General features: G+C 42.9%; 1 pseudogene; it reads left to right on the top strand.

The window, feature by feature from the left end:
- On the top strand, nucleotides 51,854-52,678 carry Gm4259 (predicted gene 4259; annotated as a pseudogene).

Raw genomic sequence — 72,089 nt, 5'->3', positions numbered from 1 at the left:
CCTGTTGGGTAAGCCTGTGGGGCATTTTCTTGATTAATGATAGGTATGGGAAGACCCAGCCCACTGTGGGTGGAGCCACATGGGCAGGTGGTCCTGAGCTGTAGAAGAAAGCAGGCTGAGCAAGCCATAAGAAGCCATCCAGTATGCAGCTCCCCCCCCCCCCCCCCCGCGTGGCCTCGGCTTCAGTTCCTGTTTCCAGTGGCTGCCTTGAGTTCCTGCCCTGACTTTCCTAGGATGAAGATGGAGTACGATGATGTGGAATTGTAAGTTAAATAGGCCCTTTCCTCCCCACTTGCTTCTGGTTCCACTGTTTGATCACAGTAAGAGAAACCCTAAGACAGCAGCTGAAATGGCAAACACTCCTCCATAGAAGAATTGCATAATCCCATGGTACCTCCACATAACAAAGCTATATGGAGCCATTTTTATGTGTAAGAAAAAAATACCTATAAAGTGATATGGAATTTTTCTAGGATATAATTATTAAATTGAACTTTCCTAGGAAGTTAATTGAAAAGAGTAAGGTTCAAAAGAATTGTTCAGTTCTGAAAGCTCTGAGTGACATCATATGGATTCAACAAGTTATTTGGAATATATATGTTTATCAAATACATATATGAATGCAATAACAAGTATTGCAAAAAGAGGCCATGAATTTGAAGGAGAGTGGGGAGGGGTGTATAGGAGGGATTAGAGGAGGAAAAGAAAGGGAGAAATGTGATTAAATTATAACCTCAACAATAAACAAAAAGAATTATTTAGCACACTTTTCTAGTATGAAAACAATGGAAAGCATAAACATCAACTTACATATAAGTATAGAGTCATGTTGTATTATAAATAGATATAAGAAATATCCAGAATCTAACAGCAAGTTATTTGTAGGGCAGGTAAAAAGAGAAGTCAAAGAGAGAAAGATCTTTGATCATAAATATTACGAACTTATGGCTTTTCAGCCAGGCAGCTGTTATTCATTTCCAAAATGAATATTAAACTAACTGAAAAGAAAGTAAAATTTAATTAAAAAGAAAACAACCAATGTAGATGTGTTATCTTAGTGACAACCCCACCATTCAAAAGTAATTCAGAATTATGGAATTGCTAGGCAAATTTCTCTACTACCAAACAACATGATATATTCCAAGAACAAAAGGAACTACGCATCCCCAAACTTGGATGGTTTATTTTTTGCCGTGATATTCGTTTTCTAATCCTAAAGCCATTTTATATGGCTTTAAAGATAAACCTGTGTTTTGATTTCAAGAAAACCAGAAGAATCAAAAAGGAGCAGAGAGATACAAGTAGATACTGATTGGACAAAAAGAACCCTACTGTGTTCTAATTCAATTTGAGGGATTGGTACAAATTCATGGATTAAAAGCACACATTTTACTAGCTCAGTCTGTAGAAAGGACCAAAGTCAAAGACGCCCCAGGTAACAGTGAACATCTAACATCAAGTGTCCAGATCCTGTTACCCAGTATAAAACTCTGTGGAGAAGCGGCTGGTTTCAGGCCTGACGCGGGGAAAGCATGAGATGATCCTAGACCACACTTGGAAGGAAAGAAGCAAGGAAGAGCTTGACAAATATGAACATCTGAGAAGGGCTCTACTATTCAAATTTTAAACCAATTTAGCATCAAAATAATTAAACACTAATTAAAATAGACCCATTAATCTATAATAATAGAGAAAATGAGGGAGTTCTTTTTTTATTTAAAAGTCAGCTAATGGGTTCAGAGGGAAGGATAGAATCAGAAAATTACAGTTCACCACTATTGACATGATGACTAATTTGGGCAAGGATCATGTATGTATGTATGTATGTATGTATGTATGTATGCTGAAAATCATCAGATAAAAAGATATTGTCTTAGTTAGGGTTTTACTGCTGTGAAAAGACACCATGACCAAGGGAACTCTTATAAGGACAATATTTAATTGGGGTTGGCTTACAGGTTCAGAGGTTCAGTCCATAATCATCAAGGCAGAAACATGGCAGCATCCAGGCAGACATGGTACAGGTGGAGCTGAGAGTTCTACATTTTCATCTGAAGACTGCTAGTGGAAGACTGACTTCTAGGCAGCTAGGAGTATGCTCTTAAAGCCCATGCCCACAGTGACACACCTACTCCAACAAGGCCACACCTCCAAATAGTACCACTCCCTGAGCCAAGTATATACAAACCATCACAGATGTATTATGGACAGGAGTCAGGCTGAGTTCCTCCCCCTAAGGATAATGAGGGAAATGATTTTTGTTCTTACAATTTTACACAAACCTACGTGATGAAATTTGTCAACAATAACAGTGAGACAAACTGACCTCTGCCTCCTGTTGTGACACAACAGGACACCGCCTTTATGCCTTATTCTTGAGAAAGAGGTTTGATGTGATTGAATCACAAGGAAACGGGAAGTCGAATTATCTCAGGGTATTCTATAAGACACCCGAGGCATTCCAAGCATCGATGCCATAAGAACCAGGATAGCTGTCTTAAAGTTAAGGAAACTACAGACATGTGATGAACAAATACTGCAGGTGGAGAAAAGGAATCTCTGAATGATACTGAGAGACATGGGGAAATGAATGGTGGACTGTAACATTTGTATGTTATATGTTATATGCTCATCTACCTTACATACCATGTCACTGTGTACATATTACAAAGAATATTTTAGTGAGAAATGGGCTAGGATGCCAGTGATTGTCTCCCTAAAATTCCAACAGGTGGGGTCTTACTAAAAGACGTTGCTTTCTTTTGAACTGTTAACTTCTAACCTGTTGACCTTTCTTCGTGCCATTCCCGATCAGCATCATGTCTCAATACTCTAGCTATCTGATTCCTGCCTCCTCTACCTCACTCGTGTGTGCCAAGGACTCTGTGCGCCCTTCCTAACACTGTGCTGATCTAGCTCAAAAACTTTCAAATTCTTATCAAATGAGGAAGTAATTAGTTACATTTGTATCTTCCCCTGAGTATCCCACCCATCTAACCATGGTATCCCTACAAATTAAGACTCTATCATTTTCTTGAGGCTCCAACATCAAGACCTAATTCATCCTTTCAGAAATGTTCACAGGGCCAGAGAGATGGTAGCTCAGTGGGTAAAGGTTCTTGCCACAAAGCCGGCTGACCTGAATTTGATCTCTGGATCCCACATCATAAGAAGAGAGAACTGAGACCTGAAAGTTGTCCTCTGACTTCCACATGTGCTCCTTGGCCTGCAATCCACCGCTACCCCTGCTTTCCACACACATAGACAAATAAAAACAAGTCATAAAAGTATCTACAAAGTACCAGCTAAGAGCCAAGAACAGGCTCCTGACAAGGGCGGGGTCCTGACAGGAGGAAGGGGAAAACAAGCAATCTAAATCCCTGTTTTCAAAGGGCTGAGTATACGTGGAGAGTCAAATAGATCATTAAAATACAAAGTGATATGTGCACAGTAAGAATACATGCAGCTGCTAAAACTCACATGACCATAGCAGGATAAGGCTGCTCCATTTCCTAAAGGAATTATACCTATAAAGACCATCATCTGCCAAGTGCTATAAGGACCCCAAGACGTCTAACCAAGACTGCCCCAAACAGGATTATAATGAAATGCTCCCTCTGTCACACCTGGATAGAGCTAAGACTTCAAAGTAGAGGTGACTGGAAGCCCTGCTCATCGCTGGAGGAATCCATCTCCCCCCCTCCCCCCACTCCTGATGTGCAAGGGAATTCCAAAGATCCTTCACACAGCTGTGGAAACTGTTCCAGTTCCCATAAGACCCCATGTAGACCAGCTGTGATGAAAGCATCCTCATAGTGCAACAAGCTGCTGTTTATCCTTTTCTCTCTCCTATCGAAATAATTGCACGGGGCACAGGCTTGTTATTAAAAACTGGGTGCTACCATGAAAAGTGTGTTGTTACACAACACCTGCACTGGCAAGGCAGAGATGAGCTGACCCATTTATTTCCTCTATATCTAATCCGGGATGGAGTATTAAGAGAAATGGAAAATAATAATTGGCAAAAAATAGAGATCGCTCTGTGACAGAGGAATAACTGCCCACAGAGCTCAACTGGGAAAAACTCTGAAAGATCATGTCATTATATTTCATGTGCCCTCCCTCACTTATTAACCATGCCAGGGGTGAAACTTGTCATCTGGAACCATTCACTCACCAATACCCTCCCCCCCTGTGCATCAATTGAGGATGTTCAGAATTCTCATCCAAAGCTCTTTGAAGGATAATGATGGGAGTGGGACCCTGCCAGGCAGGCAGGATGGGATGGGATGCTCCGTGGCAGGAACAGATGGCTCAAACAGAAGCCACCAATTCAGTGTGACAGCCCCAGATTTAACTGCTCCCTTGAAGTCTTCAGCAGCAGCGTGGCCCAATCTATCCTGGCTTCTCCACAGTCATAGAGGGGACTTCCCAAGCCGTGTAAAACTTAAATAGAATTAAAACTGGAAGGGTCTGCAGAGATGTCACTTTGGCTGTTCCCAGGCGTAATGATACAGAAGGACCACTGATGAGACATCACTATAGATTTCCTATACATACGGAAACAGAATACATGAAAACTTCCAAGTGGCCAGCCTGTGTAAATCCACGGATTTTGTCTTTTTTTTTTTATGTTTGTTATGAATGGTTTTTTGTTGTTTGCGTTTGAGATAAGGTATATAACCCAGTTGTGCTGGTTTGAATGGGAATGTCCGCAGTAGGGTCATGTGGTTGAACACCGGGTCCCCACTTGGTGGTACTTTTCCACGTAGCTTTGGAGGCATAGCTTTTCTAGAGGAAGCCTGTCAAGGGAGGTGGTCCTCGAGAGCTTAACCCCTCAGCCTCCTACTTTGCCTTCTCTGCTTTGCATTTACTGTTCAAGATGTGACCTCTTGGTCTGCTATTCCATCTGCTGTGTCTGCCACTTTCCCACCGTGATGAATTCTTATCCCACTGGAACCATAAACCCAAATTCACTCTCCTCCCTTAACATGTCTTGGTCACAGTGTTTTGTCACAGCAATAGCAAAGCAACCGATACAAGCAGCTGACCTACCTTACCATGAAGCCCAGGCAGCCTGGAATGCTTGGTCCCCCTGCTTTGTCCTCCTGAGGGCTTAGGGTCTCTTCCTGGTCTTATTCCTTTGACTTTTTCCCAACGCCATCATCATCTTGAATATGGTTAATCCTATTCACATTTTGTTGATCTTTTGATTGGTTGTTCTTGAGACTGGGTCTTAGGTATCCCAGGGTGGCCTCAAACTCACTTCTCAGCCAAGGATGGCCTTTAACTCTTGATCCTCCTACTTCTCCCTCCCAAATACTGTAATCACAGGCATGTCCATACCTCCTGGCTTAGGCAGTGTTAGGGATGGAACCCAGGGCTTTCATGAGAAAGTTACTCTACCCACTGAATTATATCCTTAGTGCTTTACCCTCAACCCCATCACATGTGTGTGTGTGTGTGTGTGTGTGTGTGTGTGTGTGTGTGCATGTCTATTACACTGTTTGGTGTAATTTTAAGCATAGATAAATGGTACAGTACTCGATATATCATTGAACAACAGGAATTTCTTTTTAAACTATTTCAATGATGTGTTTTTATCTTGTGTGCATTAGTGCTTTGCCTGTATGAGTATCCATGTGAGGGTTCCAGATTCCCTGGACCAGAGTTATAAACAGTTGTGAGCTGCAGTGTGGGTGCTAGGAATTGGACCCAGGAAGAGTAGACAGTGCTCTTAGCTCTGAGCCATCTCTCCAGCCTGCAACAGGAATCCGTTACTCAACATTTTATTCTAGATTTGTCTGTGCTGATATGTGAAAGTGCATTTCACTCATGAATTGCAATAGTTATTATAATTTTGACATTTCTTTTTAGCCAGATTACACATACACTTTAAAATCTCACATCTTTTAAAGTCTATGCCTTGGAACTGAGAATTTTAATCTTTTTGCATTAGTTATGAACACTAATATAATCCATTTAGTTCTACAATCTTATTTTATGTGTCCTAGTTACCAAAATTTTCTCTTTGCTGACTTTATCTTTTTCTGTCTCTGTTATTTATTTATTTGGATATAGATTAATAAATATGTTATATATAATATGATTATATGTTATAAGTATACATATATTATTTATATATGTATATTTATACACATGCACACACATATATTAGAAGCCATGTTCTCTATTTTCACTCTCTTGGTAGCTACTTAGATTTATCTAAGGTTATTTATAACACGGCTCACAAATCATTAGACAGACTACATCAATTCCCAGCTCCCAAGCTCCTTTCATGTGCTGTAAGAAAAAGTAAATGTTTATAGGACCACTGTTACATGGCCAGGCTTTCTTGGCTCTGGAGGTTGATAGTGAAGGTCTAGGTATTCTTCTCACGGGTACTTAGTCCGGTGGGAGAGAAAGACTTAGGACATAAATGTGTAAGAATATACAATTGTATTAGTTACTTTTGTGTTGCTGTGATAAAGCACCAAGACCATGGCAACTCGTAGAAGTAAGTGTTTATTTGGGCTTGCAATTCTAGAGGGACAGTCCATAATGATAAGGGAGGTCCAGCAGCAGGAGGCAGGCATGGCAGAGGAGACTGAGAGATAACTTCCTCAAGCACAAACACAAAGCACCCACTAACACCAAGCATGGGAAACACAAAGCAAAGCAATCAGGGAGTGGGACAAGGCCAGGAGCTCTGAAAGCACACCTGGGTTTTCAGAATTCCACCCCTGTTGAAATACTTTCTCCAGCAAGGCTTTCCCACTTCCTTAAACAGCACCACCAACTGAGAATCAAGTCTTCAAATGTGTCAGCCTGTGGGGACATTCTTATTCAACCACTACAAGGACAAACCCTACAAACACAAAGAATAGCTCTACAGCAAAAGGATCCCATTTCTTCTAGAGGCTTCTGGAAGGCTTCCCTCAGGAAACAATATTCGGAGCAGAAAGGGTTCACAGAAGTTAAGCAAAAGAATAAAGAAGAGAATTTGCTGGGAGAAACAACAGGTTCAAAATCCTTAAGGTGGGGAAGGGTGTTTGAGAAGAAGAGCACACGCCACTGTTCCTGGGGGCCCAAGGCAAGGAGCAAAGCCACTGGAGGTGAGGCTCCCGCAGGACAGAGGTGGAAATGGGCTTGAAGCCTTTAGAAGTCACAGAAGAGCAGGGAAGACATGGTCCCTACATCCCAATCCTCTGGCATAGTGTATGAAAAATAATGTCTCAACAAATGTTTGCAAAAGGATTAATAATCCATGAACAAATATAAAATCCACCAGAGTTCAAGGTCATGCAAGGCTGAATTGTAACCTTGGCCTGAGAGAGAAAAAAAGCAATCTAGAAAAACAATTACAGAAGCATTCACACACTCACTCAATGAATATTCACTTTAAGAAAATCAGTGCAGAAATATTCATTTGACATCTAACAGTTCTTTTCATTGTATTTCACCTTTTCCAGGTAAACCTAAGCAAATAATGTTTAATAGTTTGATAAATATACTAAAATCCCATTTAATTCCATTTCCCTAAACTACTTTGTCCATCTGCCATCCTTTTTATTTGGAAATAAAGAATATTCTAGAATGGTATCCATCAATTATCACGGAAGCCTCATTTCTGAGTGATTACCTTTGTTAGTATCATGTGTCATCTCTGTTTTCTATATTGTCTGGTTTTTATATGCATGATAACACCATATAATTTCTACAAAACCAGCAAAGCCACACAGTTATTTTACAGTGCTATAGAGAGGGAATATTCACCTCGAGCGTATCCAGTGCAGTTGTACAAGTTTACCTCTCTCATAGAAATGTTAGTACAGGAAGGTGAGATGGCTACACAACGGTAGTAGAAAGAAGAGCTAAGAGACACTTTGGAAGGAGTTTTGCCTGTCCCTAAGGGTCACAGATTTTAAAAGCACACACTGAAGAGCAGAGCTGGCATTCCAAAGATGGGTCCCGTGCTTTCCACCACAGAGCCAAGTCTCCAGCCCAGGAACCCAGCAGCTGGGTGGCAGAGCCCACATCCCTGGGCTCTTTCAGTTCCAGGAGTAAGATTTGACACATGCTCAATCCAAACCAGTAGCAGTTAGTCACGTCGTGTTATCACACAAGAACACAACTACCCAAGTATGTGGAGTGACTTAAGGGTGTGCTGTGAAGGAAAGTGCTAGGCAGGTCGTGTGGCATGTGTCACGGTTTATTTTACGTCACAGGAAAGTAAACAATCCATATCTGTGTCATTTCCATCCCATTTATTTATTTATTTATTTATTCATTCATTCATTCATTCATTCATTCATTCATTTTCATTTTTTTTTCAAGACAGGATTTCTCGGGTAGCCTTGGCTGTCCTGAAACTAGCTCTGTAAACATTGGCCTTGAACTCACAGATTGGCCTCAATCTCCCAGTTGCTGGGATTAAAGGCATGACCCCCCGCCAATCTGTCCCATTTCTATTGCTATCTTTGCAAATACGTATTTTTTTCTATGACATCAGCAAGGCAGTAAGATTATTTTTTCATTTCTTCAACACCTACTTGGAAGTTTTCAGAAGAACAACAAGTCAAAGGTAGAATGTTAGCTCTGCTCTCCAAAACCTTGCAATCAAAAGCCATTGTGATTTATGTCATTAAAATGTATTACTATACTATTGATCAAAGATCAGAAAATTCTAGAAAATTCTATGTGTTATTGGAACTATTATCTTAAAGATAATTTACAGAGAGATGGGAGCCTAGGAGTTCTGACTAAAGAAATTATTAATGAGGAAAAAGTATAGTGTGACAGGTTGTAAAAAGAACTACAAGGATTCAGGATGGGTGTTCATCTAAGAGAGCCATGAACAAATATAAAATAAATAAATGGGATGGAAATGACTCAGGACCCATCTGATGAGTGCTCATCTGAGAGACTCATTCACGGCCTTTCCAGAGAGCACACGACACTGGGCAAGGTAAGCGTTGATCCAGGATGCGTCACTGTCCATGCCAGAGAAACTGTTCATATTTCTTTCTTTCTATTGTTTCTGGTTAATTCACGGAGTCAATCTGCCTACACCATAAAATGAGGCAATGTTGACCCTATCTGTGGGTGTAAGACACTACCTCACTAGACTCAAGAGAAGATTGGTAACTGTTCATGGATGGATCCCCCTAAATAGGTGAAGGAAAGTTTGACATAAAACAGGACATGGAAAATCTTTCAAACCAATGGATCCACTTGGGCAGGATTGGATCACAGGTCCCTAAAATGTTAGGGATTGTCTGGGTGCTCCAAATCTAGTGCGCTCTCTCTCTCTCTCTCTCTCTCTCTCTCTCTCTCTCTCTGTGTGTGTGTCTCTCTCTCTCTCTCTGTGTGTGTGTGTGTGTGTGTGTGTGTGTGTGTGATGCTCAATTTCCTTCATCAAACATGGTCCTGAGTTTCTGAAGGACATTTCCATGCTGGTATATAATGTACTTTGAATATATCTCCTCCACCTTCCATCCGATTCTCCCATTTCATGTTCACCCACTAGTCCCCTTTGTTACACTAGAAAAATTCATTCTTCTTTTATATTATATTCACATATAAGATTTTATATATCTATATAGAAATCTAGGGCCCATAAAGGAGAGAAAACATGATATTTGTCTTTTCAAGATGGACTTAGTTCTCTTTACATGGTTATCTCCAGTTGTATCCATTTCCTGCAAATGGCATAATTTCACTCTTCATTATGGCTGAAATTTTTTTTCCATGGTACATATGAACCACATTGCCTTTGTCCATTTCTCTGTTGACAGAGTTGCTCCAGTCAGAATGGTAGCCATTCCAAAAATCAAACAAAACAAAGCATAGCAAAACAGAACAGGTAATAAACATCAGCAAGGAAGCAGACAGAAGGGATTATACTGTGTGTTAACCTAACCATTAGGAAAGCAGGCATGCACGTTCCTCAGGAGACTAAAAATAGACATAGCATGTGACTCTGATAATTTCCCCAAAGGATTCTAAGCCAGTGTCACAGAGGCCCCTTGCACATAAGCGTTCACTACAGGATGTTTACCATAGCTAAGTCATGGACCATCCCAGAATATACTTCAAATGACTCTCCTGTCAAGACCCGTCATTTCTGTTTGTGTGTAGGTTTGCCCTCCCAACTGGTTCAGCACACTTTGTGAAATGAGCCAGAGTCTTCTCATACAGAAAAACAAAGATCACTAGTTTTAAAAATTCTCACTCCATAAAATTATTCCTGGAAAACCTTCACAGAAAACAGATTTATTTATTTAAAACACATCCCAAGCTGCTCCTTCTCAGCACCTTTTTTTTATGAGAAGAATTAGAACTTATTAAAGCTGTTAGAATAATTGGCTTTCCACATGCATACCCTGAGGATTTGAGAAGATAACCATTCTAACATTTCTGTTCATGATTATTCATAGTTTATGGTAATTTTGTAAAGTGAATATTAAACATAGCATATATAAATGCACACACACATATGCATATGCACATACATATACATATATTCTCTACTATGTCAGTACCAGAATCCTTAATGGTTAATGGTTTCACACACAAATAGGGACTCCACTTGAGTGGATGGGACTAGAACACAATGTCTTCAGACACCAAACAGTCATTGCTCCATGTTTCAACTCCCCCTCCTTCAAAAATTAACAGAATTCTCAGGATAAATCTTGCAATTGAAAGGAGACAAATATTACAATGATTAGAGGCATTTGGTTTTGAGTATGTGGGTATACTAAGTTGTTTTTTTTTTCAAGAAATCCCCCTTCTTGACCAAAAAGCCTTGAGTTAAAACCATTGACAGAATTGAAGAACTACAGACATGGCTGGATTCCCCAGGGTCAGAGAGCAGAAGGTAACATGAGAAAGAGTAACTAAGAGTGTGCACAGGGATGGAGAGAAGGCTCAGCAGGTCAGAGGGAATATTGCTCTTGAAGAAGTCTTCAAGTTCATTTCCCAGCATGCACAGCGAGCCACTGACAACTGACTACTTGAAGGTCCAGGGAGATCTGGGTCCCTCTGTGGCCTCCACGGGTACCTACACTCCTCTGCACAGACCCTCACACAAGCGTACATGTACACACATAATTACATAAAGCAGGCGGTTCTTATGGTTGAAAAGCTAGTTGTCCCTCCTCCGAAAGCCTGGGTCCTCTTTTTGACCCAGTCAGTCATCACTCTCTCTGGAACTCTGGAATTCTGAGGACGGGAAGACATCAAAACTTTCTTCCATGATAGAAGAAACAGTTTCTGTTTCTTTTTTGTTGGTTGGTTGATTTTTTTTTTGTTTTGTTTTGTTCATTTTGAATAGGATCTCACTCTATAGCTCTAATTGGCTGAACTCAGAATCAGAATCCTTCAGCATCAACCTGTGGGGTTACAGGCATGGACCATAACTTCTTCCTGGGTTTGTTTCTCCTTCTCTCCCTATATGCAAAGACCCAGAAAAATGGAGACTCTGACTCCTCTCTCTCTCTCTCTCTCTCTCTCTCTCTCTCTCTCTCTCTCTCTCTCTCTCTCTCTCTCTCATTCCTACTCACGTGTGTGTGTGTGTGTGTGTTATGCACATGTGCAGAAATGTGGTACCTGTAGAAGCCAGAAGTTAATATCAGTTGATGTCAGTTGTCTTCTTCAATAGCTCTCTGCCTTATTTTTTGGGACAAAGTCTCTTGATGAGGCTGGAGCACATTGCTAGAGTAGAATGGCTCCCTGGCGAACTCTGGGATCCACTTATCTCCCAGTACTTGGATTGCAGATTACAGGGATTCTGAGGATTCAAACTCAGATCTTCAAACTCAGGTCTTCTACTGATTGAACCATCTTTCCAGCCTGTGACTCATTTCTTAAAGGCTCCTTTAAGGGTATGACCTTGATAATATCCAAGTAGATGAAAATGTATCTGATATTATTTAAAACAGCCCTGGAGAACTGTTATTCCCATTAGTCCAACAGAAGGGAAATGGGAACTGGACATGCTGGTATGGTAGCTAACACACCTATTACCATTGCACTCAGGAGGCTGAGGCAGGAGGATCATGAATCCATGGCCAACTTGAGCTACATATGAAGTTCCAGACCAGACTGGGGTGATACATAATAAGACTCTCTTTCAAACCAAAGGCTGGGGTTTTATCTCAATGGCAAAGTGTTTTCACAAAATGCTGAGACCCTAGGTTCAATCCCAATATTCTTCCGATATATGGTGGACTAAAGTCAGTTACTTATAAGAAAAGTAGAGAATTAATGAACTAGAAGGGGGAAATAATCAGGGATTCAGATCAGGTATCCAGCTTCTCTATCAACAGATAACCCCTTAGAAAAATCATCAAATGGACTCGTTTTCCCTTCTTACTTGCAGGTTGCCATTACTTCTAGGAGAGTAAAAAATGTAAAGCAATTCCTGGTTCCGACTATAAATAATTACATCAGAACAGCCTAGAGATCGCTTCTCAGCCTTTCAGCTAAGATCAAGTGCAGAACTGCCTAAAGAATAATGCAGGTATCACTGTTTGGTAAAGTGTCCCATATGATTCCATCAGACTGTAGGCCCAGGCTTCCCTGTAGAGGAGATTTGTAAAGAGCACAGCTCGGGATGGATCCTCGGGATGATGGCAGGGAACAGGAAATACAGAGTGCCAGCAAAGTGTCACTGAAGATGATGATGATGGATTATGTGGGCAGGACAAAGGATGGAAATGAGACTGGAAGGCAGCTGGGAAACAGATCAGCATCCCAGCTGCTTCTTGCTAATTGTGTAGTGTGTGACTATGACGCTCGTTCCCGGGGTCAACTTGACGACATCTGGAAGTATGTACCCAAATGGCTGGATACACCTGTGGGAAAATTTTCTTGAAGTCAGATGACCCATCCTAAATCCAGGTCTTCTTAAGTAGGAAGACACACGTAAATCTGTGCCACCACCTTCCGGTGGCAGCCTCTATAAAGGATGTGGAGGAGGGAAGCTTGCCCTTTGACCACTTGCCCCTTGCTCTCACTGGCAAGTTCATTCCTTCACTGGCATTACAGGGTACCTCTTTGAGATTTCAATGTATACTGAAGACCAGATGAGACATCCAGCCCCATCGACTGAACCACTACTGGATTCTTGACTTTCTGTTGATAGACAGCCATTGCTGGTCTAGTTGGATCAAGCCTATAAACCACTCTAATAAAATCAACATATATGAAAGAAGGGTTAGTTAGAGACCTAGGAAAGCAAATGACTCCACAGAAACCAAGAAAGAACTCTTAGTTTCTTGAAAGCCACCAGGTCTGTGGTTTCTCATAATTCCTACAAGACGTTGAAGGCTAATGACTTTATAAGTTACTTATGACACTTGATCTGGTATGCATGTCTCCCATCTATGTCAGCCACTTTGACTGTGCAGCTTCAGACTCAACATTAACAGCATTTGAAACCTCTTCTATCCTATCCCCAGGTTAATGTGTGGTTAATGCTCTCAGAGAACTTCCATTATTTTCAAGAATCTCATTTGTTCAAGGGTGGTTTGTTTGGATGCTCTTGATTACCATCATCTATTGAGGGAGTTTGATTTCCTCTGAGGAAGAGTTCCTTTAACCGGAAATTCAGAAAAGAAAAAAAAAACTTATTTATTGGTAACACATTAATGACAGTATTGTACTGGAGAACGTAGTGAAACTCAGAGCTTAGGAACCAAGACTGAAACCTTCCTTGGTATGCTGGGCATGGTGGTGCGTGCCTTTAATCACAATACTCAGGAGACAACAGATAGCTAAGAGTTTGAGGCCAGCCTTGTGTACATAGCAAGTTCCAGGCCAGGCAATGCTATATAGTGAGATCCATTTTTCCAAACAAACAAACAAAAATTTTAAAAAGAAATCCTCCTTGGTGCAGGAGAGTTGGCTCAGTGGGTAAAGTGCTTGCTACACAAGCATGGGGCCTGAGTTTGGATCCTCAGCATCCATATAAAGAGCTGAGTGCGGTGGCTCCCATCTGTAACCCAAGCGAGTATCTGGAACTCACTGGTTTGCCTAGCTAATCTGGGAGCTCCAGGTTCAGTGAGAGACCCTGTCTCAAAGTGTAAGTGGAAAATGCAATTACACACACAACACTGACCTCTGACATCCAGATCCACATCCATGTATATGTGAGCATGAACACACACACATATAACACATAATTAAACATATAAATCCTTCATTTCTGAAGGTGGCTAAATGTGGCTAATAGAAATTGAGAAGTCATTTTTGTCTCATACATTTGTCCTCTAATGGTTTCTTTTACTTTAATACTAATGATGACCCATGGACACAAGGACAGGTCCATTTCCTGTCCAAGTCTGAACAGCTGGGAAATCAGAACCAGAATTTCTGTTCTCATTTATTGATGTTTTGTTTTGGCTTGGTTTTTGTTTGGTTGGTTTGGCTTTTTGTTTGTTTGTTTGTTTGTTTTACTATTTTATTGGGTTCTCAAACCCCTGCCTCCCTTCCAACTGCTCCCATTTCTAGATAGGAGAGAAAACAGGTTAGAGGTTAAATAGGGTGTAGACCTCTCTAGACTACTTCCTGCTGACTGGGGCAAGTCCCATCTTCATCATCAGGATATCTCCATCTGCTTCTGTCAAAGCACAGCAACAGAACTGAGCAGCAGCAGGAGGAGCAGCCTCCTCAGAGCAGCGCTGCCTCTCTTGGGGTGCTGGCATTTATACCCTCTCCAGAGTCCCCAAAATTCAACTACCTGCAGCTGGCAAAGTTCATGCCCCTTGCTAGTGCACAGGGCAAATCTCAATCTCCTGCTGTGAAGCAGCCTCTTATCCCCCAGCCTGGGTTAAAACAAAAACCATTCGCACGACTGGGTTTTTAAAGAAACCAAAATTGTCACTGCATTCACTGTCTCATGGCCTCTTTTCTGTACATGACACTATCTAAGGCCATAAGCTCTCCCCTCCAAGGCTGTTTATTTTGTTGATCAAGTTTCTTTAAAAAAAATTAGCATTTCTGTTTTATTGGATTGGTGACCTCAAGTTTTCTACATGTTTAAACTGTCATTGATGATCACAAAGTAGGAATAAGTGTTCAGTACTGGCTTCCCAGTGTGGCCAGACTGAACACCCACGAGATCCCCACTGTGTGGCAGGTACTTCCTTTTCTTCCTGGAGACGATGGCTGAGCTGTGACCCTCCTAGAAAGGCCAGGATGACAGAAAGAATAATCTACTGGGCATCAATTATTTATGTGCACCTCTGGCACTTCAAAACCAATTAATTCCAGGAAATAAGTGTGACAACCCAGTCTTTTCCAGTCATTAAACCCAGTCCCCTGTGCACTGGATGCCATATTGTGACTTATAATAAGCTCTGTATTTATTTTGACATTTGTCTCCAGTTTCTAGCAAGGATCTCTTAAAAGCCCTTGTGACTGCCCGAGCTCTAGGAGCCCCAGGAGAGTTTTGTGATCTAATATCTAGTTGTTTTCCCTAGTTCCCGACAGAGAACTCCTACTCTCTTGGGCTTTCTTGGGTGATAAGTGCATATTTTGCTATTCTCCTGATGGCTCTGTTGGATGCTCCAATAGGGCTGGTCACCAGAAAGACAAGACATCCTTAGAAGCTTGGGACTTTCCACCCCACCTCCCATCAGCCAGGAAGGGAAAGAGGCTGGAAACTGTTTACTAGTAGATCATAGTTACCTGATAGAGCCTTCATAAAACCCTGTCAATTATAGGTTTCTGAGAGCCTCTAGATTTCTGAATGCACAGGGGTCCTGGGGGTACTCTCAACTACCAGAGGGCATGGGCTCCACAGCCTGCTCTTTGCATCTTTTTCAAGCTGGCTGTTCCTGAGTCGTATCCCTGTATATAAAAGCAGTAAATATAAGAACTCCCTGAGTTCTGTGAACCTTTCACATCTGAAGATGACTTACTATAGATCAGGAAGCCCTAACTTCTAGCCCACCCATCAGTAGTATAAGTCAGATTTAGGACTGGTATATGAAGAGGGTGAGAACACACTCAGGACTGAGCAGATTGAGATCTGAGCCTGTCTCTAGGAAGGGAGTCTCAGAATCTAGTTGAATTACGGGACACATGCCTGATGTGAGTAGCTGGTGGTGCCATCTAAGGCCATAGGGAGGTCCTGACCTGGGTCCAAGGCTATGCAGCAACAAAGTCTGTTACCCCCAAAGGCCAGATGGACGTCGGTGATCTGGTCTATCACCTGGGGCCATGTTGGTGTCTGAGGGCTGTGTAGAACTGGCCTTGCTTCTCACCTGGGCATCGTGGGAGAGCTGGCCTCGAAGGCATGAGAAGAGGAGAGCTGTTCCTGCCCCTCACCAGCTGCAGCACTTGGGAGAGTGGGACCTGCACCTTGCCCAGGAAGCACAACAGAGCTGACCCTGGTGGTAGGAGTTCAGGTGAGCCAGCCCAGAGGTCATGAGCATGGGAGAACTAGCCTCCCAACTTGTATGCTGTATGGGTGAGGGAAAGATGTCCTCTCCCCCCCCCCCCTTCCCTCTGGCCCTCACCACCTGTGGCAAGCAGGAGATCTTGCCCCAAAGTCATGAGAGCAGAAAATCTGGCCTGTCCCTCACTGGCTACAACACTCAGGAGAACAGGCCCTGACCCTTGTCTGGGTAGCACAGAAGAGCTAGCTAGCCCTGATTTGGGGGATTGTGGATGAACCAGCCTGAGGGCATGGGAGTGGGAGAGCTAGCTCTGCCCCTTGCTAGTTGTAGCACGAGGTGAGCTAATCAGGGCAGTGCTGGAGAGTTTGCTCTGGTACTGTGGGTGTGGGAGAGTTGGCAGGCTAACTGGCTTAGATACCACCCAGGCCCAAGTCCAGAACTTTGAGTTGGCCCACCCCAACATCTAACCCATCTATGAACTGCTGAAACACATGAAAGAGCCAGTCCTACATATCCAAAGCTGCAAAATCTCCATGACACAGAGCAACAGCAGGATATCTGAGGGGAGCTTCGGTGAGGATCCAATATTGATAGAGTAGCAGGAACCAGAGGCCTTGAACCAGACCAATGACTCATTGTAATAAACATTTGCAAGTAAAGCTGTGTGAACAGGAGTGTACTGTGGGACACACCGAGTCACACTACAGCTTCCACAATGAGATATTCTCTTTTCTTTTGCAGGGGAGGTTGCAAGGGATGAGGAGGTGAGTTGGATCGCAGTGCAAGGTTTGAAATTCACAAAGAATCAATAAAAAGGTAAATAAGAAAGTATAGTAGATGTGACCTTTAATAATTTTGCAAGCAAATGTGACAATATTGTCCACTGCATGTGGTTTGATTTAATAATCATACAAGCAGAACACCACCCGGAGAGTCCAGTAACCCAACTGACTTTCTTTTGCTCTTCCGTGATTTCGACAGTTCTGTCAGCGAGAACAAAGCAGGGTGTGGCAAGAGCATCCGAGACTCCAACCATAAGAGTAGGAGCTCAGCTCTGCACTAAGAGTCTCTTTATGTGAGGCAGAGTTAGCCTCTACTTACTAACTTTGGCCTCTGGACCAGTTAGACCTGATGTCTTGCTATTTCCAAAGGCCAAACTCCCTCTTTCTACCGCTTTCTTTAAAAATCTGAAACCTTACCTCTTGATACAGGCTCCTGACTCTCCTTGCCTGGCCCTTGCCCTTCAGTACCTTAGGTGGCAGAGCTCCTTTCAGGCAGGAATTCTCAGGAATGGGACTGTTGGAAACTTTGCCTCTACACATTGAGTAGATACCTATTTCAAAAAGAGCTGAGAAAACTCTGAAATTGGAGAGCTAAAGAAATGACTTGACAGTTAAGACCCCAGCTATGTCCCCAGCACCCATATCCTGATCAACCGTTTCACACACCACTGCTTTTCATTACAACCAGTTTCTTTCTGAGGAGAGAGCTATTTTCCAAACCCATGGGATAGATAGATAGATGATAGATAGATAGATAGATAGATAGATAGATAGATAGATGATAGATAGATAGATAGATAGATAGATAGATAGATAGATAGATAGATAGATAGATAGATAGATAAGAACTTCATTTTACATATAACCTCAGACCTGATGAATTCCTGGGATTCAGAAAATCTGTAGTGTTGTCTGGTCACTTGTGCCTACCACCTATGCTTCTACCCTTCAGTCTCTCACGCCACCTCCATCAGCTCCAAGTTTGGCATAGGATGACCGACCGAATCTGAGACTTCTCTTGGTGAACACTTCACCATCCAGGAGCTAAGTTATGACCAAAGTACAGAAAGAAGACAGCATCCCAATAGAACGCTTTCAGCAAACACCTGAAGCAGGAGCAATGAAATGCACGCCTTGTGAACACAATGAACGTAAGGTCTCTGAACAGATTTCATAACTGTAATAATCTCTCCATCACTGTCCCATAACAGGCTCCTTCTTATGTCCTGAGAAACAAAGCGCTTCTCCTGTGTGCCATTTAGAGAATTTGTTTCAGAGCCATTAGCTCTTTGGCCAAGCACTATATTTATTTCTAGATAGATAGATGCAGCCACTGTCGTTTTGTGACACCATTAGCTCATGGAGTCTCCCCTGGACCATTGTTCCCCACATTGTCCCTTTGCTCTGATTTTCCAGTGTACATGAGAATCGGCATCTTCTGAGCACTTGGCTTTCCTAGGCGAGGCTCTTATAGCTAAATAAAGCATTTGCATTATAAAACTATAGCTGAGAGCTAGAAAACACCATAGAAATCCAGTGCACCGCTTCTGTTCACAATGGAATAAGGCACAGAGAATGTGTCTTGCCCAACCCAGGAAGTCCAGTCAGGGGAGACAACAGCCGTATGGAGACTTGAACCTCCCAGTTCAGGGCTATTCACCTCACACAATTAGATGCCCTTGGATTCTAGCCTACCGAGAACAAATTATTCTCTAATTTTTAGAAAGCAGAGATTTTTTTTCCAGGCTATTCGGGTACCAAATGATGATTTATGAGACTATATTAAACCAATGGTTTTCAAAAGCCCAGACAAACCGTGTACACCTAGAGAGCAGCTCCCTGAGGGGATCCCTTCTTCACCACCTCCCCGCCCCCCGCCCCGCTCCCCCTGCAACCCTAGCTAAAGAATCTTCAGCCCTAGCTAAAGATTCCCTCTGTTCCTACGGCCCTTCTGGAGGGAAAATTGTGTGAAATCCTGATGATGGAAAGCAAGAAACCCCTGAAAGAAGCGCAAACCCTGCACCCGGAGTTGCACAGTTCCACTGACATTGTCCCAAACTGCAAACACCTCATTCCCTGTCCTAGTCTCTACTTAGGTCTGTAAGAGGTGGCTTGTCAGAAAATTGCTGTGTGACTTTTCCTAGGCAATGTGAACAAATTCCTAACTGAACCAGATATGGTACTGATTGCAAGTCCCCTCCCCTACTCTCATCCCCCACCCTCACCCCCAAAACCAATTCTACCCAAGTCTAGCTTAGTGAATGGGGAGTTTATTGAGGTTACAGAGAGGAGCGTGAGTGAAGGATCAGGCTACTCAAAGGCAACTGTATCACCAAAAACCCCACCCCAGTGTGAGCATATGGACTCAAGAAAGCCATATGCTCAGGAGGTCCCTGCACCACTCCTGGGTAGCTGGGCAAGTTAAGGGAGTCTCTTCCCTCTAGCTGTGGTGACTGCCTGTTTAATCTTGGGGGGTAGGAGGCAAGGGACATGTGACTCTTACAAGCTTCAGCTTTCTGAGACTTGTATTGTATTGTATAGCTGCATCACCTGTCAATTTAAAAAGCCTATGGCCCATGGCTTAGGCAGGAAATAGAAGGTGGAACGAGGGGAGGAGAGAGAATTCTGGGAGAGAAGGAAGCTGGGAGATTTGCTGGGAAGATGTGATGAGCCAGACACATGGTCCTGAGGACAGATAACCAGCCATGTGGCAGAATGTAGGGTAGAATAAATGGGACTTTTTAAGTTACATCTAGTCGGAGAAGAACCTAGCTATATGGCAAAGGTGTTTGTAAGTATAGTTTGAGTCTGAGTCTTATTTCTGGGGGCACGGGGCTGAAAGGAAGAACCAGGGCCTAACTTCAACAGAGACGTGTAATTTTTGTTTTGTTTTGTTTTCTGGGCCTTAAGAACCTCCCTCCAGGACTGGTGAGATGGCTCAGTGGGTAAGAGCACCCGACTGCTCTTCCAAAGGTCCGGAGTTCAAATCCCAGCAACCACATGGTGGCTCACAACCATCCGTAACGAGATCTGACGCCCTCTTCTGGTGTGTCTGAAGACAGCTACAGTGTACTTACATCCAATAAATAAATAAAATCTTAAAAAAAAAAAAAAAAAAAAAAGAACCTCCCTCCAGGGGCTGGGGGAAGGGGTTAGGGGAATGTTTCAGTTCCACAAAAATCACCTACAGTCATAGCTATTCAAATTTTTGATTTAAAAAAATCTCTAGTGCTATTTGCAACAAATAAGGATTGTCAGCTAATGATTATCAGAAATCAACCTAAAATTAAACAGAGCCGCTTTTGCTATAGTCTGGGGATAGACGCTCCCAGAAAATATCCTCAATTCTGTGATGATTTGTTGGCTCTGACCCCTTCTCTGTCTGTAAAGCCCCACCTCAGACACCAAGGTCCAGATCAATTTCATCTAAGCCAGTCCATTTACTGTGTCACGGTCCAAGGTTCTTCATTCCTGCTTAGAGACCGACTCTTTGCAAGGAGCAAATAAATCCCTCCCGAGGAAGCTTAAGGAATGAGGCTGTGCACAGAGAGGGTCTTGGCCAGGCTCACCAGAGTCCGTGGAAAACTAGGCTGCATAGACAACCACGTGATCAAGTACAGATTCGAGGCAACTGACTTCCTCGGGCTTTCCTAGTGCTTTCTCCCTCCTACCCTGCTTCCTCCAGCTCTCATGTCTACCTGCTTTTATCCACAGACTCCTCGACAGCCATGCTCAGCAAAGCTCTGATTGTCTGCCTACCTTAAGCCTTCAGTCTTCCTGGGTACCCACTGCAGCTACCATTCTGGAAGACCCACATCCAGCCCGACCTTGCCATCTCTCTGGTCATATTTTTCACATCTTTAGGGAACTTCATTTTGCTAGACCACCAATGTAGCTTCTTCCTTGGTCAGGGGCAACCTTGGTCTACCTACATGGTGGTCTCTAAGTATGACTACGAGGTGAGGTCCTACAACCAACCTTTCCGAGGGGAGTGGGTGTCCTGTGCTTATTCCCACAACCTAACCCCTCTGTACACACCAACCCAAAAGCCCCTGTCTGCCAGCACTGTAGCTTCCTCCTGAGGGCTTTCTCTGACTACATCAAGGCAAAACAGATATAAATCTGAACTGCCCTTCACCAGTGCCTGGAGCCAGTGACTGTGAGAGTTGGCAATGTGGGGCGTCCTTTGCCCTGTCTCAGAAGTAATGAGCAGAATGAATCTCAGGCTGCTCCTGGTTTCAATCTGCTAACATCAGGCTTCTGCAGGCTGCCTAGCTCTTCCCATCCCCTTCCTGAGCTCCGGTGACCACCTAAGTAGACTCTCATTCTTGTCTCCAGTCTGCGGGGGATGGGGGGTCCTAACAGTAGCAGCAGGGTGTCCTCTCTCAGCAGGGGCACTGCAAGGCAGTGCTCCCTATGCTCTACCTACTATTACAACCCTCTGGCTTATCTCACATTACCTTCAGTTTGTACGCCTGTCATCCCCCAACAGACAATAAGCTTCTAAAGGGAAACTATGGTTTCTTCTGCATCTTCTAGACATCAGGGTTACCAACATCGGGCTTTATAAACAGGAAACCACTCCTGTTTGTTAGATAACAAATTGGAGAAAATCTGCTAAATGAGACATTCCCCGAAAGACACCCCAGAGGGAACCACACCCAAACAGTCCCTTAGCCAAATTGTCCTAAGAGTTCCTTATGCATCTGTGGGCTTTTGGAAAGCCTGCCAAGTATCCTTCATTTGCAAATAACATCTACACAATATAACAGAGTAAGAACTACAGCAGAATTGGTACAGCCTGCTAAATCTTTGCAAACTTTTCGTGGGAAATAGCCCTAAAAGCATGACTGCACTTCAGTCACATCAGGAAAGTATGACTTTTGTCTGACTCTGGAAATCTCCTCAGCAAACTAGTTATTAAGCAGGGTCCATCCATGGAACTATTTGTATTCAGTCACATACGCTGTGTTAGATGGTCAATTATCATTCCACTCCCCAACTCGCTGTGCCATAGGTGGGGGGGGGGAGTTTGCCAGGTTTGGCCTATAGGCACAGGTGGCCTTTCACCCATGTGTGGCTGCACAGTGAGTTAGCATGCTGATTAGAGATGCTCATCAGCTTACAGTGGAAATGCAAAACACTGGGCACTGGTTATAAAGCCAAACAAGCCAGGGCAGGAATGTGCTGGCCTCACACCCTGGGCTTAATCATTTATCTTAAATAATTGTGGGTAAGTTATGAAATGAAAATAACTTTATTCTGAGTTCTGTTTCATCTTTACATGAGCAAATCAGGAGGATCACACACAGAGGAAAACAGCAGGCTTGTACACACACACACATACACACACACCCCAAGAAATTAGATCCATGGGTATTTCTAACTAACATAAAAGGTGTTGGAGGCAGTGCATAACTCCCGAGAGTCTAGTTTTAATTTGGGCCCCTCCCTAGCAACCTCGAGTTTCTCATCTGTAAATGAAGATTCTTAGATAATACCTAAGACAGCAGTATGAGGAGGAGGATGGTATGACACCTCTGAAACAGCCTGGTGCACAGCAAGCAATAGCAGAAGGATAGAAGGCTCTATACAGTCAAAGAAGAAGGGAGGGAATTCAGTTCCTCTGCCTCGCTTTGAAGGCACAGCCATCAGAGGCATAGATAAGTATCACCGCTGTGACAGCAGCCATACATCTTTTCCACACTTGGGACAATGATTCTTTACTAAAAGGTTCACTGAATGAGTAGTTTTGATTCCTTAAACTTGTAGCCTGAGCCTTATGAAGACTGTGATATCACAGACCCTCTATTGCTGTCCCCCTGAAATCACGACACACATAATTCCTTCAGTCTCTCTACTGGACACCTGCTGTGACCTGGGATTTGAGAACAAGCTGCAAACAACCTTGAATTTTAACTTGGCTTTTGTGTAGTGTCTTCCTGCCTCCTGGCACAGAGGCTGGGTCATGTGATGTAGAACTTGTCCCTATCCCAACCTCTGAAAACCTGTAAGATTATGAAACTCCCTTCATTCTCAGGATCTCAAAGGACTGGAGGCATCTCTCTCATAGCTGCCTGTGGCTACGATGTTATTTCTCTCCTGATATTTTGAGAATTGAAGGATCTTACTCTTCAATCTCCCATCATGCTGCCTATGGAATGACACGATAACTTTCTTAATGTCTCAGAAATGGAGGTATATGTCCCTACAGGGCCCATCATGGCTGCCTGTGGCCACAGTTCATCTCTCTCAATGCTCTCCCATTTCAGGGATCATCATGGATGCCCATAATGTCTATCAGCCTCTAACAAAGTTCTTCTGATGGTTTTTCATCAGTTTCCCTTTCTACAAAGTTTTCTCTCTCTCTAACAGTTAAGATACCATCTTGAATGATACTGAAGACTGCCCACCCATGCTGATGGCTGGTTTTCACCACTTACATCTCCATGACTGAACCCCACAAAATGCCTCAGTAGTCAGGATATTGGATTTTAGTCTAAACTTAGCATTGAGCAGTGGTCTCTGAATTAAGATCTAATTCTCTCATTCTCATATAGTCCTGTGTATGTGTGACCTAACAGACAGCTCATAGATTGTTATGAATCATAGTATTAAGGGATATAGTCGTGCCCCTCCCCGCCTCCATGCACCAGACACATGGAGGGTGATCAGAAATCATAAGGCTTTAAATACAAAGGGCAGCACCTTAGCAGCTTTAAAACTATTAGCGAACATATACACATACAATTACAAATAATCTTAGTATATATGACTCCATATATCTGCTGAGTAGTTTCACCAACTCGACACAAACTAGAGTCATTTAGAAAGAGGGAACTTGAACTGAGTAATTGCCTCCATCAGATTGGTCCTTGAGCAGCATTTTCTTAACTAATGATTGATACAGAAGTGCCCAGCCCACTGTGAGCAGTACGACCTCAGAGTCATGAGTTACTTATGAAAGCAGGATGAGCAAGCCACAGGGAGCAAGCCAGTAAGCAAAATTCTCCGTGACCTCTGCTTCAGCTCCTGCCTCCAGGTTCCTGCTTGAGTTTCTGCCCTGAATTCCCTCAGTGATGGACACTGGGGTCAGGACATATAAGCCAAATAACTCTTTTTCCTTTCCAAGTTGTTTTTGTTCGTGGTGTTTCCCACAGCAATGAGAGATAAACTAGAACAATATAGTTACATATGTATTTGTATATACAGCCTCCCTTGGCACCTGAAAGTGGTTGGTCCCAAGACTCCCAGAGATACCCAAATCTTCAGGTGTTCAAATTACATCGGGTGATATATATATATATATATATATATATATATATATATATATATATATATATATATATATATTCATCTTCCAAGAAACTTGCTAACTCTAGCCACTCATAATACCCCATACAACTAAATTCTATGGGAATATGTTGTACTAAGTTGTTCAGGGGAAAATGACAAGGAAAAATGCCTATTCATGTTTAACATAGGTATAATTATTTCTGAGTATGTTCTCTCCATGGTTGGTGGAATTCTGGAATATGGTACCCAGAGATACAGAGAGAAAACTATTACTATATTTGTGGCTTTCTGTAAGTAACTGTTGTTCTACATGTTGTGCTTGCACAATTACTTCTGATCACAGGAAAGCTACCTTTTAGATGTTCTGCAGTGATGCTATAGAAGAAGCCATTTTTGACAATAGGCAATTTTAAATCCAGAAGCTTCCTAAGACAGCTTTGTAGAATAACAAAACAATCATTTCTTCCATAGTTACACTTGTGTAAATGGTCACAAGGACATTTTGTAAAAATTGTTTTTCTTCTCTATAGCCGATGGCCCATAATTTTCCAGAGAACAGCTGTTAATATCATGGCATCTCTACATTGCTAGTGTTCAGTCTCCATTGCCTGAGATAGCTCCCCACAACTGAAAATCCCTTCAAAGTGCAAGACATGGAATCTAGAATTTACCCTAAGGTCCTCTCCTCCCACCCACCCCCTTCTCAGAATTTCTACATCTTTATGTCATTTTGGTAGTGACAGAAAGGCTATGGAATAGAGCCTGGCCACACCACTAGCATAGACATCCCCCATGAGCCTCCAGCCCCAGCCATCACCCTTGAGCCTCCAGCCCCATATATAGCCATAACCCATCATTCTTAGCATCTCCAGGCATAGACCTAATCCTGCTGGCTTCAAGTCTCTCTTTTCCATCTCATGGCCCATGTCCCCACTGTCCTTTCCTAAAATAGCTCTTTATTACCCTGTATGCTCTGAAGTTCTATCCATTCCTCTATGAGTATGGGGCTTGGAAATGAACAGACAGTTCAAGCTTAATAGAGCAGAACTATAGCCTCCCTTGTCCAGCTCACTCCCATTCATCTACAATAGACCAAATGGCTACCAATATATGTTCCTGTGCTAGTCCCCAGAACCTGAGAATGTTAGCTTGTTTAGGAAAAAAAAAAGTCCAAGCAGACATAATTAAACTAAGGATACAAGGATTTTGAGATGAAAAGATTACCTAGATATCTGAGTGGGCCCAGAATGCCATCATTTTATAAGAGACAAAGACACTCAAAGGAGAGTGATAGGATGGTGGCAGCAGTGACAGAATGATGTGGCCATGAGGTACCTGGAACCACCAGAAACTAGGGCTTTTCTCTAGAGCCTTAGGGAAGAATATATACTGTGACTTAAGCCCAGGGATGCTGATTTAATACTTGGCCATCAAAACCATGAGGCAATAAGTTTCCACTTCTTTAAGTGACATATTTATGGAGAACTGGTATAGTAGACTGCTAAGTAGTGGCGTTGGGGAATGTGTTTTTTTTTTTCTCTCTCCAATATCCTTCTTTCCACAAGAAAGTACTTATTGGAGAATGAAATGGAACAGTTGAAAGGAAATGTAATCCTTTGGAACTCCTAAAGCTCACCGTGTGGAGACAGGGGCTCCATGGAAGTTTGAGACTGACTGACTGTGCAATGTTGGATGAGTCCTTCTATCTTTTTCAGTCAACTTTCAAATTTGCAAAAATAAACAAGGCTTCAGGGTCTTCCCCAGTCACTCTGTAAAGCCACCCAACTTTCCACTCAACTCTCAGTTGATTTCATAGGATCCCTAGGCAAGTCACCTGGGATGTCACCTCCAATGCACCTCCATCATCTCTATCCCAGAGGCTACTGTCCATATCTATTTCAATGTTCACCGAGGGAGCTTGCAGAAACAGGAACCCATCCAGGACTGCAACTTCGTATTCTTCACCTGTCTGTCTTATGTACCTAGCTCAGTAACACATGGAAGAGAACTAACAGGTTCTTACGTAGTAAATCATGAACACCAGGTGAGCACTAGAAATGTCAAAGGATAAAGATTTAAAAAAATAAAAAAGAGTCTAGGCACCCGAAACTGTGCCTCATGAGAGCCGTTCAACACACAATCCTAACATTCATAGCACTTCCTATGGTGATTTATGTGTCATCAACAATGTAGATTTGACTTGCTTTCTCAATTTAATAAAATTAAAGTTGTAATTCAAAAGCCCAACTTCGCTAAAATTTCAGTTAGGATTAATACTTGAAACATTCCAATCCTTGCTAAAGATAACTTCTTGTCTCTGATCATCAAACTTTAGAAATTCTCCCTAAAGTCATTACTGTTTATGATCAAAATTCTCCATCTCCACTAGCGCAAGCACCAATGGCCAACTCTGCAGGAAGATGAGCATATGAGATGATTTGGCCTGGAGCCAGGGCTTCCTCTCTCTTCTGACTGTGGTCTCTTCCCCCGAGGACAACGAGAGCTCAGCAGTGAAGTGGATGCTCGGGATGCACATGGCGCCAAGAAGACTCACTTGCCTCAGTCTGGCAGACAAGCACTGCCTGTGGGGCCCTGCACCACACGGTGTCACTTGCTAGCAGCTTGAACTAAGGATGCAAGAATCATAATTTTTCCAAGTTTATATTCCAGTTTAATTTCTTTCAATTTTTTTTAAATGCTACTGCTTGAATAATAGCTCATAAAATTATCAAATTGCTAATACACAGCCGTGGGGTAAATGCATTATTTCAGTCAAGTGGTTAAATCAATATGAGATAAATAAAATTTTAATTTAATATGATCGATATGGTTACAGACACATGCAAGCACACATGCCAGAGAAAGTTTCAGAACTATTTATGCTCACAGAGATATGTCAGCTTTTCCAGGAGGCTCAATGGAATGTGTCTGAAAACAGTAGCATGCACAAAGGTACCATGATGCTCCAATCACTTTTCTAGTTACTATGACAAAATGCCCAGCTCAAGGACAGAGGGATTTCTATTGGCTCACAGTTTCAGGGTATAGTGGATCTTGTTGGAGACACCGTGATGGCAGGAACGTAAAGGCCTAGTCATACTGCATCCACGGTGGAGGATTGAGAACCACTGCCCAGCTTTCTTCCTCCTTTTTATGCAGTTCAGAACCCAGCTTACTAAAGGTGTTACCCACAGTTAGGGTGGGTCTTCCCATTTTGATTAATCAATCTAGAAATGCCTCATAGACATACCCTTCCTAGATTTGAGATCCTGTCAAGTTGACAACATTAACCATCATTCACCAGAAGCAGTGTACTGGATAGAAGGTGTTTCTCCTCAGGGAGATCAGGGACATAGAGGGTGACAATTGAGAAGGACAGAGTGAACAGATCTAGAAGAGAAGTGGGAGAATGACATGCCAGGCTAGGGAGAAAGAAGTCGTCTAAGAAAAGGAATCATAACAAATGTGGAAAACACAAGGTAAGGTATTTACCTGGACCAGAGGACTTATGTAGAGAAAAATAAATAAAAATTCAAGTTGTAACATCAAAATGAAGACACTTATATGTCATGCTGAAGGGCCTGGATTGGATGGATTCCTTTAGGAAACAATTACAACCAATGCAATTTCAAGAGCATAAAATATGTCTGTAGATTTTAGATATGGTAAGTAGATTGAAAACATAGCTCAGCACATACCTGTAATCCCAGCATGATGCTCAGTAGACTGGGGCAAATGGAGCTTGAGTCCCATATCAGCCTGGATCATATAGTAAGATGATATGCTGGGAGAGGGGAGGGGAAGACAGAGACATAGAGAAATGGAGAGAGACAGAGAAATAGCATTTCTGTTTTGCTCACATTCCACACTTTTGGGGGGTTTCTCTCCTCTTTTCAGACTCCTGAGAACCCACTTTGCAGCAATCAGAGATGATTATCTAATGTGAGGCTTTCTACACCAACCTGATTGCATTGGAAAGAGAATCCACATGGTGGTCAGAACAGAAATGTTAGTTTAAAGGAGGGATTGGGTTTTCAGGAACAAGCAGGTAACTGAAAAGAATTAAAATTATAACAATATCAGGTTCGAGGAGAAGACATTCCTCCTAAAGCCAAGAGTTACTGAAGGGTGAGAGCCCTTCCTCCTAAAGCTAAGATCCCCATCTTACCCAAGGCTGAGATCCCAGCTTTCCCAAGGCTGAGGTCCAGATTTTAGAAAGAGTGCAGTTATGTCTTACTGGATGACAAAGAAGACATTGCCAGGTGCTTTCATGAGAAGGTATGTTGGCTGTCCATTACTCTAACAAACACCTGAGATACTCAACATGAGAGGGAAGGTTTGCTGGCTCCTGGTTTCAGATACTTCAGTCCACAGTTGCTCAGCCCTATCGTCTTTTGGTTTGTGCCAAGGCATAACACCATGGCAGACGTGCATGATGTATCCAACTGTTCACTCATGACAATAAGAAAGCAAGAAGAAAGAGGGAGGATACTGGCACCCTGCCCCACCCCATCCCTTTCAAGAGCAGGACCCAACTTCCTCCCACTAAATCCCAATGCAAAGTTTTCAAACTTTCAAGTATATGTTGAAACTGTGGTTAGTTCTTTAGAAAACCCAAAAAAACTCCTGAAAAACTATTGTAACACTATCAGAATTCCAAAATGGCTGGCTACACGCTACATCAAATTTAATAACCCTCTACATAAAACATGAAATATGGAACATAAAGTTTTCTTTTTACTATAGCAAAAAAAGAATGAGAGGTCACCAAACATCTGTGAAATAATGGGTCTCAGTAGCATTAGACTGACTGAGGCAAAACATGCATGCAAAAATTTACTTCCAAATTTTCTTTTATATAATAATAGTACTTTTAAAAAGGATGTCTCAATAAAGGCACAGGAAAGGATGAAATAGAAAAGGGTCCACCAACCAATACAAAAGCAGAAAAATTACTGGAAAACAGAAATCAAACAAAACCAAACTACCAAAAACCACCCTCAGAGGAAAGAAATCTGCCCAGGGAGCTAAAACACATTGGTTACCTTCTAAGACAGGAGTAGGCTACTTCAGTGGTTTGAATAGGTACAGCCCCATAGACTCATGTTTGAATGCTTGATCCATAGGGAATGGCACTATTAAGAGATGTGGCCTTGCTGGAGTAAATGAGGCCTTGTAGGAGGAAGTGTGTCACTGTGGGGGTGGGCTTTAAGTTCTACTGTGCTCAAGCTATCCCCAGTGTGGCACACAGTCTCCTTCTGCTGCCTTCAGATCAAGATGTAGAACTCAGGGCTCCTTCTCTAGCACCATGTCTGCCTACACACTGCTGTGCTTCCCATCATGATAATGAACTAAGCCTCTGAAACTGTAAGCCAGCCCCAATTAAATTATTTTCCTTTATAAGAGTTGCTGTGGTCATTGAGTCTCTTCACAGCTTCCTTGACAATGGCAGCCCCAAGGGACTTTAGGATAGGGAATATTCACCAGGCACTAACAAGCATATTTAATAAGTGAATTTTTATAGACACATACAATTTTATATATATATATATATATATATATATATATATATATATATGAATATATCTGAATGACATGAAAAAGTGAAATTATCCAGAGGGATGAAGGGACTGGTGGAAATGGAAAAGGGACAATCCAGTCTCCTGACAAGCTGATTTACAACGACTCAGAGTAGACAATGAGACAGCTCTAAAGGAAGGGGGTTACGTTCTGGAGAGAGTGGCTTAGAAGAGCAGTGAGGAACTGAGACTAGATTTAGAATAGAGTTAGGGCCAGCAGAGTTACTGATGAGATCATAAGGAGAAACAACTCTGCCCCAGAAGCATTCAAACCCTTACTCTAGTAACAATTCATCTCTGACAAAGAACCCACTCCTAGCACCTAACCCTACCCACAACCAAACCCTACCACAAATGTCAACCAAAACCAATCCCCAGTCAATCCAAGCAGAAACCTCTACCTCAGACCAATCTACACAGCCAGCACAAACTCCCACGTGAGCCTTCATCTTTAGTCTTGATGAGGAACCTGCCCTATCTTTCTGCTTCAGTCAGGTACCCCAAATCAGAAAACTCTAGACAATAATCAGTGAAGTCCAGTTACAGAAATTACAAAATCAGTCCTTTCCATGGTTGTGTAGCAATTTTCGCTACTATGAATCACTCCTGAAGGGAGGCTTTTCAAGATTCAGGAAGTAACTCCCAAGTCTTAGGAAGTCCCTGAAACCTAAAATATCTGTAAAAATAAGTCTTTCCTCAAGGTTATATGAGCAGTAAGGACTGCGGAAGAGTGGGGACTCTCCTACCAAACTCACTACACATAGTGTAGAGGTGGCTGGATTGCAGTTCTCACAAGTCATCACCCATGCTGAGGTGTAGTGATACAGCTGCCTTTGGGTACTCCTTGCTTCTGTAAGTAACTCATCTCATGTAAGTAACTCCAATAAACCCACTGGATCACTGAGTTGGGCTTTGATAGAACTGCTTCCTTGATTTGTCCTCAGTTTCCTGAGGTTAGGTAGACATTTATTCATGTCTCCCTAGGAAAAGTCCCACATAACATCCATTCAGGGAAAGGTCTAATGGGAGAGCTGAGCAAGTGAAACTTAAAGGCAACTGCAGCCTTAGCTATGCACAAAACCCCCCAAGTTTTAAGTCTCTGGTCTCACACACACACACACACACACACACACACACACACACACACAGAGAGAGAGAGAGAGAGAGAGAGAGAGAGAGAGAGAGTTTTAAGGAAAATCAACTGAACACAAGAGGAACCCCAGAATAAGCAGACAAGAAAGACAAGGCAAGGACAAAGCACATATTATACAAAATCTACATACATCCTCTGAAAGAGTTGAGCAGCTACTGCATTCATAAGACAGTGGTGCTATGGGGAGAGAATAGTCAACAAGCGGGGAGCCAGGGCACATCAGAAGCCACAGTGGAGGTGACTCAAAGTTCCCACAGAAATGACCTGTTTCTAGTTCTACAACAGCACCCAACTTCCTCCTTTTTATAAGACAGTGTGCAATTTTCAATGAACCAACAACTGAAGTGGGGGCTGGCCCTGACTCTGTTGCCTACCCGAGGATCCCTTTCCCCCTAAATTTGAGAAGGGAATGGGGTAATGGGGGAGAGGCTGTTTGTGTGTGGGGGATTGGGTGGAGGGGGAACTGCCATCAGGATGTAAAGTGAATAAATAAGTTAATTAATGGAAGGAAGGAAGGAAGGAAGGAAGGAAGGAAGAAGGAGGAAGGAAGGAAAGGGATCTACCAGCAAAAGTAATCAAGGAGAATTCTTATGTCTCTGGGGGAAAGCCTGCTAATTTCCTCTTAAGCGTCTATTCTTCTTTTCTGTCTTAGTAATAAAATGTCAGCGCTACTCAGGGCACCCAAGTGACCCCCCATTAAAAACTATTTTCTGCACTCCACTTAAGTGGAGTGGCCATTTAAATGCAAGTCACTGGGGGAGATTAGTATGCATCCTTGTACTCTCCCTGTTTCCTTCTTCCTGGATGAGAACCAGATGCCATGGAGCAACCCCTCCACTCACCAGGCTGAGATTCACAAGCTGAGGCTGGGGAGGTGAGTAACTGGGAGTTTCCTGGCTTCTGGTGACTTTGTGCAGTTACACAAGCCAGGTCTCTTAGGTAAAGAGAGCTCGTCTGTTGAAGCCTTAGCTTTGAGGTTTCTAAGTCATAAAACATGTAAATACTTAGCTTTGAAATATGTAACTATGAGACCAGCCTAGGTATCCAGCCACAGAGGAGTGGATAAAGATGTGTACACACAACAGAATATCCTCCCTCCACGAAGAATGGAGTTATGTCGTTTGAAGGAAAATGGGTGTGATGAGAGGAAATCACAAGAAGTGAATTAAGTCATCCCAAGAACAGGTGGAGATCCTTACGTTTCATGCATTTGGCAAGTTGTATCTTATATCTTGGGTATCCTAAGTTTCTGGGCTAATATCCACTTATCAGTGAGTACATATCGTGTGAGTTCCTTTGTGAATGTGTTACCTCACTCAGGATGATGCCCTCCAGGTCCATCCATTTGGCTAGGAATTTCATAAATTCATTCTTTTTAATAGCTGAGTAGTACTCCACTGTGTAAATGTACCACATTTTCTGTATCCATTCCTCTGTTGAGGGGCATCTGGGTTCTTTTCAGCTTCTGCCTATTATAAATAAGGCTGCTATGAACATAGTGGAGCATGTGTCCTTCTTACCGGTTGGAACATCTTCTGGGTATATGCCCAGGAGAGGTATTGCGGGATCCTCCGGTAGTACTATGTCCAATTTTTTGAGGAACCACCAGACTGATTTCCAGAGTGGTTGTACAAACTTGCAATCCCACCAACAAAGGAGGAGTGTTCCTCTTTCTCCACATCCTCGCCAGCATCTGCTATCACCTGAATTTTTTATCTTAGCCATTCTGACGGGTGTGAGGTGGAATCTCAGGGTTGTTTTGATTTGCATTTCCCTGATGATTAAGGATGGTGGACATTTTTTCAGGTGCTTCTCAGCCACTCGGTATTTCTCAGGTGAGAATTCTTTGTTTAGCTCTGAGCCCCATTTTTTTAATGTGGTTATTTGATTTTCTGGAGTCCACCTTCTTGAGTTCTTTATATATATTGGATATTAGTCCCCTATCTGATTTAGGATAGGTTAAAGATCCTTTCCCAATCTGTTGGTGGGCTTTTTGTCTTATTGACGGTGTCTTTTGCCTTACAGAAGCTTTGCAATTTTATGAGGTCCCATTTGTCAATTCTCGATCTTACAGCACAAGCCATTGCTGTTCTCTTCAGGAATGTTTCCCCTGTGCCCATCCACAGTAGGCTGGACCATCCCCCATTAATCACTAACTGAGAAAATGCCTTACAACTAGATCTTGTGGAAGCATTTCCTCAGCTGAAACTCCTTATTCTCTGACAACTCTATCTTGTGCCAAATTTGACAAAAAAAAAAAAAAAAAAAAAAAAAAACCAAAAAACAAAACCAAAAAACCAGCCAGTATCAGGGGAGGGGTATATACTTTCATGAGAACCTAAAAATGAATAAATTTAAAACACAGAAAATAAATACAAAAGCAAAACATAAAGCATATTTTAGAGGGAAAATAAAGAGAATGAATAAATAGCCAGTGTGTCTGTCTCTAAAATCAACTGACCTTTAACATTAGAGTTAAGAGGCAGGTTATCAGACTATACCATGAGCAAGATTCATACGGTCCAAGAAGAAATTTAAAATTTAAAAATGTGCACAAATGAAAAATAAGATGTAAAATTGCCCTGCAACTGTGAGCATAAGCATCAGCCACAGTCATCAAGGAATCTCACAGGGAAACAGAATCGTTCCACGGTGCAAGGCAACTCGTCCATCAAGCTAATTCTAAGAGTGACACCCCTACCAACATCACACCTGAGGGGAGAAACAGACAAATCCACAATCAGGCTAGAGATTTTACCATTTCTTTCTCAGTAATTGGAGGGAAAGTGGACAGAAAATCAGTAAGGATATAGAAGACTTGAGTAGCTGCAGCCGGAACTCAGTGCCTCTGACATTTACAGATCATCTGCCCCTTCCCTGCAGCAAGCATTCATTTCCAGTGTGTACAGAGGGGTCATCAAGATATACTTGGTTATTGGCTAAAATCAACTGAGACAGCAAGTGAAATAAGAGATGATGTTGAAGACGCCACACAAGTGACAAGTTAGCCTGAACAGACTTCCAGGGAGCACATCCATCAGATGGGAACAAAGCAGTCTTGTTCATCCAAATCAGCCCCTACAGTACATAGACAGTGTAATGTGTGCCAGGCACAGCACCCAAAAGCACAAGCCTGTCCACCCAAGTGCAATGTCCAAAATCCATAGGAGGGGTGGAAAACCAACTCCAAGAGTTGTCCTCTGGCCTCTAGAAGCATGCTATACCATCTATATGTCCCTACACATAACAATAACAAACAAAATAATTTTAAATGCAAAAATGAACACTGGACCTGTCTATAGTAGGCAGCTTCCCAATGCCTTCCAGTAAGCCCATGGCTTGCTCTGTGTAGGTTCCTCCCTTTGTGTGTGGCCCTCAGTGACTCCCTTCTAGTAAATGAGATGATGTATAAGTGTGATGGTGTGTAGCCTGGCCATACAAAACTGTTTCTCTCTCTCTCTCTCTCTCTCTCTCTCTCTCTCTCTCTCTCTCTCTCTCTCTCTCTCTCTCATCCTTCCTTCTCAGAGGACACAGCTGTCATATTGTTTATTTGTTGTAATCTGCTCTGCTCCATGACGGCTGCCTTATTTGAAGTCCCTCAATAGACCATGGGTGCCTGTTGTTCTCTGGTCCCCATTAAGTCTCCCTAGGCCAGGAGCTAGTGAGAATCTTGAGCCCAAATCATTAGACTACACCGACTCTAGTACCTTGACCCTCAGACCTTCTGGAAAACAAAAGCTACCTGAAGCTACTAAGTCTTGGGGTAGCTGCGGCACAATCATGGATATAGCCATTAAACCTCAAATTCTCCAAACCACAAAGCTATACAATAGATATTAATGACCAAAACAATAATGAAAAGAAATCTTTCATCCTTTCAACTAACTCTTACTTACAGAAGCACATCAAAGTGAAACCATAAACTACTGATAAGTGGATAAATGAATAAAAATTAAAGTGCCACATTAAAGCCAGTGAGATGAACCAGAGTTCATGAGGGAAAGCTTCTAGCTTAAGACATTAGTGTATGTTAGCAGAGGGGACTGGATGGAAGGAAATGAATTAAGTAGTTGACAAACTACATAGAAAGAACTATAAAACAAACCTAAAACAGGATCAGGCAATAAAAATATTAATTAAATGCTTTAAATAGTGGACTTAGTAAAAGCCAAATATATTTTCAAGAGCACTAAAGATAAATACTTGGAGCGGTTCTGACTTCTAGCTGGTGAGGGAGGGAGAATAATGAGCCTCATTAGAAAGACAAAGGGGGCATGACTATAGAAAGGCACTCATTTGGGTCTTTTGTTTCTTATTTTATTTTATAGTTCTTACATTCCTATATTTGTTGAGGCAAGTGCCACCACATTCAGATGGACAGCAGAGGACAACTTGAGAAAGTCAGTCTCTCCTCCACCATGTGGGCACTGAGTTCTGGTTGTTAGGTAAGTGCCTTTCCCCACCTGCTGGGCTGGTTTGAATGAGAGTGGCTTCCGTGGGCTCATGTGTTTGGTTTCCAGTTGGTATACCGTTTAGAATAGATTAGGAGGTGTGGCCTCGTTGGAGAAGGTGTGTCACTATGACTGGGCATTAAGGTTTCAGATTTCCATGACAGGCCCAGTCTTCCTCTCAGTGCCTGCAACTTGCATATCAGATGTAAGGTCTCAGCTACTGCTGTATGGCCATGCCTGCCTGTCTGCCATGATGATCATAGACGAACTCTCTGAAACTGTAAGCAAGCCCCCAAGTAAATGCTGCTTCTATGAGCTGCCTCAGTCACATTTTGTTGTGGCAGTAGAGTACTAAGACACCAGGCTAACACACTTTTGTTTTGTTTTTTTGTTACTTGGTTTGGGTTTTTGTTGTTGTTGTTTGTTTGTTTGTATGTTTGTTTTGGAACAGGGAGCTTCATGCATCCTAGGCTGGCCTTGAACTCCCTATGCGGCCAGTGATGACCTTGAACTTCTGATCCTCTTCTTTCCACCCTCAAGTTCTAAGATTTCAAGTATGCACCACCTGTAATCTATGCCAAAGTCATGTGGTGCTAAGGACTGAAACCAAGGCTCATCTATGCTAGGTAGGCACTTTGCCAACTAAACTCCATCCTCAACCCTCAAGTTACTTTTTAAGGAGATTCAACTTCCGCTGGTCTTAGACTCACAACCCTCCTGCCTCAGCCTCCTGGGTGGTAGGATTATAGATGTGCAATACTATGCCCTTAAATTATTATTAAAGATCTTACATAACTGCATAACCCAAAAAGCATAATCAAATTGAAATAATTTTTCATGCTGGCCAGCAGAGCTTTCTGTGTAAATGGAAATGTTCTGTCAGTGGTGGCCAATGTGCAGGGCACTGAGCACAGGAAAGCACACACCAGGCTAATGAGGTGTAGCTAACACAATGTGGAGTGGCCTCTTATCTTATTTTGTTTTCATTCACTTTAAGTAGTTCCCTCTGGCTGAAAAAAGCTACCATAGACAACACTGCTCTAGAAAAAAACTGCAAAAGCTAAAACAAGTTCAGAAATTTAGCCCCTAAAACCATGAAAGAATTTGAGAGTAGTGAAAGATATGCTCTAAAATTTACTCAAGCCTTAGATATTTTAACAGGTAAGGTCTGCTGAAACTTCTTAGGCAAAAACTGTACATTAGGAAAGTATACAAAGAGATCCAATGAGAATTGATTTCTTCTATGCTAGCTCTGCCACTGAAATCCAATAAGGAAGAGTGTATAATATATGCATATATACACAGGTCTGTGCATGTGCATGCATATATTCACAGCTGTAGACATAAATATGCACATATGCACGTGCACATATACATGTGTACATGAACATATACATACTCAGCTATATACATGCACATGGGTATGTGCATATACAGGTATACACATGTAAACATAGACTACATGCCACTGTATACATGTACATAGAGATACATACACTCTCAGCTGTACATATGTATATGCTTACCTACATTCAATTGTACAAATATACATGTACATGCACACATACACACAACTGTATGCATGTACATGTATGTATACACACTCAATTGTACACATGAGCTTGTGTATGTATATACATACACATAGCTGTGTGCATGTACATGCATACCTATATAGTCAACTGTACTCATGTGCATGCATACGTATACTCATCTGTACACATGTGCTTGTGTATATACATGCAATTGTACACTTGTACAGATGTACGTGCACACATCAGCTGTACACACATACAGATTTACACACACATGGACTGCAGTAGGATGCAATAACAGCATCAACGTGATTCCATGACCAGGACTCAGCAAAACTAGCTGACCAAGAACCACATCTAGCCTTACCTACTTTTCATGTGGTCCACAGTCGAAGAAGGAGGTCTCTGTCCTTTTCAGCACTTGGAAACTAGGTTCTTCTACAGTCTTGCTGTTTATTGATGGATGGAAACTGAAATTACAAGCAGCATGTATGTGCAATATCCACAAAAACTCATTCTTTTGTCATTAAAGCCTTTTGAGCTGAGATTCTGTAGAAACAAGAACCGAGAAGTAGTGGCATATATATGACGTCACACAGCATCTTTTACAGAGGACTGACACTGAAGCCTAAGAAATCTGTTCAAGAGAGTACTATGCTCAGAGTTATAGCATGGGATCCTTAAAATGCAAGGATAGTAATGTGGGCATGCCCAGAGCTGGGGGAGCACGGAGCAGTGGAGGCCAAAGGAACAAAAGGAGGAAGCCTGAGGGGCAGGAGCTGCAGCTCTGCTTTGCAGGTGTTCTGTGCCACCTCCCTTTCTCACTGTGACATCATAGGGGCGCCAGGATTTATCTGCCTCTCAAAACAACCAAAAGTATACGTTTAGGGGTCAGCAAAATAGTTTAATGGTTCATTGGTGCCTGCATGCCAGCCTGACAACCTGAGTTTAATCCCCAGGTCCCCAGGTCCCATGGCATGGGTGTGATAAGAGAGAACCAACTCCTGAGAGTTGTCCTCTGACCTTCTTGAGTCATGGCATGTGTGCATTTAAACACACACACACAAGAGAGGGGGGAGAAAACTTTAAGAAATATATGTATAATAGTTGTTCAAGCAATGATTATATTCAATTAAAGGTATATGGTTGGCATAGGCACTAGCAATACTTATGTATGTTTGAAAAAAACTAGGGGAAAATAGTATAAAAATCTCAGAATAGATCAATATTAGTAAATAATAAACTTTGTAATTAATTTTATTGTAGAGAACATGAACTTTGAAGTCAAATTAAGTAAATTGTTCCTCCTCCCCTGGGGGAAAAATGTTCTATTTTTCTCTCATTCTCTGTTCATGGCAACCAGCCACAGAACTGTAGCATGAACAAGAAACAGATCATCACCGCTCAGATGAAGGTCCAACATTCCGTCATCTGTATGGGACCAGCTCATTCACACTTCACACTCAACAGGCTCAAACAGAACACCGCGATAACAAAAATCAGGCTGTATTTTGGATTTCACAGATAAAAAATTTTGAGCAAATGTTTTTTCATCATTATCTGCATATAATTCACAAAATTCTTTATTTTATTTCTAAACTGAAAAATTACTTGACCCCTAAGAATCCACTTATTGAATATATGAAGTCCCTGCAATGTTTAAAAATGTGACCATCTGTTTATGTGTGAGGGAGAGGGTACATATGACATCATGCATGTAAGGAGGCCAGAACACAACTTCTGAGAGTCAGGTGTCTTTGTCCATCACATGGGTCCTGAGGTCATCTGGCTTGGCACCAAGGCCCTTTATCCACGGAGCCCTCTCCCTGGCCTCTGTCATGATTTAAAAATAAAACAATTTATCAACATTTTGCTTACATTGATGGAAATAGTAAAATAATTTCATAGAACAAAATAGATACCATCAAACTTTTAATTTTTTGTCGGAATTAGATTATTCTCTCATAATACATCCCAACCAGTGTCCCCTCCCTCCACTCCTTCCAGTTCCCCCACCAACCTCCCCTCCCCCCAAACCCACTCCTCCTCTGTTTTCCTCTTCAGAAAAGAGCAGATATGAGGAAACATTCATAACAAAGGGGAAATATGAAATTATGTAAATGTAGCCATAGTAACACTACAAGCAGCAGTTGATTGTTGAACACTTAATATGGGCCAAAGACTATGTTAAGCCCTCCCCATAATGATAATTCTCCAGTTCACACAACTCTATGACAAAGTAGCCAGGAGTTGGACATTCCCATAAAAGGTCAATTGAGGTTCTAAAGGTCCGGGGGGCATCTGCACTGAAGGATAGCACTCACATATACAAACTGAGTAATTCTTGCACAGTACCTAGATTTCATGTGCTCTGTGTTAAGTTAACCATGCTTCCTACACCAAGACCAGAATAATGTCATCTTACACACCTAACACAGACTCTGAGAAATTCCATCTGGGTCACTGTTCACAGTGACCTCAGTTTAGGCCTCTTCATTTGTGACCTAAACAGTAATAAGTAGAAATTCCAATGTTCTTCCTTCTCTCCCCTGTCTGCTGAGCGGAGAGCAAGAAATGCAAACTGGATGGGGGCTGAAGCAGATGTTTGCTCTTCCTGAGTGGGCTGGCACAAACACAGACATCTGAGTTCTCACCTCCCCAAAACACCAGCCCACCACGACTTCACAACTAGACTGACTCAAGTCAAGTGACTGTAACACAGCCTCCATCTCTTCTCTGCCTCCTCCTCCTCTATCCCTCCTCCTTCCCATCTCCCACCATGGGCTATATCCACCAGAATCCCCAACCCTCAATTCTGCCCAAGTCAGGAATTGAGCATAGAAATTTGAAGAAATCTTTATGAGAGATTCAAAGCATGCCCTCTGGAGCACACAGGACAGTTAGTGGATTATCGGCCAACAATAAGCTCCTTCAGGACATCTTCAGGAAGATATGGGAAGCAGGCTCTGCTGGCTCCCACCCCCTCACAGTCACTGGTGATAACTGATGCAGCCTATCCTGGTGGCAAACAGCTCAATGAGCAATTAGCTCTGCTGGTTCACCTCACTGACAGGGGACTTGATGTCCCCTGCAAGTGTGATCCAGTTGATAATTTTAAACTCTCTGAAAGGCTCCATGGAACAATTAAAGAATATGAAGATAGAAATAGGAAATATTGTGATGGATGGCAATGGACCAGCCCTAGGTGTCCATGTAGCTGATGCAAGTTTAGACACTTGAGTATGTTCCAGCAAAGCAGGTCAAAGGCTAATGCTATCTTTGGTCTTCCAAAGGGAGGGAGAGCAACTTGAAACTGGTATCAGTTTCTTGAGAGCATTCTATGGCACCTACTGATTTATGATGTGCTAGTTTGACATAACAGCATCTGAGCCCTCTCAGACAATCCAAGGTAGGTAGGTACCTATCTGGAAGACAAATGGTTGAAGGGCACTGAGTTTATTAACTATACCTACAGTGCAGCATTAATTTGCAAAGAAATGGCACTTAGTGTTAAAGCCCAAGATGGCTATGCAGGAGCGTTAATGAGGCTGGGGAACGGCCAGCATGCATGTTAATGAGAGGAGCTACTGGCTCTAGTGCAGAAGGGCTAATGCCAGACAGGGAGAGCTAGGGTGGCTTCCTGGACAGGCAACAGTAGCCTTGATACCCTCTTGCGCGCGCTCGACTGGCCAGGAAGAACGACGCTGCAACAGGATCCTTCTGCACACGTTTATTGGGAGAGCTTGATTGTAGAGGCAAAAAGACCTCGAGCCCAGAACTGGTGCTGCTTTTATAGGCCTAGGAGGGGCGTGTCTCACACCCGGATTGGTTATGCACTAAGCCTCATTTGCATGTTCCTCATCTGATTGGCTACTCTCTCTCAGTACCTTACAGAACCTCATTATCATACCTCATTTGCATGTCTCACATCTGATTGGTTATACTCTCAGTACCTTACAGAACCTCATTAATCATACCTCATTTGCATGTCTCACATCTGATTGGTTATACTCTCAGTACCTTACAGAACCTCATTATCATGCCCGGGCCAGGCAGTGTCTTTGCAAAAAACTTTACTGCATATGTACACATTGGTTGTTTGTCCAAACTTATGCGTGGTGGCCAGCAGTAGTCAGTGCCACTCTGCAACGGCACATGTGGCTTCCCACATCTCCCCCTGTTTGTTTTAATAAAATGAGGCTGGACTAGGCCTGTGCAATTATGCCCATCCGCCGTGGCTCCTGTTTTAGGTCGTTCCTCTAATGTCACAGCCTTACCCGTCATAGGGTAACCCTATCGCCACCGGGCCCCATGTCTTAGGTTGGACTGTGCACGAGGAAAGTTGCCTGTCTCTGGATATCGCAGTGCTGTGTGACAATAACTGCTAAATGACCTAGGGCGAACTCTGCAAAAGAGGCCAGCCAAAAAATGAGTTAGTGGGGAAATCATGATCACTCTATCACTTGCAATGAGGAAACCTCAGTGATGTGCAAGGGCTGATCAATGATCGTTGAGTCTCTCTCATCTCAGTGCCGTGGAGTGCAAGAGTAGAGAACTCAGATGCCAACTAATTCTTGAGCATGGATAACCAAATTTCAGGGGAGGAGCCGTTTTCAATAGCTAAAAGTGCCTGAGTTATAATCACCTTGTCATGTTTTTGTTGGGTTCTGAATTTGCATACCAACCACAGCATGAACACCAGTCCACAGCATATGGCAGCACCAAACAAAATCACTCCCACCCATTCCTTAAAGTAAGAAAAAGCAGAGGTAAGCCAAGAGGTAAAGTCTCCGAGGGTCACTGGTTCCACTCTGGTCCCATTAAGGTTCAGGATCTGCATCTGCAGTCTCGTCTGCAACCTCTCCAGCTCCTGCGACCAGTTCCCCTTCAGGAAATTCGATAGGTCTGTACTTTTAATAAGAGAATTATTAATATACCTATTGGGAGTAATGCACACATGCGATGTAGATGCCACACAACTCATTTGTATGACATCCATCATTTGTTCCATGTCATGTTGTAAAATATCCACTCTGATTCACTAACATTAACCCTGAGGTGATATGAGAATCCACCCTTTGCAGGGTAAGCAATGCCTCAGACGGTTTTTCTGCTATCTGACTTATAGTGTCAGCAGTATTAATTTGATCTGCCCAATTAGAGATAATCTCTTTTTTTAAAAAATATACAGGGTGTAAAAGGTTTATCCACATTATGCACAAAGCATAATGTATAATTTAAATGAATACTAGTACTCTTATACACCCGTGGCTCTTGAGGAGTTTGTCGTGCATAAGGCACATCCAAAAAACATTCCTTTGCAAAAAACAAAGGCTAGGTAGAAGAATTGGAATGTACCGGTAAAGGTATTGGCCATGATCTTACTATGGCCCATAAAGGTATACTTATCCTGGTTTCAATCATCAGGAGCAGGAGAATCATCTTGGGGTTCATCTTGCTCTTTCATGGTCCTTGTCAGTCGTGTCGGGACCCAAAGTGGATTTTCTTCACCCTGTGGAAAAACACAAATAGCTCCCCGGGGGACACCAGAACTGGTATCGATGGACACATGTACATATTGTAATTTCCCAAAAGATGGGATATGCGTGACGTCCATTTGCCAAACATCTAGGGGTCGCAATCCGCGAGGATTAACACCCACGGAAGGTGCATTAGTAAATTCTACACATTTACCACACTGTAGGACAATATCTCCTAATAATTTTTGAAAATCATTTAGTGTCTTTAGATGATCTTTTCTTATACTAATCTTTTGTGGGGTGACACATCGTAAAGTAATAGTGGCTCCTAGAAAATGACTAACATTAGACTGCTGTACCTTTTCTGGTGCAATAATCAAGCCATTATTTTTTAAAGTTTCATTAAGCAAGCCATAAGCTTGCTGTATACTTTCTTCTTCTGGTCCACCTGATAACACTGTGTCTCCTTTCTTTTTCCTTTTTCTCTTTAAGCCCTTCTCCTCTCCCGACATACTTTCTTGTTGCTCTGTAAGGATTTTCTGACCTGTCTTGACTGCCTCTACACACAGTTTCAAACAGTAACAGAGTCCATATATCAGAACAAACAAGACCAAAACTATCAGACCTATCCACACAGGGTCAATGGGAGAAAAAAGCATAACTCATGAACCTTAACTTGTCCCAAAGCCGGGAACCTTATCGTCTCAATCCTTTCTTTCCTTCTCTTCTCTCTTTTCCTTTTCTCTTTCCTTTTTTTTCCTTTCCTTTCCCTTTTCCTTTCCTTTACTATTTCCTTTTCTTTATCACTGATTCCTTTTATTTTTCTTCCCTCTTCTTTTTCTTAAAAAACATATCCCCCTTTAACCTGGGGATCAATTTGGGAGACTTACCGGTACCACCGTTCCTCAGCTGAAGAGTTCTGAATCCATGCAGTCGAATCCTTCTCAGCAGTCTGTTTTGCAGGAACACTTCATTATCACCGTTCCCCAGCTGAAGAGTTCTGAATCCATGCTGGATCCTTCTCAGCAGTCTGTTTTGCGGGAACCTTTATTAACTGCTCCTTCCCCGTGATGCAGTTCTGAATCCTCCCTGTAGCAGGGGGTCTTCGCTCGTGCCTGAAGATGTTTCTTGTCCCAGGGTTTTCGGCATCACTTCTTGCGCGCGCTCGACTGGCCAGGAAGAACGACGCTGCAACAGGATCCTTCTGCACACGTTTATTGGGAGAGCTTGATTGTAGAGGCAAAAAGACCTCGAGCCCAGAACTGGTGCTGCTTTTATAGGCCTAGGAGGGGCGTGTCTCACACCCGGATTGGTTATGCACTAAGCCTCATTTGCATGTTCCTCATCTGATTGGCTACTCTCTCTCAGTACCTTACAGAACCTCATTATCATACCTCATTTGCATGTCTCACATCTGATTGGTTATACTCTCAGTACCTTACAGGACCTCATTATCATACCTCATTTGCATGTCTCACATCTGATTGGTTATACTCTCAGTACCTTACAGGACCTCATTATCATGCCCGGGCCAGGCAGTGTCTTTGCAAAAAACTTTACTGCATATGTACACATTGGTTGTTTGTCCAAACTTATGCGTGGTGGCCAGCAGTAGTCAGTGCCACTCTGCAACGGCACATGTGGCTTCCCACAATACCCAATCCAACTTTTATGGTATCCATATGCTGCAGTGTGCACCTACCACACTCCCAGAATGATGGAGGATGCAGGATGAATAAAAACAGATATGATCCTAGCATTCATGGCACCTAGAACCTACAGCATGATGCTTCTGTGGAAGGGCAAAGAACAAATAACTTAGCTTTGCAAACCTTGTGGCCATAATTACTCAACTCTGACACGATAGCACAAAAGTGCCACTGACTACATGCAGAAAAATGTGGCTGTGTCTCCATAAAACTTTACTTAGAAAAATTAGGTGTGACCTCCTCTGTCACAATGGTAGTGTGCTGCGCTCCAACAGAACACCACTACACATGGTAGTCAGCAACTAGAATTATTATAGCTTGCTCTATGCCAAATGCTACTTTAAACACTTTATAGATAACATTCATATGACTTAAGTGGGTGTAATTTTTCCCACTTTACAGGTTCAAAAACTAAGGTACAGAATGGTTAATAACTTAGCCATCTAAGTAGAAAGAAGGAGGAGCTGGGGTTTACAGAGTGTCCGTACATGAGCAGAGTTACAGCATCTCAAGTCAACGGGGCCAGCTGGGCCTGGTGGTACAGGCTTCCAGTTTCAGCTACTTGAGAAGACCAAAAGGATCTTACTTTCAAGGCCTTCATAGGGCATGGAGTGAGTTCAAAGCCAGCTGAGCAACTTAGTGAGACCTAGTCTCAAAACAAAGAGTAAAAAAGAGGGGTTGGGGCTCTAGTTCAATGGTGGAGCCTTTAATTAGCATGTACGAAGCCAAACCTTCAATCTCTGGTATTGGAGGGAAAGAAATGTAGATGAGGCCAAACTGGTGAGCGCTAAGAGGAAAAGTGGAAGAGAGCTTTCAAATGAACAGCAGCCAGGACTTTGCTTCAGGTAAGCTGGCAGGCATGGCTGGGCCTGGCAAGAGAAGAGGCCATACAGGAAACAGTGGAGAAGGAACATTCCAGGCTATGTGAGCTTTCTCTCGTTGCCCTCAAATGATCAGAAATATCAGCTCAAAAACAGCAGAAGTGTGTTCGCTCAAAGTTCTATCCAACATCAAAGAATTAGAAGGTGAAAACCTAGGCTTCTGCTGTCTGGCCATCTGAGGGAACCTCTGGGGAGAAGCAGCTTCTACAATCACTTGGAATGCTGGGAGGATTCAGTGTTGTCCTTTCAGGGCTGAATTTCCCATTTCCTCATTGGGTGTTAGCCAAGAGCTTCACTGGAGACCATCTCCATCCCTTGTCGTATGGTCTCCTCCCTCTTAGGGCAGTGATGGGCCTTTAGTTCTGCTTGCTTCTCAAATATTCTTCTACTGCAACTCTGGCCAGAGATCATTCTCTGCTGTTGCAATATGGGGTGAAATGGATGTTACTTGGACAATCAAGCTGTGGTTACTGTTTTGTGTCTACAGCATTAAGGACATGTATGTATGGAACACAATGGGATCAAAGGGTAGGGACCCAAGGGGGAGAATCATGTGTATAAACCTTTCAGAAGGGAAACTAGGAAAGAGGTCAACCAACAGAAGAGCCAAAAACAAACAAGCAAACAAGCTGCAGGCAGAGGGCATCTGGGGAGGTCACCAGGGCTGAATGTGGCTGTGGTAAAGATGAGAAGCTTAGATTGTTCTCTAAGTCTGAGAAGGTATGAAAGGCTTAGAGCACACGCACTGCCATGGCAAGTCCTGTGGAAAGCTGATGAGGGGAGGGTAAGCATGACTTGATTTGCCTTCTCTTAATGATGACTTAGCAAGTAAAGAATGTATGTGCAGGGGCAAGAGATCGTGGTGAGATCAAGCAGGTGGTGGCCGCCAGGGTTGAGGCATTCACAGAGGAGCCTTGAGGGTTTGCAGGCAGGTGATGCATAAGACACAGATGTGAGGAGGAAAGAGAAAGGCAGATCAGGAGTTTAAAATGAAGAGTTCAGCCTGGGCTGTGCATCATTGACAGGGTGACCAGATTTCTGAGTGATATTATAAACGAGACAGAAACATCATAAGAGAGGCTTCTGGCCCAGCCCAGGTGGTTTTTTCTCCTAATAGTACCTGTGGTTTAAAATGCTCACTATTGGTTCACTTCAAAGGAGCAATATGATGGTTAGCTCTGATTATCAACTTGATACAAACTGGAGTCACTGTTGAAAAGAATGTCAGTCAATGCCTATATTGAGTTGGCCTGTGGATATCTTAATTGAGTTCATTGTTGTGAGACAATCCAGCCCAGTGTGGGCAGTACTATTCCCTAGTCAGGGGTCCTCCACTGTTTAAGAGTAGCAATCAAGGTGAGCACTAGCAACTGAGCAAGTGAGCTAATATGCATCGTTTTCTTCTCTGCTCCTGACCACGGATATAATGTTACTGGCTGTTTGAAGTTCTTACCTTACCTTCCCTACCATGATGGAGTCTAACCTGGAATTGTGAGCTGAGATAAATCCCTTTCTCTCCTAAGCTGTGGTTGTTGTTGTTGTTGTTGTTGTTGTTGTTGTTGTATTTAATCACAGCAACAGAAATGAAACTAGAGCTGGAGGATTTGGGGGCTGAGGAGATGGATCAGGAGCAGTAACTAAAGTACTTACCACGTAAGCATGAAGTCCTGAGTTAGAGTCCCCGGCATCTACATAAATCTGGGTATGTCTGTAATCCCAGCACTCCAAGGAGACAGACACAGGTGATTCCCCAAGAGTCCCTGGGCCAGCTTGCCTGGGGTATATGTGAACAATAACCTTGTCACAACACTCACTCAGTCTGTGATCCCAATACACTCACCATGGCCTGCACACACCCACGCTCATAGGGACTTAATAGCCTAAGACCTTATCATACTCTTAGAATTGTGAATACCTAGCTAGTTGATGCACAGGGAGACAGATTTCTTTGGACTCCTAATATCAGAGGCTTTGGTCCAAGGTAAGTTAGCCATACCTGAGCCGAGGCAGCACATCACAGCAGGAGCATGTGACAGGATCCAATTGCTCACCTCAAGTCCAGGGGACAGAAGTCTAAGGAAGAGGAAAGAGTTGGAATTACACCATGCCTTTCAGGGGCATGGCTCTGGTGACATGAGGACATTCCAGTGTCCCACCTCTTTAAATGGACTACCATTTCCCAAAAGTACCACCCTTGGAGTATACCTTTACCAAATCAACCTTGGGGGACATTTAAGATCCAACATACAGCACATACACATATAGGTTTTAAGAGCAAGAACTGCACACTGTCTCCTTGGTAGACTGAGCCGAGGGGGGAAGGGGTTGGTGGGGGAGAGACATAGCAGAACATTTCTGATAATGATGAACAAGCTTAGCTTTGGCCTTGGAGGCAGACTTGAGAAGGAGGCATCTCAGGATAGGGCTGTCACTTAAGGCCTGCCTGCCTGACCAATATCAACCTAATCCACTCTAATCATCTCCTTCAGCCTAAATTCCAGACTGAAGAGACACAGTGCTCAATTAAAGAGAAGCTCTGAGACCTCTGTGAGGTATCGGCTCCCCACACACAGGTGGCATACTAGCTGAAGAAGAATTCGTTACCCATGCATGCCAGGTTTGTGTGTGGCTCCCCTCAGGATGCCCTGAGGCTGATCAAAGAAAGTCAATGCGATGCCGCACAAGCCCTGGCATGCACAAGTGTCCCGGTGGGCACCTGAGTTGTTTTCTTGCTTCCTCAGAGTTACTCATTCTCCATCCTTGTCTCCACCTGGAAAGGTGGCTGCTCAGGTCTCAAATGCCTTTTTGAAAGGCCCAGGAATCAGACTGCATGGCTTTGAATCCTACTTTGCAACCATAAGCAACTCCCTGTGTCTTAATAGGTCTCATCTATAAAACAGAGCTGGGAAGCTGGGTGCTGGGGATGCGATGGTCGTGTAGCAAGAATGTCTTGTGTATGGTATGGATGCGTTGCCTGTCAATTAAAAACCTATGGCCTACAGGAAAAGGTGGAATAGAAGGGAGGACATCTGGGAGGAGAGAGAATCCTGGGATTCTTTCAGGGGATTCACCCAGGGGAGATGTGACGAGATAGACACATGGCACCTGGGCACAGATAACCAGCCACATGGTAGAAGGTAGATAAAAAATAAATGGGCTAACTTAAGTTATGATATAATAAGACAAAAGCCTAGCAATACGGCCTAGATATTGGTAAATATATTTTAAGTCTGAGTCTTATTTCTAGAAGCATGGGGCTGGGAGAAGAGCCACAGATAAAGTCTACAGGGTTGTAGAGGATGCTCTGGCTAAAATGCAGTCACCCCTGGGGAGGGGAGAGAGGAAAGGTAAAGCTGTAGAGGTATTGCTTTCCAAGCATAGACTGAGTCTGATCCCCATGGGTCACGTGAGAAACTAGGCATGGTAGCCTGAGATTCCAGCACTAGACAAATAGAGCCAGGTCACAGGGGCCTCGTGAATCTGTGATGTCAAGAAGTGAGACACTCTGTCTCACATTACAAGTTGGAGAGTAACGAAGAAAAGCACCTGAGGTTGACATGTGCACACATGTATGCAAGCTCACACACATACATACACATACATGTACATGCATACACTCACACAAACACATAAACACTCACATGTACATGTATACACAAGCATGCACTGACTCTTCAGATGTTCAGTGGGTCAGTAGGATTTTAAAAATGGCTTCTCTGCCTCATTTTACATTTGAGAACTTTGTCGTCAGCAGATTGACACCTAACAGCTTTTTAAAGTATCTTGTTCCTTGAGAACTGAGAAGCCTCCCAACATTGCCCGAAACTTGAAAGCCTGACTCAGTCTCTCCTTTCTCCATACATTCACACACTCACACACATACACACACACACACACACACACACACACGCACACACACACACACACCACATTAAATTAAGATAGTCCTGCTATAACCTTGCAAGTTCAGAATGACTATATTAGTGAATTAGTGTATTAGTGAATCATTTAATTTTCCTTCTGTGGATAAAGAGATTGATAAGTAAAATAAGACCCGAGGGAACTAACAGTTGATCTAACTCCCCACACTCGTGAAATGAACTTTGAATTAGATGTTTGGTAATGGACTTGTTAGACTGTGAAGTACATCCCATAAGGTGTTTAGTGATGAACTCGTCAGACCCCTTTTTGCTGCTACCTTCAGTGCTTTCTCAGGTGTCCAGTGTAAAGCAATATAAAGCATGAATTCTAGAACAAGGCATGTGGTTCAAAGCTCCCAGTCCCTGTGTTTCTGAATGTGATATGCCTAACTCCCTTGAGCCTTACCTACTTCCTCGGTGAAATACCATGTATCTTTCTGTCTTAGTTAGGTTTTTACTGGTGTGAAGAGATGCCATGACCAAGGCAACTCTTAATTGGGGTTGACTTACAGGTTCAGAGGTTCAGTCTATTATCATCAAGGCAGGATCATGGGAATGTCCAGGCAGATATGGGGCTGGAGGAGCTGAGAGTTCTACGTCTTCATCCAAAGGCAGACAGGAGAAGACTGGCTTCCAGGCAGCTAAGACTAGGATCTTAAGCCCACACCCACAGTGACACACTTCTTCCAACAAGGCCACACCTATTCTGACAAGGCCACATCTCCAAATATTGCCACTTCCTGGGCTAAGCATATCCAAACCTCCACACTTCTCAAGAAAATATTTGCAAGTAACCCGTTGCCTCTTGTACAAAAAATAGCAGCCTGTGACAACAGGAGTCAAGCGTTCCATAAGCTAAAGCTAACATCCAAACAACTTGGTGCTGAAGAAAGATTTACAGAGGCCCCCAAAACCAATTCTCAAAACACAGCACTGATGCTAATTCACTGACATGTCAGACAGCATTAAGATCTGAGGAAACCGGCACTTGCCACTTTCAAATATCCCCCCACTGATCTCTTAGAAGTTGCAGGTGCATTTCCACATTCCCAGGCAGCCTTCCCTTTGTAAAGACAGTTCTTGGGGCATCCAAGAGGGCCTTGCTGGTGGCGTGTGGTGATGCGCATTGTACTGCCTCTGACTGACATTACAAAGACTTTTCAACAGTCTCTCAGAGGCACAGAAGGATTATACGTTCGTCCTTCAACTTCTTTCTAATAGAGATCGTGCGAACATCATTTAGCCCTGTTGCTTCAGGCTCAAATACTTCTTAGGCTTCCCTTTTCAGGCATATGCCTCTGTTTGGTCCCTGTCTGGTCACTTTGTTCTCTAGATGAAAAGATGGCTCAGTTTCTATCCAGTTTGATGGGTTGAGCAGATTCAAGACGAAGAGCAACCTAGCTTTGATACCATAATCCATGCTGTTAAGCCAGGAGCTTCAGGAAGCATCTTTGACTGCAGTCTCCAAAACAGAGTCCATGACTGTGCTGACCTGCGCTGGGGATATTATGGATAATAAACCATCTCCAAGCATTCATATTTGCTGAGATACTCCACACATGGTGTCTGTATTCCTTCTTTAAACCACAACTCTCTTACATTTTCTCCTGGAAATATCCCCTGTAAATTTACACTTTACTCTGCTTTGCGCTCCTGAGTCTACATGGACTGCAGGAACAACATTTGATGCTGCCAAATAGAGGGTGTGGTGGGTCTCACTTTGGATAAATTTATTAGAATATAAAACACACTCATTCCTCATGATGGTCAATTTCAACTGTCAATTGGGTTTTAAAAAAAAGAAAAAACCCCTAGGGTGGGTCTTGAAAGATCGCTCAGGATTAAAAGCACTTGCTACTCTTGCCGAGAACCAGAACTCAGCTCCCAGCACCCACTTAAGGCAGCTCTCGGCTGCTTATAACTCCAGGAGGTCTGATCCCCTTTTCTGGCCTATATTAAACACCTGAACATGTGTTCATACACATATACACACACCCTTAAGAGGAGGAGGGAAAGGGAGATGAAGGACGAGAAAAAGGAGGAGGAGAAGGAAGAGGAGAGAAAGAAAGCAAAAAAGCAAGAAAGAGGGAGGGAAGGTAGAAGGAAGGAAGGAAGCGGGAGGGAGGGAGGGAGGGAGGGAGGGAGGAAAGAAGGGAGGAAGGAAGAAAGGAAGGAAGGAAGGAAGGAAGGAAGGAAGGAAGGAAGGAAGGAAGGAAGGAAGGAGAAAGAGAGAGAAAGGAAGGAAGGAAGGAAGGAAGGAAGGAAGGAGAAAGAGAGAGAAAGGAAGGAAGGAAGGAAGGAAGGAAGGAAGAAAGAAAGAAAGAAAGAAAGAAAGAAAGAAAGAAAGAAAGAAAGAAAGAAAGAAAGAAAGAAAGAAAGAAGAGAAAAAGAACCAGTTGGCATATGTTCAACTTTCACTGTTCTTTATGTGAATTTTGAGAGTGAAAACACTGAGCAACAGCCAAGTCTTCATTTTGATGAGAGCAACACAAGCTGGGGGTTACAGTCATTCTTAGTTCAAAATTGTAAACTGAATATAAGTTGGAAAGAAAGCCATGGCCTTACTCTCCCAAAAAATTTACAGTCAATTGGATCTTTATGCTCAGAGGCTAGCGATGCCTTAATCCCATATCTGAGCTTTACTTGAAAATGAACCTCTCTCCTCCAGTCCAGCAAGACACCCAAAGGGAAGAAGTTCAAGGGAAGGTGGCCCTGACCTCTGCCATTGTGGAGATCTGGATGGCCAAAAGGGTGGTGAATCTTCTGAGAAAGATCCTAAGCACTTCCACCTTGGGCAGTACATTTATCCCAAAAGAACTCTCACAGGCTTCACCAAATCGCCCCACTACATCAGGCTGCAGCAGCAAAGGGTATCCTCTAAAAGCAGCTCAAAGTACCTCCTGCTATTCACCAGTTTCCCCAGGCCCTGAACAGGCAAACAGCTGCTTAAGCTTGCCCACAAGTACAGGCCAGAGACTAAGAGGGGGAAGCAAAGGCTACTGGCCTGTGATGAGAAGTAAGCTGCTGGCAAAGGGAATGTCCCAATTAGGAGACCACCTGTCCTCCCGAGCAGGAGTCAATACAGTCACTTGGTGGAGAACAAGAAGGCTCAGCTAGTGATGATTGCCCACAATGTAGACTCCATTGAGCTGGTGGTTTTCCTGTCTGAGCTGTGTCACTAGACAGGGCTCCCCTATTGCATCAGCAAGGGAAAGCCAGACTAGGTGCCTGGTCCACAGAACATATTTACCACTGTTGTCTTCACACAGGTTAACTCAGAGGACAAGGGTACTCTGGCTAAGCAGACAGAAGCATTTAGGAACAATTATAATGAGATCTGCAGCCACTGGGGATGCAACATCCCGGGTCCTACTTCTGTGGCTGGCATTGCCAAGCTAGAAAAGGCAAAAGCCAAAGATCACCACTAAACTGGATTAAATGTACACGGCTAAGTCTTCTATACATCAATATAATCACAAAATTATCTTCTCTACAAAAAGGAGGAAGAAGAGAGGGGGGAGGGAGGCAGGGAAAGATGGAGAGAGAGAGAGAGAGAGAGAGAGAGAGAGAGAGAGAGAGAGAGAGAGAGAGAGAGATGAATTATCTAAAGCAGTGGTTCACAACCTGAGGATTGCAACCCCTTTGGAGTTCAAACAACCCTTTCAAAGAGGTCACCTAAGACTATTGGAAAACACAGATATTTACATTATGATTCATAACAGTAGGAAAATCACAGTTATAAGGTAGCAACAAAAATAATCTTATGGTCAAGGGTCACTACAACACGAGGAACTGTATTACAGGGTCACAGCAGTAGGAAGGTTGAGAACAAAGTGGCTGCAGGCTGGAATGTTTATAAGGACCTAGTGTTAAGCCCTTAGTAACACAGACCTCGATAAGCCACCCATGGAAGCCCTCAGAAGTAAAACATCATTGTTCCCAGCAAGGAATGGGCGGGAACGGGACAGATAGAGTGGAGCTCACCGTCTCTTCCTGGCCTCTTGGACCCTATCTGGTGGTATACTGAAGCTAGCTTGCACCAACTTGAGAGAGAAGACTTAAATTTTCAGTAATTCTGTGAGCTCCCTGGTAAATACATCATTTTATACTATTTCCTAAATTTAAGATTAAATGTACAAGAACAACAGTAACACTCACAAGACATAGCTCATTCTGTTTCGTGAGGGTCTTTACGTTGCACAGCACTGCATCAGTATGGAGGAAATGCTAGAAATACTGTGCTGGGTGACTCTCCACCCGACTCCATCCATAATACCATTTTGGTGGCTTAAAATCACCCATGATGAAGCGAGAGCCATTAGAGAAGTTAGCTGATAGTTTTCTGGGCTGTAATATGGCTTTAAAGTGCCTGCCAAGCATCCACAAGGCCTGGGTTCCACCTCCACCCCCATTCAGGAGTGCAAACATATATAAACTGGGGGGGAGGGGGGGTCCAGGGTAGAGTGTGAGTTAACCCAGAGTTAGGTGCTAGAGATATAGCTCAATGACAGAGAACATTCCTAACAAGGTTAAAGGTCCTGGGTTCTGGGATTCAGAACCGATACACACACACACACAGAGTGAATGAGAGAGAGAGAGAGAGAGAGAGAGAGAGACAGAGACAGAGAGAGAGAGACAGAGACAGAGACAGAGACAGAGACAGACAGAGACAGACAGAGACAGAGAGACAGAGAGACAGAGACAGAAAGTGAGAGAAAGAAGCAGATAACATAGATCAAGACCCCTCACCTCTTCTCACCAGAGGGTTTTTGTTCTGTTCTGTTTTGTTTTGTTTTGTTTTGAGCTAAGTTCTGGTTCTAAGGCACCCCAACAAGAGCAAGCATAAGGTTTTGTTCCTCCAACACAGGGAAGTAATTCCTAGAACGACAAAGATAAGGAAAGATTACATGAACCATAGTCAAGAAGAGATCTTCATAGACAGGGGAAACCATGCATGCTAGAAAGGCAGCGTCTCCCTTCTGTCGAGATCTCCCGATGGAAAGCACAGCATAGCTTGGATCTTCATAGAGGAACGAGAGGTGGGAGAGGCAGAGGGAGGGAAAGGAGGGGAGGAGGATGGAAGGAGAGGGAGAGAGAAAGAGAGAGAGAGCATGTGTGTGGGGTGTGTGTGTGTCTGTGAGAGAGAGAGAGATTACAGTTATAATTAAATTGTGTGCCTTCTTCTAATCACACCTCAAACTAGACCAGTTCCTGAGGGTTCCCACATACATAAGTGAAAATGCCCCTTCAGTTTTGGAAGCTTTAATTCAGGTAGCAAGCTCTGACCTTCATGTAGATCCTTGGGTCCTGATTTTGTTCTTATGAAGAAGTAAAGATGTTTAACTGTTATCAGAAAGAAACACAGCAGCAATTACCTCTTGCCAACAAAACACCTCAGCAGCTTATCTAGTAATGACAAGGCTCCAGGGACCTTGTCTTTATGGGGTCTCCACCCTTTGTATCCAGGCACCAGAGCATGGAAAATCCCACACACACACTAAGCACTCAGATTCTCACTCTGCCTTCAGAGGTTCCAAGCAAGTGGGTCTCGGATGGGGCAGAAAACTGAACTTGTTTTCCCACTGAGTTTACAGGGGATGCTGATGTGCCTGATCCAGGCATCTCATCCTGAGAGGCATTATTTACACATGCGAAATGTACCCATCTAGAGCTTCAGATGTGGCCCTGTTGATGGAGGGCTTATACAGCATGAGCAAAGTCCTGGGTTCCATCCTCAGCAGCACGTAAGGCAGTCATGATGGGGCATACCTGTAATGCCACACTTTGTAGGTGGAGAAAGAAAAAACAAAAGTTTAAGGTCATCTTTAGCTACATAGTGATTTCAGGGCCAGCCTGGGCTAGAGACTATTTTTTAAAAGAAGAAAGAAACCTAGAAACAGAAGACAATTTGGGGTACAGAAATGTTTTCTCGTGCTTCTATCCTCTCTCTCGTAGGAGAGATGTCAAAGACGGGTGAGCTCCTGGGACCTAATGCATACCACTGCACCCTGACATATATATATATATATATATTACCAAGCTGATCAAAGTTGAGTCAATTTGAGTTGAGTGCCCATCTGCCACTGCCTGAGGACTGCTCCCAGGAGCATTCATCTCCACACTTGCTTCCTTCTTGTTGGGGTTTGAGGGGGGAAATTATCCCTAGAATCTCAGATGTTGGCAGCAAGGTAGTCTTCATGAACATGACAGGCCTCAGGAATTCAGGCTAGGCACTCTTGAAAGTTGCCCTTTAACCTCCACATGTGTCCTGTGGTATGTGTGCATGCCCACTCACACATAGACACACACTCATGCAAATAAATAAATAAATAAATAAATAAATAAATAAATAAATATTATTTTTTTAAAAATTTGAAGTCAAAAGTTTGCTTGATAATAGAGATGTGCCCCTTCCTTGCTTCACAGTACTCACTCCCGAGGACTCTGAGGGACATCATATGGGAAGTAAATAATTAAAGAAGGTTTTCCATGACAGCATGTAATGTCTGTGTGTGTGAAGGGAAATCTTTCTCTTTAGTCTTTTGTTTTGCTTTGGGACTTTCTCAAGCAAAATCAAATATCTCTCTGTGTCTCACCCCACATCCCAGTGGACAGATGGCCCCAAGTCCCCTTTGGTAGCCCTCCAGAATCAGTTCTCAGACACTAGAAGGGAGCCGTACAAACCCAAGGCCAGGGAGATAGCAAACCAAAGCCATATGTGATGTATAAGTAAAATGAGCATCTCTTTCTAAAATATAATGGAGAACTTGGCCAGAGGCAACTCAGTGCCCAAGACAGATGGCCAAGCTATGCCATTCTAGCATAGCCTGGCCTATGCCTGGCCTGTCAGGACAATCCAGCTGGTAGAAATGAAATCTTTATCTTTGTGTGGATCCACCAGCAGGAAGTGAGGAAGCAGAGAGAACCCTGCCAAGTCCCCACCCCACTCCACCATCAGCACTCTCAAGGCTGTCAGCATGCATCTAAAGAGTAGAACGCATGCCAGAGAGCCCTGACATTGATTATAAGCCATAGGATTCTCTATTGAGTATTTGAGCCTGTATTGAACCCAGAGTCACTTAGAAGAAATGGAGAGATCACCAGCTGACTGCATAAATGGATTCCTTAGGATTGCCTTGAAACTCACACTCTCCCTATAGAGTCAGGTGTTGCTCTTCAGAAAGGCATTTTTCTCTAGGACATTTGGAGCTACTGTCTGTACTAGGTTTAAAATGTGAAGTCAGGGTGTTTTTGTTTGTTTGTTTGTTTGTTTGTTTGTTTAGGTTTTTGTTGGTTTTTGTTTTTTGTTTTTGTTTTGTTTTGTTTTTGTTTGTTTGTTTTGTTTTGTTTTTTGTTTTTGTATATTAGCTATAAACTATAGGAGCCTAAAAACTGGAAGTTTGGACCCAAACCATACCTGACTTCTCAAGCTGAAGAGTAGACTTGGGCTGCAGAACTTAACCTCTGGGTCATGATACTCCAGCTACTACTGGAGCCAACTGGAGCCATGGAGACATGGGGACATGGGGACATGGAAGAGGGACAGATGCAAATGAAGGTGGGAGATGAGAAGTTGAGAATGCCATCAAAGTTATCAAGCTTCCCACTCACAGGGAGGAATCCACACCGCCGTGAGGGAGTGGAGATCCTGCCATCCCCAGGAGACTTGGTAGTCCGAAGACAGTGTGGGGCTTCAGACCTTTGTCTCAAACCGGACATGTCCTCAGATCCCTGCTACCCAGAAGGTGCCATCATAAGGCACATACACAGCCAGCTGAGATGCTGCTTGGAGCAGGCTGTCACTTCAATAGCGTGTTCCAACAGCGGAAGCCTTGGCCAGTGTCCACCTGTGCTGCAGCTGTTCTGTTTCTGTAATTAATGCAACCCAGAGACAAGAAGCCATAAAAGGAGAGATTGGCAATGGTAGATGTTTTATAAGGGTCTGTATTTAAAAAAGGCATTGTGACTAAAGCTAGAAACCAAGTTGCAGCTGAAGATATTTACAGCTTATTGCACTGAGGATAGATCAATATCTACCACATATCACATAAAGGATTCTCTGTTCTTACAAATCAATAAGGAAAAAAAAATACAAAATAAGGAGACTCCAGAAACTGAAATGAGGCTTACCCCCATGATATAATGAGGTTTTTGCAAGTGGCATGAAGGAGATAGAAAAGGGATAAGAATCAGGGCAAGGCTGAGCCCCACAAATTATGGTAGACTGAGAAAGAGAGAGGCTCTTTCAAGGTTATGCAGAGCCTCAAAAAACAATCCAGAGGTTGGAGCTGTTAAGGAGGCTCGGCCCTGCTCCCCTCTGAGATTGCGCTGTGTCAGTTAGAGTATCTATTGCTGTGATAAGCACCAGGCCCTAAAGCAACTTGAGGAGGAAAGGGTTTATTTCATCTTACATGTCCAGGTAACAGCCCATCACTAAGGAAAGTAAGGGCAGAACTAGAGGCAGGAACCTGGGGGCAGGACCTGAAGAAGCCACGGGAAACTACTAGCTTGCTCTCTATGACTTGCTCAGCTTACTTGTTTATACCATGCAGGATCACCTGCCCAGGGCTGGCGCTGCCCACTGGGGTCTGGGTCCTCCCACATCAATCATGGGTCAATAAAATAACCTACCAAGAAAAGCCATAAGAATTTCTTCCTCGGAGAAATAAAGGAAGGGGGCCGGGCGGGGCGGGGCGGGGGTGGAGAAGTTCTAGAGAAATGGCTCAGTCTAGAAGATGCTTGTCACAACCCAGGTGAGATTTTCTCAGGCTCAATCCCAGCATGGTGACACTCAACTTGTATCCCAGTACAAGGGAGGCAGAGACAGGAGGATTACTGCCTCTCACAGGCTAACCAGCTTAGCCTAATTGGCAAGCTCCCAAGCCAGAGAGAAATCCTGATCTCAAAGATCGAGGTGGATCGATCCTGAGGAATGGCACCTGAGGCTGACCTCTGCCAGCAGCCGGTCCTCCCTCACAAACACATGTACACACACTTACACACGCACACACACTCAGGCGAATGCACACACAAACACATGTACTCATACACACACACATGCACTCATACACATTTATACACACACAGGTGCACATGCAGGAACACACTTACATGCGTGTACACACACACACATGCACGCACATGTATACACCACTACTTGAAGAAACTATGATACAATATTGCACTTGAGACAAGTATGTGATAGGCTCATGAATATTTTCTGAAGCTTTATGAATGCTTGAAATATTAGACAACGCTTTTCAAACCTGGTGATTTAAATTGATAAAACAGGGTCAGAGGCTGAGAAGAATGCTGAGATACAAAAGGCATTCTCTCTAAGTATATGCGTGGGTGGGTGGGGCAGGGCAGCTCTCCCTTCTCACATCATTGCTGTGTGTAATGATTCACTCCCGGGCAGGCTTAAGACCTTGGGAATGGGCCTTGCTCCTAGCCTGGCTGGAGCCAACTGCCGGTCTGCAATCCAACCACCACACTGTCTAGGCCATAAAAATTGAAGTTTGAAGTTTCTATTTAGGTACTGAGAAAGTATGTGGGAGGGAGCTGAAGTGGCTCAGAAGTTAAGAGCACTTACTGCTCTTACAGAGGCCCTAAGTTTGTTTCCTAATACCCTTATCAGGTAGCTTAAATGCACCTACAACTCCAGGTCTTGGGACTCTAATGCCCTCTGGTCTCCTCGGGCACCTGCACACACACGGTGCAAATAAACTTACATGGGCACACACACATACATACACATAAATAAAAATAATAAATCAATCTAAGTTTAATAAAAAAATTGTATGTGCTTAGGCGATGACTCGGGGTATAAAGTACTTTTTTTGCAAACATGAGGACTTTGTACCAATTCCCAGGGCACAGGAATAAAAGCTGGCATAGGGGCATGTGCTGGGAATACAGAGAAAGGCTAGTTCCTGGGGCTCAATGTCTAGCTAGCCTAGTCCATTTGGTGATAACTCCAGGTCAGTTAGAGATGCTATTTCAAAAAGGGTGTGGACAGTAACTGATGAATGACATTCGAGGTTGTCCTCTAACTTACAGTACATATACACACATATACATGTATATCTGTATACACAGCCTGTGCATACACACACACACACTCACACACACACAGCTGGGATTTGTTACTTTGTGGGTTCTTCTTTCTTCTACCCTTTTTCCACCCCTTTTCTTTCACCCTTTAAACCCCCTAACACTAAATAGAAGAGAAGGGGGGATAGAGGAGAAAGGGGGCAATGTTATCATTAGACTAGCTCCTGCTGATTAGGGGCAGAGTCCCTTGGGGTAAGTTTGACCTTCACTGTCAAGATATCTAATTTCTTTTTCTTGTGTCTTCTTTGCACATGACTACTTAGCAAACCATGACCAGCAACCAACTATCAACCAACAACACCCCAAAAACTAAACAACCAACCATCCCTCTCAGGGATCTAGCATTTATATATCCTCTGAAAAGTCCCCAGAAGTCCCAACCTCACAATATTACAGAAACTATCTGCTCCTAGCAAAATCACCTCCTGCTAGAGCATGAGGCCAATCATAGTCAGCTGCTGTGAACAATCTGAAGTAACCCCATATTATATACCTATAATTAAAATGAAAACATATTTTCATAATATTTCTGTGTTTTTTTAAAGAAACCAAAACTTCAAAATTGTCAACACACACACAAAGTTTAGAATTTTCAAATGAAACAAGTACTGATGATAATAACAACATTCATAACAAACGGGATGGACCATGCCCACAAAGCCCAGCACTGAGGAGGTAGAAATAAGATCAAGAGTTCAAGGCCATCCTGAGATGTACAGCAAGATTCTGCTGAACAAAAGGAAAAGAAATAGAGATGTGAAAGAGACTACTGTGAACGTACTGTACCGGAAACTAAGAGGGGTCCACTGGTGCCTTTTCACAACGTCAAAATTCTTTAGGTTGACTATATTGGTGGAAATTTGTCAAGTAGCATTGATTCTACTGATAGCTGGATGTTGGCAAAAACAGGTTATTTCATTAATAATACTAATTCTTAGATCATACATTACACATATCACATGGTGTGCTGGCTAGTTTTTGGTCTGTGCACAAACTACAGTCATTTGAGAGGAGGGAACCTCAATTGAGAAAATACTCCAGAACATCTGACTGTAGGCAAGCCTATAGGGCATTTTCTTAATTAATGATCAATAATGGAGGGCCCCAGCCATTGTGTGTGGTACCATCGATGAGTTGGTCCTGGGTTCTATAAGAAAGCAGGAGGAGAAAGCCAGGAAGAGAAAGTCTTTCATGGCCTCTGCATCTGTTCCTGTCTCCAGGTGACTGCCCAGTTTCAGTTCCTGCCTTGGCTTCCCTCAATGGACTATAATTCAGGATATGTAAACCAAATAAACACTTTCCTTCCCAAACTGATTTTAATTATGATGTTTCAGAACAGCAATATCAAACCTAACTAGAGGAAGATATGAGAGCTAGGACAGTAGCTGCAATGGTTAGATAAGATATTAGGAACCCAACTAGGGAACTGCTGCAGGCATGCAAAGCTGCTGGGGGGGTGGGGGGGTCACAGGACCAATCAAACCACAGGGTTGAGCTGAGTTGCAAAGAGCAGGGCCCTGGAGACTAGGTGTTGAGACCAGATCCTGATGGATGAACAGATGGGTTCAAGTGATTTATATCAGTGAAGATGAGATGAACCCCACTACAAGCTGGAGTTCTCTATCTGTCACTCACTTGAGGCACATACTGGGAAGTCACCTACTCTGTTCTTCTGTGTGATGGTGTGAATGTGTGGACCCCATAGGCTCATATATTTGAATATTTGGTTTCCAAATGGTAAAACTGTTTAGGAAGGATTAGGACGCATGGCCTTGTTAGAGGAGGTATGTCACTGAAGTGTTTGTTACAGGATATTTGAACCTGTTTCTAGTAAGAGTGTGGCTTATCCCTTAACACACACCTTTAATCTCTCTGGCTAGAATATAGACATGCTCTTTGTATTCTCCTTTAATCCCAAAGAATGAAGTAAAGTTAGTTTGTAGAAGGAAGCACCCATGTTTGAAAATGATGTCTAATTGAGTGGTAGAAAAAGTGACGAATCAGAGAAAGATCTGACAGATTAGGATATGCCCAGCTCTTCCAAGAGGAGAGAGCAAAGGCAAGCCACTTTAGAGAGAGGCAGACAATACAGGAAGAAGAGACTACAGTAGAGTTTGTGGAGAGCAGTGTAGTAGAGTTGAGAGGGAGAGTAGAGCAGCAGAGAGGGAGAAGAATGCAATTTTACTGGGTGAGTTTTACAGAAGCAGATCGGAGAAAGAACAAGCTGGGCACAGGTAAAGATAGACCAAGCAAGAGAATGAAAAAGAGCCAGAAGATTAAAAAAGATTGTTAGGGTCAGTTTGAGGCCTAACCGAGCAATTCAGAAGCTGAGAGAAAAGCTAGATTGAATAAGTCTTCTGGGAGAGGAGTTTGGGCCAGAACAACGGAGTTGAACCAACCAGTTAGAGTTCGGAAAGAACTAGGAAGGGTGAGCTTGCTTATACTCAGAGGCTGAAAACATTCTAGGCCTAGATTAACTTGTACAGAGGCTCAAAACTTCCAGGAGTAGGCCTAGGTTGGCAGACAGAGGCAGTAAGCCTCCCAGTCAACAATTACAACAGAAGTAGTTACTGTCACACTTTGACCTCATCAGTTCAGTTAGCTCTCTCTGCCTCCTACTTGTAGATAAAAATGTGAGCTATCATCTACCACTCCAGTGCTATTCCTGCTTGCCTGCCTGCTGCCATGTTCCCTGCCATGATGGTCATGGACTGCAACCCTCTGCAACTCCAAATTAAATGCCATGGTTTTTGTCATAAAGGTAGAAAAGTCACTAAAACAGGTTGTTATGTTGGGTAATTCCCCAGCCTGATTCTTCTGGCATCCATTTAATATGCTCGTGCTCCCATATGTCCCCAAACCACCTTGATAAGTTTATAAGTGGCACCTTTTGTTTGTAGAGTAAGTTATTTCTCAGCATGTGCCTTGTAAGTGGTGAGGGACAGGTGATGGTGTCTCCATGCAATATAGAGTCAACTTGGACTCAAACTGGAGTCAAATGCTGCTTTGTTAAAAAAAGTCACCCTAGGCCAGGCAGAGCCTAAAAGCCCGTGCTCACATAGTATAGAGTCACTTAGATCAGGAAACAAACCGGTACCACTGGAAAAGAGGGATGTAGGCAGGAAAGGAAGGATGGTGGGGGGAGAGGGAAGAATGTTCACCTTCATTATCCATTATAAACACGGACATGAAAGGTCACAACCCAAGTTCGTATCATCTGGCGTAGCCTGTACTTTAGTAACAGAGCTTCCATTTAAATTACCTTAGGTTTAACTTTCTCTCCTGTTCTGATCTATATTTTGTGAATTCACTGTGAAAGAAAATCAGTGCAGGTTGGAGCCAAGATGATCCTATCCCTTTCTGAAATGTCAAAGCTTATCACTTTTGTATTCTATGAGGTATCTGATCACACTGGCTGTACTTCTCTCTGATAGCAATTAAGTTAAAGTTGCAAGAACCTATAATTTAAGCTCACAGTTGACTCAAAGGGATAAAAAAAGTGTTTGTTTTTCCTTTGCTTTTTCTATGGGCATGCATAATGAATTAAATGTAGGGCTCTCTTTCTTGATTATTGCTTTAGAAAGAAATTGTCAGGTCTCATTACTCATCTTCAAAAAGAGATAATAGCATACTTTATTATAGAATTTTTATGTATTGCTAATGTCTAGAAAGCTCAGCAGATTAATTCTCTCTATACAAGGTGAAATTCATTGAGCGAATGGGGCATCAATACCAGCCCATCAATTGCAACCTGAAGACTTTATAGGAAAGGTATATAGCAACCTAATAAGAAACATATAAATATGTTATCAGAGATATAAAATAATGCCTAGGAGTTATTGAAGATTGATCTAAGAACCATGATATTCAGTAGATAATGTTTTAAATATTAAGTCGTATAGATTACCTTATTGGAGATGGAGGAATGTGGACACCCCAAACTATGCTGAGATTTATTTTAAAAAAATCCAAATTAAAGATAAATTGTTAAAGGCACCTAAAAACCAGAACAAGTTGCAGGGTTGGAAGGGTCTCTGATAGCACAGGACCTCAGTTTTCCCGGGACAAGTTCTAAGAGTCTAGGGCTGTGGAGTAGAAGAGCTCTGAGTGCCACAGTGGGGTAACTGGTCTCATTAGCCACTCCACACTGCATGGAGACACACAGAGTGGAAGCTTCTGCCTTGCTTTCTGGAAGTGGAAGTGGACCCACTGGTGCTCAGCAACTTTTATTTGGCCCTCCAAACCCAAGCATCCTCTGCCTACCCTGCCTGCACTTCCTTTGGATAAGACACAACGCCAACCTTTATAGATGGCTCCTGCCAGCTGGATTTGCCCTAGTAACCAGTCCAGCTGGAATAACAAAGGCCAAAGGTAAGCGAGGTTGAGTGTTTGTTTCTAGCTCCTTCCTCTCTAGGCTTTGAGGTGAAAGGCCACAGCTTCCATCAAGAGCATCCTAGGGAGCTGGGTCTTTGCAGTCAGGAGTGATGGCTGCTCTTACACAGGACCTGTGCTCAGGGTCCCAGAACCACATGATGGCTTACATCCACCTGTAACTACAGATCCAGGGAAATGTGGTGCGCACTTTGGGTCTCCTCAGGTACTGCATGCATGTAGTTCAAAGATATACATGCAGACATAAACATAAAATAAATAGTATTTAAAAGAAGTCCTGAGCCCCGGGCTACCTTGCCAGCAGTCTTTCCCAACACCCGCAAGGGCCCACACGGGACTCCCCGCGGGATCCTAGGACCTCTGGTGAGTGGAACACAGCGCCTGCCCCAATCCAATCGCGTGGAACCTGAGACTGCGGTACATAGGGAAGCCGGCTACCCGGGCTTGATCTGGGGCACAAACCCCTTCTGCTCCACTCGAGCCCCGGGCTACCTTGCCAGCGGAGTCGCCTGACACCCGCAAGGGCCCACACAGGATTCCACACGAGATCCTAAGACCTCTAGTGAGTGGAACACAACTTCTGCCAGGAGTCTGGTTCGAACACCAGATATCTGGGTACCTGCCCTGCAAGAAGAGAGCTTGCCTGCAGAGAATACTCTGCCCACTGAAACTAAGGAGAGTGCTACCCTCCAGGTCTGCTTATAGAGGCTAACAGAGTCACCTGAAGAACAAGCTCTTAACAGTGACAACTAAAACAGCTAGCTTCAGAGATTACCAGATGGCGAAAGGCAAACGTAAGAATCCTACTAACAGAAATCAAGACCACTCACCATCATCAGAACGCAGCACTCCCACCCCACCTAGTCCTAGGCACCCCAACACAACCGAAAATCTAGACCCAGATTTAAAAACATTTCTCATGATGATGATAGAGGACATCAAGAAGGACTTTCATAAGTCACTTAAAGAATTACAGGAGAGCACTGCTAAAGAGTTACAGGCCCTTAAAGAAAAGCAGGAAAACACAGCCAAACAGGTAGAAATCATTAAAGAAAAACAGGAAAACACATCCAAACAGGTGATGGAAATGAACAAAAACATACTAGAACTAAAAGGGGAAGTAGACACAATAAAGAAAACCCAAAGCGAGGCAACGCTGGAGATAGAAACCCTAGGAAAGAGATCTGGAACCATAGATGCGAGCATCAGCAACAGAATACAAGAAATGGAAGAGAGAATCTCAGGTGCAGAAGATTCCATAGAGAACATCGACACAACAGTCAAAGAAAATACAAAATGCAAAAGGATCCTAACTCAAAACATCCAGGTAATCCAGGACACAATGAGAAGACCAAACCTATGGATAATAGGAATTGATGAGAATGAAGATTTTCAACTTAAAGGGCCAGCTAATATCTTCAACAAAATAATAGAAGAAAACTTCCCAAACATAAAAAAAGAGATGCCCATGATCATACAAGAAGCCTACAGAACTCCAAATAGACTGGACCAGAAAAGAAATTCCTCCTGACACATAATAATCAGAACAACAAATGCACTAAATAAAGATAGAATATTAAAAGCAGTAAGGGAGAAAGGTCAAGTAACATATAAAGGAAGGCCTATCAGAATTACACCAGACTTTTCACCAGAGACTATGAAAGCCAGAAGAGCCTGGACAGATGTTATACAGACACTAAGAGAACACAAATGCCAGCCCAGGCTACTATACCCGGCCAAACTCTCAATTACCATAGATGGAGAAACCAAAGTTTTCCACGACAAAAACAAATTCACACAATATCTTTCCACAAATCCAGCCCTTCAAAGGATAATAACAGAAAAGAAGCAATACAAGGACGGAAATCACGCCCTAGAACAACCAAGAAAGTAATCATTCAACAAACCAAAAAGAAGACAGCCACAAGAACAGAATGCCAACTCTAACAACAAAAATAAAAGGAAGCAACAATTACTTTTCCTTAATATCTCTTAATATCAATGGACTCAATTCCCCAATAAAAAGACATAGACTAACAGACTGGCTACACAAACAGGACCCAACATTCTGCTGCTTACAGGAAACCCATCTCAGGGAAAAAGACAGACACTACCTCAGAGTGAAAGGCTGGAAAACAATTTTCCAAGCAAATGGACTGAAGAAACAAGCTGGAGTAGCCATTTTAATATCGGATAAAATCGACTTCCAACCCAAAGTTATCAAAAAAGACAAGGAGGGACACTTCATACTCATCAAAGGTAAAATCCTCCAAGAGGAACTCTCAATTCTGAATATCTACGCACCAAATGCAACGGCAGCCACATTCATTAGAGACACTTTAGTAAATCTCAAAGCATACATTGCACCTCACACAATAATAGTGGGAGACTTCAACACACCACTTTCTTCAAAGGACAGATCGTGGAAACAGAAACTAAACAGGGACACAGTGAAACTAACAGAAGTTATGAAACAAATGGACCTGACAGATATCTACAGAACATTTTATCCTAAAACAAAAGGATATACCTTCTTCTCAGCACCTCACGGGACCTTCTCCAAAATTGACCATATAATTGGTCACAAAACAGGCCTCAACAGATACAAAAATATTGAAATTGTCCCATGTATCCTATCAGACCACCATGGCCTAAGACTGATCTTCAATAACAACATAAATAATGGAAAGCCAACATTCACGTGGAAACTGAATAACACTCTTCTCAATGATACCTTGGTCAAGGAAGGAATAAAGAAAGAAATTAAAGACTTTTTAGAGTTTAATGAAAATGAAGCCACAACGTACCCAAACCTATGGGACACAATGAAAGCATTTCTAAGAGGGAAACTCATAGCTCTGAGTGCCTCCAAGAAGAAACGGGAGACAGCACATACTAGCAGCTTGACAACACATCTAAAAGCTCTAGAAAAAAAGGAAGCAAATTCACCCAAGAGGAGTAGACGGCAGGAAATAATCAAACTCAGGGGTGAAATCAACCAAGTGGAAACAAAAAGAACTATTCAAAGAATTAACCAAACAAGGAGTTGGTTCTTTGAGAAAATCAACAAGATAGATAAACCCTTAGCTAGACTCACTAAAGGGCACAGGGACAAAATCCTAATTAACAAAATCAGAAATGAAAAGGGAGACATAACAACAGATCCTGAAGAAATCCAAAACACCATCAGATCCTTCTACAAAAGGCTATACTCAACAAAACTGGAAAACCTGGACGAAATGGACAAATTTCTGGACAGATACCAGGTACCAAAGTTGAATCAGGATCAAGTTGATCATCTAAACAGTCCCATATCACCTAAAGAAATAGAAGCAGTTATTAATAGTCTCCCAACCAAAAAAAGCCCAGGACCAGATGGGTTTAGTGCAGAGTTCTATCAGAACTTCAAAGAAGATCTAATTCCAGTTCTGCACAAACTATTTCACAAAATAGAAGTAGAAGGTACTCTACCCAACTCATTTTATGAAGCCACTATTACTCTGATACCTAAACCACAGAAAGACCCAACAAAGATAGAGAACTTCAGACCAATTTCTCTTATGAATATCGATGCAAAAATCCTCAATAAAATTCTCACTAACCGAATCCAAGAACACATTAAAGCAATCATCCATCCTGACCAAGTAGGTTTTATTCCAGGGATGCAGGGATGGTTTAATATACGAAAATCCATCAATGTAATCCATTATATAAACAAACTCAAAGACAAAAACCACATGATCATCTCGTTAGATGCAGAAAAAGCATTTGACAAGATCCAACACCCATTCATGATAAAAGTTTTGGAAAGATCAGGAATTCAAGGCCCATACCTAAACATGATAAAAGCAATCTACAGCAAACCAGTAGCCAACATCAAAGTAAATGGAGAGAAGCTGGAAGCAATCCCACTAAAATCAGGGACTAGACAAGGCTGCCCACTTTCTCCCTACCTTTTCAACATAGTACTTGAAGTATTAGCCAGAGCAATTCGACAACAAAAGGAGATCAAGGGGATACAAATTGGAAAAGAGGAAGTCAAAATATCACTTTTTGCAGATGATATGATAGTATATATAAGTGACCCTAAAAATTCTACCAGAGAACTCCTAAACCTGATAAATAGCTTCGGTGAAGTAGCTGGATATAAAATAAACTCAAACAAGTCAATGGCCTTTCTCTATACAAAGAATAAACAGGCTGAGAAAGAAATTAGGGAAACAACACCCTTCTCAATAGTCACAAATAATATAAAATATCTTGGCGTGACTCTAACTAAGGAAGTGAAAGATCTGTATGATAAAAACTTCAAATCTCTGAAGAAAGAAATTAAGGAAGATCTCAGAAGATGGAAAGATCTCCCATGCTCATGGATTGGCAGGATCAACATTGTAAAAATGTCTATCTTGCCAAAAGCAATCTACAGATTCAATGCAATCCCCATCAAAATTCCAACTCAATTCTTCAACGAATTGGAAGGAGCAATTTGCAAATTTGTCTGGAATAACAAAAAACCTAGGATAGCAAAAAGTCTTCTCAAGGATAAAAGAACTTCTGGCGGAATCACCATGCCAGACCTAAAGCTTTACTACAGAGCAATTGTGATAAAAACTGCATGGTACTGGTATAGAGACAGACAAGTAGACCAATGGAATAGAATTGAAGACCCAGAAATGAACCCACACACCTATGGTCACTTGATCTTCGACAAGGGAGCTAAAACCATCCAGTGGAAGAAAGACAGCATTTTCAACAATTGGTGCTGGCACAACTGGTTGTTATCGTGTAGAAGAATGCGAATCGATCCATACTTATCTCCTTGTACTAAGGTCAAATCTAAGTGGATCAAGGAACTTCACATAAAACCAGAGACACTGAAACTTATAGAGGAGAAAGTGGGGAAAAGCCTTGAAGACATGGGCACAGGGGAAAAATTCCTGAACAGAACAGCAATGGCTTGTGCTGTAAGATCGAGAATTGACAAATGGGACCTAATGAAACTCCAAAGTTTCTGCAAGGCAAAAGACACCGTCAATAAGACAAAAAGACCACCAACAGATTGGGAAAGGATCTTTACCTATCCTAAATCAGATAGGGGACTAATATCCAACATATATAAAGAACTCAAGAAGGTGGACTTCAGAAAATCAAATAAGCCCATTAAAAAATGGGGCTCAGAACTGAACAAAGAATTCTCACCTGAGGAATACCGAATGGCAGAGAAGCACCTGAAAAAATGTTCAACATCCTTAATCATCAGGGAAATGCAAATCAAAACAACCCTGAGATTCCACCTCACACCAGTCAGAATGGCTAAGATCAAAAATTCAGGTGACAGCAGATGCTGGCGTGGATGTGGAGAAAGAGGAACACTCCTCCATTGTTTGTGGGAGTGCAGGCTTGTACAACCACTCTGGAAATCAGTCTGGCGGTTCCTCAGAAAATTGGACATAGTACTACCGGAGGATCCAGCAATACCTCTCCTGGGCATATATCCAGAAGATGCCCCAACTGGTAAGAAGGACACATGCTCCACTATGTTCATAGCAGCCTTATTTATAATAGCCAGAAGCTGGAAAGAACCTAGATGCCCCTCAACAGAGGAATGGATACAGAAAATGTGGTACATCTACACAATGGAATACTACTCAGCTATTAAAAAGAATGAATTTATGAAATTCCTAGCCAAATGGATGGACCTGGAGGGCATCATCCTGAGTGAGGTAACACATTCACAAAGAAACTCACACAATATGTACTCACTGATAAGTGGATATTAGCCCCAAACCTAGGATACCCAAGATATAAGATATAATTTGCTAAACACATGAAACTCAAGAAGAATGAAGACTGAAGTGTGGACACTATGCCCCTCCTTAGATTTGGGAACAAAACACCCATGGAAGGAGTTACAGAGACAAAGTTTGGAGCTGAGATGAAAGGATGGACCATGTAGAGACTGCCATATCCAGGGATCCACCCCATAATCAGCATCCAAACGCTGACACCATTGCATACACTAGCAAGATTTTATTGAAAGGACCCAGATGTAGCTGTCTCTTGTGAGACTATGCCAGGGCCTAGCAAACACAGAAGTGGATGCTCACAGTCAGCTAATGGATGGATCATAGGGCTCCCAATGGAGGAGCTAGAGAAAGTAGCCAAGGAGCTAATGGGATCTGCAACCCTATAGGTGGAACAACATTATGAACTAACCAGTACCCCGGAGCTCTTGTCTCTAGCTGCATATATATCAAAAGATGGCCTAGTCGGCCATCACTGGAAAGAGAGGCCCATTGGACTTGCAAACTTTATATGCCCCAGTACAGGGGAACACCAGGGCCAAAAAGGGGGAGTGGGTGGGCAGGGGAGTGGGGGTGGGTGGATATGGGGGACTTTTGGTATAGCATTGGAAATGTAAATGAGCTAAATACTTAATAAAAAGTGGAAAAAAAAAAAAAGAAGTCCTTCTAGATACAGTACCTGCCCTATCTTTGGACATCCAAAGACCTGATTTCTACTTTGAATCTTGACCTATATACTCTATACCATGTCTCCAAACTGTAGGGAAAGACCACTAAAAAACTCACCAAGAGAAGATTATGTGAAAAGAGGGAGACACACATACATACACACACACACACACTCACACATACACATATGCACACACATATATACATGCACATACACACTCATACACACACATATAATATATATATGCACATATATACTCACACACACATACACACACACATACACACATACATATGCACATTCACACACATTCACACACACACACACACCATTGCCATAGCATTCATACCACAGAAAACATCAGAACCAACACTAGGCACACTTGCAATATTAATGAAGATTCAGCCAAGATGTTACTCATGGCTCCCAGCGACACTGTGACATGTCTCAGCAAAGGTTCTCTGGTTGAAGCCCTGGCCTTGCCTGTTGAGAACCTCACCTGATTTTTATTGTGTCCCTAATGTTCTGGTGACAGCTGGAGGCCTACAGTTCAGTCTGCCATCAGCATTTCAGTCATTACTTCCTTAGCTGTGGTGGACTGAGCTGCAATGCCTTTAATGAAGTACTACTCTAAAAGTCCCTGTGGTGGTTTGAATATGCTTGGCCCCCAAAGTGCTACTTTTAGGAGGTGTGACCTTGTTGGAGTAGGTGTGGCCTTGTTAGAGTAAATGCATCACTATTGGGGGTGAGCTTTGAGGTTCTATGTTTAAGCTCTGCCCAAGGCAGAAGAAAAAGCTGCTCCTGGCTTCCTTTGGATCAAGTCTCAGCTCCTTCTCCAGCACTGTGTCTGCATACTGCCATGCTTCCAGCCATGATGATAGTGGATTAAACCTCAGAACCTGTAAGCTAGCTCCAATTAAATGTTGTCCTTTATAAGAGTTGCCTTGGTTATGGTGTCTCTTCACAGCCATGGAAACTCTTAACTAAGACAGTTCCTTTGTCATTTGCATTTGCCACCAGACCCCAGGGTTATAAAACACACTCAGGTCTGGTAAGATGTGCACTCAGCATTGACGAGAACAATTGGTCCGGCACCTGCTTCTCAACAGATGGGACAGGCACACACAGGCTGCTCTCCACAAACTGAGAGACAGCACTCACTGTGTTAAAACAACACTTAGGAAAAAGGTATACAAGGTCCCTGTCTGCAAACATAGCAGAGTATCATTAACAGGTCAAGTGTTTGCTCTCCCACATGGGATGGGGCTCAAGTTGGGGCAGTCACTGGTTGGCTGTTCCCTCAGTCTCCATTCCATCGTTAGCCTTGCACATCTTGTAGGTAAGACAAATTTTGGGTTGAAAGTCTTATAGGTGGATTGATGCCCCACCCCTCCTCTAGAAGTCCTGGTTGGCTACAGGAGCTGGCCACTTTAGTCTTTATATACCCATCTGGTAGGAATCTCAGTTGGGGCACCCTTATAGTCTCCCCATATCCTCCTATGTCCAAGGCCTCAAGCTAGTCACCAGAGATGCCCCTGATTTCCATTCTCACGCCTAGCCTTCTCCTGCCCCCCCTTCTCCCCTGATCAACATCCCTATGCCCTTCCTCATCTTCTCTCTCCATCCACCTCCAATGACTATGTAGTTTCCTCTTCTGAGTGAGATTCATGAATCCTCCCTTGGGACCTCTTTATTACCCAGTTTCTTTGGATCTGTGGATTGTAGCATGGTCATCTTGAACTTTATGGTTAATGTTCACTTATGAGTGCATACCATACATATCATTCTGGCTCTGGGTTATCTCACTCTGGATGATATTCTCTAATTCCATTCATTTGCCTGCAAAGTTCATGATGTTTTTGCTTTTCATAGCTGAATAATATTCCATTGTGGAGATATACCATATTTTCTTTAT

This window comes from Mus musculus, chromosome 7 (assembly GCF_000001635.26).
Source record: "Mus musculus strain C57BL/6J chromosome 7, GRCm38.p6 C57BL/6J".
Classification (NCBI taxonomy): Eukaryota; Metazoa; Chordata; class Mammalia; order Rodentia; family Muridae; genus Mus; species Mus musculus.
Note: the sequence above shows the minus strand (reverse complement) of the source record. Positions and strands in the feature narration are given on the sequence as shown.